The sequence below is a fragment of the Ovis aries genome, chromosome 14 (genome assembly GCF_016772045.2).
Source record: "Ovis aries strain OAR_USU_Benz2616 breed Rambouillet chromosome 14, ARS-UI_Ramb_v3.0, whole genome shotgun sequence".
Taxonomy (NCBI): Eukaryota; Metazoa; Chordata; class Mammalia; order Artiodactyla; family Bovidae; genus Ovis; species Ovis aries.
Genome location: NC_056067.1, coordinates 60,568,706 through 60,626,057, shown reverse-complemented (window position 1 = coordinate 60,626,057; position 57,352 = coordinate 60,568,706). Strand labels below are relative to the sequence as shown.

At 43.5% G+C, this 57,352-nt stretch overlaps 1 protein-coding gene across 3 annotated transcripts; it reads left to right on the top strand.

Moving 5' to 3' along the window:
- Positions 1-1,654: 1,654 nt before the first annotated feature.
- LOC132657703 (zinc finger protein 665-like) lies at positions 1,655-29,195 on the top strand. Of its 3 annotated transcripts, none has more exons than XM_060398166.1 (4): positions 1,655-1,775; positions 14,041-14,111; positions 18,769-18,895; positions 24,842-29,195. In XM_060398166.1, the coding sequence occupies exons 2-4, from the start codon at positions 14,055-14,057 to the stop codon at positions 27,001-27,003; spliced, it is 2,346 nt and encodes a 781-aa protein (XP_060254149.1). In that variant the 5' UTR covers positions 1,655-1,775; positions 14,041-14,054; the 3' UTR covers positions 27,004-29,195. The 3 variants fall into 3 exon arrangements, with proteins under 3 accessions (XP_060254149.1, XP_060254150.1, XP_060254148.1); XM_060398165.1 differs by lacking the exon at positions 1,655-1,775 and adding an exon at positions 4,818-4,866; XM_060398167.1 differs by lacking the exon at positions 14,041-14,111.
- Positions 29,196-57,352: the final 28,157 nt, after the last annotated feature.

Sequence of the window (57,352 nt, the reverse complement as noted above, 5' to 3'; positions counted from 1 at the left end):
TGGAAACAGCACAGCAAAGAGAGAAGAAAAATTAAAACTGCCTGATTACCGTCAAATGATCATCTAGTAATTGTTGACATTCCCTTACATTGAGGAAGTATTCACTTATGTATTATATGTTATGATGCAAACAAGTTTTTCTCAAAAGTATTTGAAGCTATGTCATCATAAGCATGGAACACAAACAGTTTCTATAAAGAAGAATGCAGTTCTCATTACAGGAAATTTTTTCTCTCTTGTTTAATAACTTTAAATTTTATTTTTGGCTGTGCTGGGTGTTCACTGTGCTCCTGGCTTTTGTCTCCTTGTGGCGAGCAGGGGCTATACATTCTGTACATAAAATACATAAACGTGGCTGGTTGGTTGGAGACTGGCATTCTGAATCTCCTTTTTTGGTCAGTCCAGATCACTCAATGTCATTTTTCTTTTGGCTGTGCTGAGCCTTTTTTGCCGCACGTGGGCTTTTTCTGGGTGCAGCAAGCAGGAACTACTCTAATTGCTGTGCTGGCTTCTCACTGCTGTAGCTACTCTTGTTGCAGAGCACAAGCTTTGGAGCACAGGCTCAGTACTTGTGTTGCTCGGGCTTAGTTGCTCCAAGGCACGTGGTATCCTCCCAGACCAGGGATCAAACCTGTGTCCCATGCATTGGCAGGTGGATTCTTTATCACTGGACCACCAGGGAAGTGTCAGTGAGTGGCTTTCAACTGAGCAAATCCCAGTAACTTTCAACCAGGATCCTCCTGTGTCTTTTAACTGTTAATACCCTGCCAAATAAAATTTGGGGTCATCACCCCATAACTGGGAGATCTGAAAACCAGAAGAGATACCCCAAAACTTAACTGGACTTCCTGAGGCGTAGTATGGGCCCAGGAGGCTGTTCCTGATTTACCAAGGCTACTATGTTGGAAGCTCAGAATGGTACCTGTTTTGCTCCAGCCTGCATTCCCCTCAGGGTGCATTGTCGTTGGGCTGCTGCAAAGAGTAATAAGCTTGATCTCTGAAGAAGTGGAATGTGAAGGCATTTTTCTCCTTAGAGGTGTTAACTGAGCTGTTACTAAGAGTGTGTTTCACATTCCAACTTGTCATCCGTACACAAAGCCATTTCTTGTTTACTTAAACTGCTTAAATTAATTCTAATTGCAGGAGTATTTCTGGGTCTAGCCACCACCGCACATCAACCCCCACCCACCCCTAGCCACCCCCAGCCCGGCCGCCACACCGTGTTTCAGTTCCCATACTGAACTGCTTCAGCCTCATCAGCAGGAATCCTGTTAAGAGGAAACGTTTCTTTCCAACGGAATTATCCCATAGAATTTTAAGTTTTTACTTAAAACTGTTACAGTGATGAGCAATCAATGATGCAACACAAGATGGGAAAGACCCTCATGTACTTCTAAACCCTGACAAGACCTGGGAACCAAAAGTAAGAACACAGCAGGTGTCCTCTCGCCCCGCTTGGCCCCCCTCGGCCCCGCTCGGCCCCGCTCGGCCCCGCTCGGCCCCGCTCGGCCTCCCTCGGCCTCGCTCGGCCGTGCTCGGCCCCCCCTCGGCCCCCCTCGTCCCCTCTCGACCCCGCTCGGCCGCCCTCGGCCCCTTTCGGCTCCGCCCTTCACGGGCCCGGGCGCGGACGGTGCCCTACGCCCCGCCCCTCGCTGAGGCATTCTTCTGGTACCAATGGCCGAGGAGTCTCCAGTCTCTGCCTTGACGCAAGCGATTCTACAGCCAATTCCCGAAGCGGAGACTTGGTAGGTGCGGCCGACCATTGGAAACGGGAGGTACTTGTTTTGTTTGTTTTTGTTGTTGTTGTTAAGCTGCGCCTGTGGGGTCCCCTCTCCTCCCTATCCGTGATCTCCAGTCACTTCGCACCTCGCTATTCCCCGACCGCTTCCTCCAGCCCAAATAAATTCAGTCGTTGTGAGAGGCCCAGGTTCTGATTTCCTTTCGAAGTAAAATCCTGAGGTAACACATACAGTGCACGAAATACGTAGTATTTTATAAGGAAAAAGTCATTTTAATTATGATGTGGCACTTGATAATTTGATAAGGATCAAATCCCGTGTTCGGGAACTAGTTTAGAATTTCAGCTTTGGGACTGGTGCTGGAGCTGAAGTTCTTTCTCGAGTGGTAGGGAAGAGGATTACTGTGCTTTTTTGAGTTATATGAGCATGGTAGTAAATTGACTGCAAAGACGCTTCATTTTAGGAGATTAGTTTCAGGGATGCTGGTTACTTGTATGAGCATTAGAATCAAAGAGAAATATAAAATGGTCGCAGTGCTCAGTCAGAGCTCTTTGAGATCCCCAGGGTCTGTAGCCCGCCAGGCTCCTGCGTCCATGGGATTTCCCAGGCAAGAATAGTGGAGTCGGTCTTTGTTACATCGCTCAGTCCTGTCGGACTCTTGGCAACGCTATGCCAGCAGGCAGGGTTCCCTGCTCTTCACCGTCTCCGAAACTTGCTCAAACTCCTGTGTATCCAGTCGGTGGTGACATCCAACCATCTCATCCTCTTTTCTGCCTGCCTTCCATCTTTCCCAGCATCAGGGTCTTTTCCAGTGAGTTGGCTCTTCACATCAGTTAACCAAAGAATTCGAGCTTAAGCTCAGTCCTTCCAGTGAATATTCAGGGTTGATTTCCTTTAGGATTTGTTTTGGAAAAATGCGAATCCAGTGTCTCAAAGCACACCTCGGAGGACACTCAAGACAGCGGAGTACAGTTTATTACTGTAGCAGGTCCAAGGGGAATCGGTTCTGAACAAGGACCCTGACATTTTCGAGAGACTCGGTTTTATACCCTCACTAAGTGACTGTTTACATGTTCGCAACTTTTTTTGATGTATATGATTTAGTTTTACGACGTGTAGCTGTAGGGAGAACTAACGATTAAGGTTAACGGGGAACAGTTATTATACTTCATGGGGGATATCTTCATTGTTAATCTAACCTGGGCAGCCTGACCTTAACTCCAATCTTTGCTATCTGTGGGGAGGGAGGTCTCCAAGGAGACCTGGTTTTACTTTAAAGATAGTTTCCTCATTCTTGGGCAAAGTCGAGGCCCAGTTCACCTGCTGTCTTAAGATGGCTGACAGGCCTCAAGATGGAGTTCCTCCTGCCCTCCTCAAAGCAGCCCCAACAGACTGATGGTCTTAAGGGACTCGTCTTGCTGTACAAGAATCTGCTCCAGCACCACAATCCAAAAGAATGAATTCGTCTATGTTCAGCCTTCTTTATGGACCAGCATTCAAAAAGCAGAACTTTGATTCTAATTTTTATATCATAGGCTCTTCAGATAAAACATTCAGTTGCTTAAGCACTGCATAAGAACATGATAAAATTTTTATTTTCTACTGTTCCCCTTATATAATTGTTGAAATGGAGACGACCTGCAATGTATATATAATATTTAAATCGTGAATAATGTTCATAACGCCATTTATCATGTTTTAAAAATAGTCCAGAAAAATGTCTCCTTTCCTATTTACACCTCTCATACAGAGGGTTACCATATGCAGCTGTTCTTGGCTAGATACCACATCCAAAGACTCAGTGGCAGTATGTTCGGGGCTTCCCTGGTGCCTCAGACGGTAAAGCGTCTGCCCGCAAGGCGGAGGACCCGGCTTCGATTCCTGGATCGGGAAGATCCTCTGGAGAAGGAAATGGCAATCCACTCCAGCACTCTTGCCTGGAAAATCCCATGGATGGAGGAGCCTGATAGGCTACAGTCCATGGGGTCGAAAAGAGTGGGACACGACTGAGCGACTTCATTTTCACTTCAGGTGACAGGTTAAAGCAAAATCAAACAAAAAAACCCGTGAATTTAATTCGAAACTGTATATGATATTAAATATTTGCTGCTGCTGCTGCTAAGTCGCTTCAGTCATGTCCAACTCTGTGAAACCCCATAGACGGCAGCCCACCAGGCTCCACCATCCCTAGGATTCTCACTGGAGTGGGTTGCCATTGCTAGCAATTTGATATTTGGAGAGAAGAAAATACAGTCGACCCTTTGGAAAATATTTGGGAAAAAAATTCCATGATATTCCAGAAAGCACAGCTTGAATTTGCCACTCATCTCAACTATTTCCATCGCACTTAACGTTATATATGGGCTTCCCTGGTGGCTCAGATAGTAAAGAATGTGCCTGCATTGCAGGAGACATGGTTTGATCGGTGGGTGAGGAAGATCCCCTGGAGAAGGAAATAGCCACCCACTCCAGTATTCTTGCTTCCCTTGTGGCTCAGACGCTAAAGCGTCTGCCCGCAATGCGGGAGACCCGGGTTCGATCCCTGGGTCGGGAAATTGCCCTGGAGAAGGAAATGGCAACCCACTCTAGTGTTCTTGCCTGTAATTCCCCATGGACGGAGAAGCCCGGTAGGCTACCGTCCGTGGGGTCGCAAAGAGTCGGACATGACTGAGCGAGTTCACTTCCAGGATTCTTGCCTGGAGAATTCCCGGGACAGAGGAGCCTGGCAGACAGAGTCGTCCGACTCAATGGAGTCGCAAAGAACCGGTCACGACTGAACAACTAACTTTACATTATTTTGAGTATAGGGACCTTTGTTGTCAATGTGATGCTGTTGCTTTTTAACTTCCCTTCTAGGAAGCAGAAGTCTTTTAACTTCCTGCAGTCAGCTTCCTCCGAGATTACACTATTGAATTGTACCGCCCTGCCCCTTGCGCCCCGAGGCCCCGTCCATTTCACTTTCCCAAGGTGCGGGGCAGACCGGCTGCCTTCCGTGACCCGCACCGTGACAGCTTGTCTCCCTTTAGGCCGCTTCCCCAGGCCGCCCCCGCCGTTTCACTCCCGGCCCGCGCAGCTTTCCACATCCGGAAGCGGAGAGCCGGCGGTGCAGCTGTCTCAGCAGCGCGGCGTGAGTTTCTCTCTTTCTTAGTCACACATGCCACTCTCATTCGGCCTCCTTCGGTATCCCGGGTCTGAGTGTCTCTTCTGACTCTAAATCCCCGCGCCCGAGCTACCAACCCCAGCAAATTCAGACGTCTCCGTGAGCGGCGAAGGTGTATCTCCCTTTTGGTTAAAACCGCACTGCAGCCGGTTCTTGCTTTTGGAACTCGGAAACGCTGCGTTTCGCACCTGCTTGCGTCTTAAAACCGGTCCCCTCTGCACTTCCTGCACCGCATAAAATTCTCTTCCATGAGGTGGGCATTTACGCTCCGCGGTCGGTCCTCAGCCTCTCCGTCTCGGCCCCTGGAGGCCACGTCCTCGCCCAGGTCCTGGAATTCTGCGCAGCGCACCGATTGCTAGACCCACTCCCTCCCAGCGCCCATATCTCCTCGGCCTGTCTTCATAATGACCTTTCCCCTGACCCTGTGTTGGGGTGGGTGACCTGGGCCAGCCACTTGACCCTCGTGGTTCTTGCATCCCAAATTTGGCCCTTGTAGGAGGAGGGCTTCTTATTCAGCCTCCATTCCCGTAAATAGTGGGGGTGGGGTGCGGTGGGGTGGGGTGTGATGTGGTGTGGTGTCATGAGAAGCAAAGACATCGACTTGGAGAGAAATAGAAAACTGAAAAGCCCGAGGAAGAATCGATGACAAGAGAATTGGTGAGGAACTTGCGAAGAGCTGGCAACATTAAAGAGAGGAAGACTTGCAGGTTGCCAGTAGGTAAGGAGAGAAGTTTAGAGAAAAGCAGGCTCTCTGGAGAGTTAAAGACGAGCAAAATAGGAAGGTGGTGTTCAATCCGAGTCTTTGCGACCCCTGTATCTCTCAGAGTTTCCTGAAATTCATGTTCATTGAGTCCAGGGATGCTATCTAACTATCTGATCCTCTGCCGACCCCTTCCATAGCCTTCAAGTAGAGGGGCTGTAAATCAGGGGACCCAAAGAGGGTGACAGTGGAGAGGCGGTTCACAAAGAGAGCCCGCAAAGGAGATACAAGAGTTGGAACCTTGGCTTACAGAACAATAGCCTGCTGGGAGAGAAAGGGGACTCCTAGTGATTGGGCTTCTGTTGTGGCTCAGTTAGTAAGGAATCCGCTGGCAATGCGGGAGACCTGGGTTCGATCCCTGGGTTGGGAAGATCCCCGGGTTGGGAAGATCCCCTGAAGTAGGGAACAGCTGCCCACTCCAGTATTCTGACCTGGAGAATTCCATGGACTACAGCTACGGGGTCGCAAAGAGTCAGACAGGACTGAGGGACTTTCACTCAGATCCAGTAACTGGAGGAGCTGAGAAAGCAAGCAAGGTGAAAGGAAGCATAGCCACTTGGGGGTGCCAGAGTGTTGGGAGGAAGGGAGGGCGGAGATGGAGGAAGAAGGGCAGAAATTCATGGAGATTTAGGATCATCAAGGAGGTTGGATTAGAAAAATTTTGCAGGGAACAGATGGCAGAGAGAGGCTGGATGGGAGTCAGGGAAGAAGTAAAGAGTAGACAGGCACAGCTGGAGAGCAGAGGGGAAGAGAAAGGGAGACGGAGAAAGAAGTTAGGGAAGCAGATGAACTAAATGAATTGGAAACAAGTAGTGTGCAGGTGGGGGAGGGGACTGGATCCAGGAGAGTGCTGAATTGGTTGGATAAGGATTATGAAGTCGTGATGCATTGATTTTTGACTTACCTCATAGTTCAGTCGGTAAAGAATCTGCCTGCAATGCAGGAGACCCGAGTTCAATTTCTGGGTGGGGAAGATCCTCTGGAGAAGGAAATGGCAACCCACTCCAGTATTGTTGCCTGGAGAATCCCATGGACAGAAGAGCCTGGCTGGCTACAGTCCATGGGATCGCAAGAGTCTGACAGGACTTAGTGACAAAACCACCACATTGATTTTTGGCTTTAGGATCTAATAAATTTAAAACTTGTTTCTTTACATTATACAGGTGAGAACTGCAAAAATTCTGTCTGTAAGGCTTGTGCATTTTAAAATTATTTGTATTAAAAGATAACATCCATGTGCAGAACTGACTGACTCTCTTACTACATGGTGCCTTTTCCAGGAACGTTAAATATGTTCTTTGTAATCATTTTCCTTTTTGCTTTCTGCTTTCTTTACATTTAATTCTTTTTGTAGCTTGGTATAGATTAGGTCATTCAATACTGACCTTCTTGTAAAGAATTATTCGCTTCTGAAATAAGATTTGTTGCCCTCCTGTAGTTAATTCATGTCATTGTTTTCTAAGTATGCTATATTCTCATTTTTTTTTTTTTCACTTGGCACCATAATTCTTCAGTGGAAAAATTTTTAACAAGCTGATTCACTTTAGGTTTGTTTCATGTTTATTTGAGTCCCATTTGCTGTTTCTTCTTGATGTTATATTTTCAAAGCATTTTTTGTTTGGTAACTAGTAAATAGATGTAGACTGTTTTGATGAGTACTTAGGAAGAATGCCAGTGATCTTTTATATTAAGAGTGACGACCTAATTTAAGCAGTTAGTCTATATTCCATTTTCCTCTCTGTTATGTGATCTGGTAACTAGTGAGCAATGAGATGATCTGATGATGTTTCCCTCGGGTCCAGAATCTGAGCACCAGTGACCTCTGAAATGACTGGCCAAATTGGGTGTGTGACTGTGTGTGGCAGTTCTTCTTGGAAGGAGGGCCCAGTTGTTACTAGAATTTGAAATGGGTCCCAGTTTTGCAAAATGAAAAAGGACAACAGTAGGATGGAGGCGGGAACATATGCTTAGAGTGAGATAGATTATCAGCAGATGTCTTCTATGAATAAGGGTCAATCTGCAGGGAGGCCTCCCACCTCCACTGGCTTCCCCGTGTCCTCAGGGCAGCATCCTGACTCCTCAGGTGTCTCCGGAGCCCTTTGTCACCCTCAGGTCGCTGCCAGTGTCTCCAGCCTCATCCTGGGAGGTGACCCCGTTCTCATGATCAGTCTGTCCTGGTCACATTCACATGGTCCTTGTTCATAGGCACCAAAACCTTCTCTGTCTGGGATCTTAGTTTCTATGCCTGCGATTTGTCATTAATCACCATGGCCCTTGCTCTTTCTCTTCCTTCAGGTCTAGGCCAGCGAGTGGTCTCCCCATCTCCTCATATTCTCTGTCACATTAACCAGGCTTCCTGCCTCTATATTAATCACCTTCATCAGAAATGCCCTCGTCCTTTGACTGTTTGGAGTCTTTCCTCTTTTCCCTTCATTGAAGGATGCACCGTGTTCCTCTTCCTCCCTGGGTGCTCACAGCATCTCACTCTGGGAGTGAGGACTGGGAATGTGGGTTGGGCTGAAGAACTCTCAGGGGAGACAGAGGGGGCAAGGTAGGTGATGATGGTTCCTGTATCTGTTCTGAACATTTCAACTCTAATTGATCCTTACCCCATGTGGACACTTAAACACTGGAAAGCAAAAAGATATGGGGAGTCCTGATGAGCCCGATAGATCTAGTATCTTGAGGTGTCCCCATGTTTTAGTCTGCTGTGTCACTGCTCACTGCAGCCCCCAGGTCTTCTAAGCTCTGTCCACCCAGGGACCGGTTGCCATCTTAGACAGCAGTTCGGCCTTCCAGCAGTTTATTAGCTCAGATCAGGGGATGCTGAGTTTACTGTGGTTAGAGTGGCCAGATTTGGAATCCAAGGGGATATGAGAGAGTCCCCACCTCCTTAAAGATCAGGGACATCTTCCAGTTAGCTCTCACTGGGGAGAACAGGGGTCAGTGAGACTGGGGTCTCTCTGTCTGTGTTAGTTCTTCACTGAGCTGAATCCACCCAGATCTGAAGGGCCTGTAAAGTTTTCTGATGTCCCAAGCTGCTGGCAGGCTTTCCCAGGAGGGCCGGCTCCTTGGTCTCTGTACTGAGGGCCGAGTGTCCTTGGATTTGCAGCCTGTGCGCACCTCTGTTGCGATGCTCATGCCCTTGGTCTCTGCTGTTTATCCCTCTTGTTCAACCATGCATGAAGGGGTAGAAAACTGGGGGAAAGTGAAGGGGAGCTTGTCAGAGTCTCCAGGGGGGCTGTGGCAGCAAGAGTAGGCCTCTGGATGAACCCAGTGAATGGGGGTGTGTGTGTGTTTGTGTGTGTGTGTGAGAGAGAGAGACATTCATACTTCTGGGATCTCAGGTTGTGTGGAACTGTTGACAAAGGTGGGCTCAGTTCTACCTGGAAGACCTGGATGTGGGCTCATGGCCAATTGTGGGCTGCATGGAATGGTGGGCATGCCATAGTGTCTTAGCTCAGTTTCCCTGGGACACAGATGCTGTGACTGAGGTTTGCATGACTGGGTTTCGTTGGGAAACACATGATCACACCTGTGGATGAAGGAAGGAAGTGGGTTGAGGACTGTTACCCTGCAGTGTGTTAGAATCAAGGCCTAAGCTTAGTCCACAGGGAGGTCTGAGTGCAGGAGGATGGGCACAGTGGTCCCAGAGACGGGGGACAGGATCCAGGAGTGCCCCACAGCACCCCCTCCACACAGTGGATTTTCTGGTGTCTTTAGGGAGGGCAAGAATCAGACCCATAGAATAACGGTCGTTAAAATTCGGGAGATCACTTTGTGGATTACCTATAATTTTTCTGTTAGTTTGAGTTACTAATGAAGAAGATTTGAGATGGAAGGTAAAAAAAGAGAAGTTGGCGTATTCCTTGGAAGATGTTGAAGTGGCACTGGGGCGTGTGCATCAGCCTACACATCTGTCTTGTATTATTAGATCTTGGTGATGACAGTTTGGGGCTGCTGGGGTCACTGTGACTGATACGATGTCTTGAGTCTGGTTGGTGTTTGGGTGTCTTCATGTGTATTATTCCATCATTAACACAGGAGTTGTTAAGGCTTGGAACCTTCTGGGGATTGCATAGCAGGATGGGTGTATTATTAGTAGGTCTCTGGGGAGTGTGTTGGCCCAGATGCAGGTTTGGAAGTTTCTTTCAGCCTCAAAGGTAATGGTTGGGCCTCAGCTTTGATGGCAGAAGTTTCACATGATGCAGTGAAGGCTTGTTCTTAGAATCTGAGGATTATCAGCTCCACAGCAACCTGTAGTACAGAGGCTTATTCTAGAGATGACTCATCTGCTACTTGTTGCTGCCAGCGCAGTGGATTCCTCTTCTGTTTTCTCATCGTCTTTACAGAAATCGGGCGTCTGCCATGTCCATGCACAGTACAGTTAATGGTTGTAAACGGCTGAAGGCAATGTAAATGGTACATGGAAAACAGTACAGAGTTACCCAAAGATTAAGAATAGAACATGCATAGGATCGTGCAGTCTCACTTCTAATCATATAGCTAAGAAAAGCAAAATTTTAAAAACTGTTGATGTATTTGGCTTCACCTGCGTCCTGCAGGATCTTTGGTTTCGGTGCACCGACTTTCTAGTGTGGTGCTCGGGCTTAGTCGCTCTGCTGCCTGTGGGATCTTAGTTCCCCCACCAGTGATTGAACCCACATTGCCCACAGAGCTAGGCAGGTTCTTCACCACTGGACCACCAGGGAAATCCTGTGCAAAAATCAGTATTTTGAAGGAGTAACCTGCACTCCCGTAACCCATACTGTATGATTCACAACAGCCATGTGTTGTAGAAAGAACCTGAATGTCTGTTCTCAGCCGAGTGGATGATGAAACCGTGATGTGTGTATGAGACAGGCTGGGTCCTGGGACCTTTTACTGCAGTTCTTGCACCTGGACGAACCTCTTCTCGGGTATCAGGCCTCAAAGAAAGTGTAATTGAATAAAGAAACTATACCCACATTCATGAGCGGACAGCAATTCTGAACAATAAGTAAAAGGACCACAGACCAAGCTTGATTTCTGAGGCTCCAGAAGCAAAAGCAGGTCACTTCCTGTGATCGCTGCTCACAGCACCTCCGGGGAGCCTGAGGTGGGGCAGATCACCTCAGCTTCCTTCCAGCCATAACCAAAGGGATCAGCTCAGCCCCCTTTTTGGGAGGAGCAGGGGCACACACTTCTTTTTCTGTCTCTCCTTACTGCAGCAAGAGTCCCAATAAAGCCTTTCTTGAAATTCCCCTCTGGTCTCATAACTATTTCTGTTGATTACAGAGCCCCAGGATCCAGGTTGAAAACATACAAGTGTTAGTCACTTAGTCATGTCACACTCTTTGTGACCCCAGGGACTGTACCCTGCCAGGCTCCTCTGTCCATGGAATTCTCTAGGCAAGAATACTGGAGTGGGTTGCCATTCCCTTCTCCAGGGGATCCTTCCAGCCAAGGGATCAAATCTGTCCCTTATGCCTTGCTGGCAGATTCTTTACCTTCTGAGCTCCCAGGGAAGCCCTCACTGGTTACCCAAGCACATATACACACATATTTGTAACGAAATAGTCAGTCCAGTTCAGTTGCTCAGCCATGGCTGCCTCTTGGCCAGCTCATGGACTGCAGCACGCCAGGCTTCCCTGTCCATCACCATCTCCCAGAACTTACTCAAATTTATGTCCACTGCATCAGTGATGGCATCCAACCATCTCATCCTCTGTCATCCCCTTCTCCCACTTCAGTCTTTCCCAGCATCAGGGTTTTTGTCAGTGACTTGGTTCTTTGCATCAGATGGCCAAAGTATTGGAGTTTCAGCTTCGCCATCAATAATTCTAATGAATAGTCAGGAATGATTTCCTTTAGGATTGACTGGTTGGATTTCCTTGCTGTCCAAGGGACTCTCAAGAGTCTTCTCCAACACCAGAGTGCAAAACCATCAGTTCTTCGGCACTCAGCTTTCCTTATACTCCAACTCTCACATCCATAGATGACTACTGGAAAAACCATAGCTTTGAGTAGATGGACCTTTGTTAGTAAAGTAATGTCTCTGGTTTTTAATATGCTGTCTAGGTTGGTCATACACATAGCTTTTCTTCCAAGGAGCAAGTGTCTTTTAATTTCATTGGTGCAGTCATCATATGCAGTGATCTTGGAGCCCCCCAAAATAAAGTCTGACGCTTTTTCCACTGTTTCCCCAGCTATTTGCCATGAAGTGATGGGATTGGATGCCATGATGTTAATTTTCTGAATGTTGAGTTTTAAGCCAACTTTCTCACTCTCTCACTTTCATCAAGATGCTCTTTAGTTCTTCTTCACTTTCTGCCATAAGGGTGGTGTCATCTGCATATCTTAGGTTATTGGTATTTCTCCTGGCAATCTTGATTCCATCTTGTGCTTCATCCACCCCAGCATTGCGCATGATGGGCTCTGCATGTACGTTAAGTAAGCAGGGTAATAGTATACAGCCTTGATGAACTCCTTTCCCAATTTGGAACCAGTCTGTTAGTCCATGTCCAGTTCTAACTGTTGCCTCTTGACCTGCAGACAGATTTCTCAGGAGGCAGGTCAGGTGGTCTGGTATTCCCATCTCTTTAAGATTTTTCCACAGTTTGTTATGATCCACATAGTCAAAGGGTTTGGCGTATTCAGTGAAGCAGAAGTAGATGTTTTGTGGAACTCTCTTACTTTTTTGGTGATGCAGTGGATGTTGGCAATTTGATCTCTGGTTCCTCTGCCTTTTCTAAATCCAGCTTGAGCATCTGGAAGTTCACAGTTCACATACTGTTGAAGCCTGGCTTGGAGAACTTTTAGCATTACTTTGCTAGCATTTGAACTGAGTGCAATTGTGCAGTAATTTGAACATTCTTTGGCATTGCCTTTCTTTGGGATTGGAATGAAAACTGACCTTTCCCAGTCCTGTGGCCACTGCTAAGTATTGCAGGTTTGCTGTTGAATTGATTGCAGGACTTCCACAGCATCATCTTTTAGGATTTGAAATAGCTCACGTGGAATTCCATCACCTCTGCTAGCTTTATTCATAGTGATGCTCCTTAGCCTGACTTGATGTTGCATTCCAGGATGTCTTGCTCTGGGTAAGTGATCACACCATCTTGGTTATCTGGGTCATAAAGATCTTTTTTGTAGAGTTCTTCTGTGTATTCTTGCCACGTCTTCTTAATATCTTCTGCTTCTGTTAGGTCCATACTGTTTCCATCCTTTATTGTGCCCATCTTTGCATAAAGTGTTCCCTTGGTACCTCTAATTTTCTTGAAGAGAGGTCTTGCTTTGCCATTCTATTGTTTTCCTCTATTTCTTTGCATTGATCCCTGAGGAAGTGTTTCTTATCCTTTCCCGTGTAGATGGAGATTTTTGTCACTTGGGACAGCTTGGGTGAGTGTAGAGAATGTTATGCTAACTGAATTAGGACAGACAGGGTAAGACTGATATTCTCTGTGCTCGCTTATCTGTAGAATGTAAAAATGTGAAACTCACTGGTACCCGACAGTGGGATGGTGGTAATCTGGGGCTGGGAGGTGGGGAGGTTGGGGAGATGTTGGTTGAAAGGTACAGACTTTGAGTTGTAAAATGAGTGCGTCCTGGGGATGTGTGTGCAGCACGCTTACTGTTGTTATCCTATTCTGTTACTGCATGCTGGGAATTTGTCAGGAGAGTACGTTGTCAGTGTTTTTACGACACACAGAACATGGGCATTTGGAGGTGATGGATGTGTTGGTTCGTGGATTCTGATAAATATTCCACAGTGTACACATGTCACATGATCACATGGTTTATGATATATGTACACAAAACCCTTCTCGTTAGACTCAGTAAAACTGGAAGGTGGCCTGGGCTTAATCCTTCACTAGTGCTCAACCCAGGCTTCACATGAGATCATGAGGCATTTTGCCTGGGCGTGTCTTGTACCCCTCCCCCACAGACATGCTCCTCAGGATCTCGTGTGGGGCCCCAAGAATGTGCACAGGCCACGGATGATTCCGATCTGGATCCTGCATTGAGCACCAGGGCTCTTAGCCTCCACTTCGGAGACTGAGACAGGGCCCTGGGGGAGGGGAGGGCACTCTGCTGTGAGTGGGGCTGGACCAGGGCCTGCTGTGTGACCTGCAGGGCATTGTGGGGTGAGCGGAGGTGCCCCCTGCTTCTGCGTGCATGAGGCCTCACCAGGAGGGGAGTGTGATCCGAGGGAAAGTGTGGGAAAGTCCCATGTTGGTCTCTCTGTGGGAGTTGACCGTCCTGAGTCCCTCCTGAGACAGTGGCCACAGGGGACTGTCTCTTCCTCATGGTGAGGGCTTCCCTGTGTGTGTGGTTGCGGCTCAGGAAGGAGATGTGTTGACCCTAAGCATTAGACAGCATCTTTTCTACTTTCATGATAGAACTGTGAAGACTCATGGATGAAGGAGCCCAGAAGAGGAAAGAACAGGAGTCAGGCATGGCTCTTTCTCCGGTAAGGTCATATTCTCAGTGGATTCTCACACTGCCTTCCTGAAGTGCCCTTCTCTGGACTCGCTAATTGTGTCTGACTCTGAAGTATCCTGTCTGACTCCAGTACATGCACACTCACCCAGGGCCTTCCCTCAGGGCCTGGCGTCTCCCCTTAGATCCTGTCTCCACATGAACCGGTGACCTGGCCCCTGTGAGGAGGTTCCCTTGGGCACCGTCCAGGGTAGGGCTTCTCACCCATGGGTTGGAGATGGGGTCTCATGCTGTTGGGCAGCATGGGTTGCTTCAGGCCCATGTGGATGTGGTGTCTGCTCTCTGTCAATCAGGGTAAAGAAGCTGTAGGTGGACCTCAGGTATTAACATGTACAGTACATGGTAAAATCTGCCAAAGAGGCCACTGAGGGGAAATAAGTTCTGACTTTTTATAGTATATTTAAAACCAAAATGAGCACCTCCTTGAAAACTTAAGTGTTTGGGAATGGAATGGAACGTTCAGAAATAGATACTAGGGCTAGGGAGTGTTTTGTTACACCATCTAATTTAAACTGTGAAATCAGGCTTACTAATTTTTTTTTTCTTTCTTTTTTGACCACATGATGCAGCTTCCAAGGTCTTAGTTCACTGAGTAGGGATCGAACGTGAAACCCTGCATTGGAAGTGAGGGATCTTAACCACTGGGCCATGAGGGACTCCTCCAACTTCACTAATCTTGATTCAGTATTTTCTTAGTGGAACAAAATAATAAAGTTTGGAGTTTGTTAATCAGTACATACCTAAAATTAATGATAAAAATCACATTATTATTTTAAAAATTTATTTGTTTCCTGTACTGTATCTTCAGTGCTTCAGTGTCTTTTCCCTAGTTCTGGCAAGTGGTGGCCACTCTCTGGTTGCAGTGCACATGCTTCTCATTGCAGTCGCTTCTCTTGTCTTGCAGCCCAGGCTCTAGAGCGCGCCGGCTTCAGTAGTTTGACCTCCTGGGCTGTACAGCTCTGGCTCAGGAATTGAGACTCATCGTCTTAGTTACGTCTCAGCATGTGGGATCTCAGACCAGGCAAAAACCCACATCCCTTGCATTGTCCAGTGGATTCTTTACCACATACCGTAGGGAGGGCCACATATTTTAAAATACAGGTATTTTATAAAGATTAGAAGAAATCTTCTGTATGCTATTTTCTGCTTGTATTACTTTTTATTGTTTTTGAACTAGAATAAGATAATGTTGCTGAATTCCCTGGTGGTACAGTGGCTAACAATACGCCTGCCAATGTAGGGTGCGTGGGTTCCATCCTACATCCGGGAAGATGCCTCAGAGCAACTAAGCCCATGGGCCACAATGACTGAACCTGTACCCTAGAGCCCAGAACCCATTACTACGGAAGCGCGCACTCTCTAGAGCCTGTGCTCCAAAACAAGAGAAGCCACTGCAATCTGAAGCCCGTGCACTGCAGCTGTAACTCAAGAAAGCCGACTCACAGCAATGACCACCCAACATAAGCAAAATAAGCTTTGAAAAAGAAATAGAATTTTGACAGAGTTACTGAATGAAGAAGTAAAATAAAGAAAAGAATGGGAACCCACTCCAGTATTCTTGCCTGGAGAATTCCATGGATAGAGGAGCTGGTGGGCTGCCGTCAGTGGGGTTGCAAAGAGTCTGGCATGAGTAAGCAGGTAAACAACCACTTCCACACACAGCAGATTGAGCTCTGAAAAACAAATCTTAAGTGTCTAGCTTTCCACCTGCGGGTTCTTCAGTGACTTCAGTAGCTTTTGAAATAAATTCCAAAATCCATAGATCTTACATAGATTAGCCTCTGCCTGGCATCACCCCAAGTACATTCCCCATGTCCCAGTCATACTGGCTGACTTTCTGTTCAGTGAATATCTTCCTGCCTCAGAGCTGGCACTCAGGCTGTTCTTTCTGCTTGCAACACTCTTCTGTTTCCCACCTTGCCAATCCTAAGTGTTTCTTCCTCACAGAGACCTTGTCTGATTTTTCAGTGTAGCTTAGACTTTCTGTTTAATCTTGTTTTAGCACCAGGCCTATATCAGAAGACTTGTTTCAGTAGTAACGTTAAAATTGTGGATGAAATCGGCTGGCTGGCTGCTAGATGATGAAATTGGCTGCTAGACTGTAAGCTCCATCATGTTCACTGCTATATTTCAAGTTTGAGGCACAAACCTGACGCTGAATGAATTTTGATAGAATGAAAGAAAAAAATAAAGACAACTCTTCTTATTTCAATCAATTGTGTGTTTACACACGCATGCATAAATGCATGGATATGTAACTCTGTGGTTTTATTACAGAAACATCCTCTCATAAATAATGGTGTATGCTTTGTAGCAGTTTCCGTTGTATCTTAAGTGTATTTCATGGTGTTAAGTTTTTTCTGCATCATCACATGAATGATGTAAATTGTAGTAAGATTATTGACATTGTGTGGGTTGCGATGGGAGAGGGTGTGACCCTGTATCGTGACCATTTATGCTGTTCTATTGTATTTCAGCTGCCTTGAACTTGTTTCAGGTATTATCAGGAAACTCTCTGCTTCTCTGTTAGTTAACTGGTTGATTCTTTAGGTTCAGTTGTCACTCCCAACCACCTGAGCTCAGGTGCTTTTGGCTCATTTCTTAACGGTTGGATCTGAGCGATTTGTTAGAGTGACAGAATTTACTCCCCAGGGTGACTGCAGCCATGAAATTAAAAGACGCTTACTCCTTGGAAGAAAAGTTACGACCAACCTAGATAGCATGTTGAAAAGCAGAGACATTACTTTGCCAACAAAGGTCCGTCTAGTCAAGGCTATGGTTTTTCCAGTGGTCATGTATGGATGTGAGAGTTGAACTGTGAAGAAAGCTGAGCGCCGAAGAATTGATGCTTTTGAACTGTGGTGTTGGAGATGACTCTTGAGAGTCCCTTGGGACTGCAAGGAGATCCAACCTGTCCATTCTAAAGGAGATCAGCCCTGGGATTTGTTTGGAAGGAATGATTCTAAAGCTGAAAGTCCAGTATTTTGTCCACCTCATGTGAAGAGTTGACTCATTAGAAAAGACTCTGAAGCTGGGAAGGATTGCGGGCAGGAGGAGAAGGGGACAACAGAGGATGAGATGGCTGGATGGCATCACTGACTCTATGGACATGAGTCTGAGTGAACTCCGGGAGTTGGTGATGGATAGGGAGGCCTGGCGTGCTGCGATTCATGGGGTCGCAAAGAGTCGGACACGACTGAACTGAACTGAACTGAAGGTGGACACAGATCTTTCTCTAACATGCTGTTCTATTGATGACAAATTCATCTGTGTAAAGTCTTTAAGATAATGCTTAGTGTGTAGGAATTGCTGAAACACCTGTCATCAGTGTGATGATGTCATCATCATTACAATGTGTGTTCTTTAAAAGTCAGTGTGTTTTCATGTTCACTGCAGCACTATTTATAATAGCCAGGACATGGAAGCAACCTAGATATCCATCAGCAGATGAATGGATGAGAAAGCTGTGGTACGTTAACACAATGGATTATTGCTCATCCATTAAAAAGAATACTTTTGAATCAGTTCTAATGATGTGGATGAAACTGGAGCCTATTATACAGAGTGAAGGAAGCCAGAAAGAAAAACACCAAAACAGTATACTAACATATATATATGGAATTTAGGAAGAAGGTGACGCTAACCCTGTATGTGAGACAGCAGAAGAGACACAGATGTATTGAACAGTCTTCTGGACTCTGTGGGAGAGAGTGAGGACAGGATGATATGGGAGAATGGCATTGAAATGTAAAATATCATATGTTGAGACAGATCACCAGTCCAGGTTTGATCCATGATACAGGGTGCTCAGGGGTGGTGCACTGAGATGACCCAGAGGGATGGGATTGGGAGGGAGGGGGGTTCAGAATGGGGAACACATATACGCTCATGGTGGATTCAAGTCAGTGTATGGCAAAACCAATACAATATTGTAAAGTAAAATTAATTAAAAAATAAAATCACTGTGGACTTTGTCATCTCTGAAGACACCAGCCTTGCTGTAAGTCATCTAGATAGTGAATGCCACTCAGTCGTGTCCGACTCTTTGCGACCCCACGGACGGTAGCCAAGCATGCTCCGCCGTCCATGGGATTTTCCAGGCAAGAATACTGGAGTGGGCTGCCATTTCCTTCTCCAGCGGACTTTCCCAACCCAGGGATCAAACCTGGGTCTCCTGCATTGAAGACAGACGCTTTACTATCTGATCCACCAGGGAAGCCAAAGTAAAATTAATTAATTAATTAAAAAATAAACAAAGTCACTGTGGACTTTGTCATGTCTGAAGACACCAGTCTTGCTGTAACTCATCTAGATAGTGAATGCCATTCAGTGTGTTGAATGTAACACTTCTGCATAGACAACCCAGTATTGGTTTTAATTTCTGTATTTCTCATGTATTGTCCACATACATGACAAATTCATGTTGATTGCAGGATATCGTAATCTTAGGAAAAAGAGGAAATTATAAATTAGATTGCAGACCAACAGTTTGCTTCAAGCAGCTTTTAAAGTATCTATCAGAGTATTACTTCATCTGAATTGAGCTTTACCCCTCTCACCTCTTCTCATTTTGTGTGAAACTAAGAATCTTCCTCAGGGCCCTTTGGTGAAATGTGTTTTCATTTCAGGCACAGTTGACCTTCAAGGATGTGTTCCTAGATTTCACTCCTGAGGAGTGGGAATGCCTGGACCCTGCCCAGAGGACCTTGTACCAGGATGTGATGGTGGAGACCCTCAGCAACCTACTGTCTGTGGGTGAGGATCACTTCCCTCTGAAGTGGGGATCTGCCCTGGGGTTCCTCTGCATGTTCCCTCTTTACCTTTTGAGATCTCCTGTTTTTCTTGACCTTTCTGACTCACACATGTAAAGCTTGCTGATTAGCATCAGGAGTTTAAACTTGACTTTCCTTCAGGTGACCTGCCCACTGTGTGATGCACAAGGAGTTTCTCTGCAGCTTGAGTGTTTATAAAGCTGATTTCAAACTTTTGAAATACCCAGTTGCCTGTTTCTGGCTGACAAAAGAGCTGCATTCTATACCTGCCAATGCAGGAGAGACAGGTTGGATCCTTGGTCTGGGAAGATCCCACATGTCACAGAGCAGCTATGCCTGTGTGCCTCAACTACGAGCCAGCACTCTAGAGCCTAGAAGCTGCAACTGCTGAGCCCACATGGGACAACTACTGAAGCCCGTGCACCCAGGAGAAGCCACAGCAAGTGGATCACGAGCAGTGCGACTGGAGCGTAGCCCCTACTTGCTGAACTTGGAGAAAAGACCAAGCAGCAATGAACACTCACCCGAGCCAAAAGAAATGAATACACCAATGTATGAAAAATAAGAGATACATTTACTTAAAAAAGAGAGAGAGAAGAAGCCACAGTATATGGCATTACTTCTGAGTAGGAAGTTCTGTTTCTGATCTGAATGTTATCTCCATTCTTGTGGCACAAGGAAGAAGACCGCTGGATTGTGGAGAATGAGTTGCTAATAGCAAACATCCAGATGAGTGGGAAAGTATCCACAGTGTGATCCCAGGGCAGCTGTCACAAGCACAGGGAGGAAACCACACCATTCATGGTGTTTGGGAAACTCTCTAAGTGGGAGAGTTCTGTGAGAAAACAGATGTTTAATGTTTGTGAACTCTCACAGGAGATTTTTCTTCTCCCTAACTTACAGCTCTGTTCTTTGACATGTGAAATGTACAGCACCCTTGAGTGGTACTATAGCACCGACAGAAATGAAGGCAAGATATATATATATTTTTGGCCTGTACTGGGTCTTTTTTGCTATGTGGTCTTTTGTCTGTTTGAGACGAGACCGGGCTACTCTCTAGAGCGGGAAGCTGGTTTCTCATTGTGGTGGCTTCTTTTGTTGTGAAGCCCAGGCCCTAGGCACACAGGCTTGAGTAGTTTTACCACACAAGCTCAGTATCTGTGGCTCATCAACTTAGTCTCCGTGACATCTGAGATCTTCCCAGAACAAGAATCAAACCCATGTCGCCTGCATTACTAAGCAGATTCTTACCATGGAGCCACCAGGGTGTTAGGGAAATTAAATAAATAGTCTTATTTAGGCTTCAAGACAAAGCAATGCATTCCTCTGACCTTGCTTCTAACCTGCGTGGAAACTGCCTTGAGTGTGAATGTCCTGACTGTCTCCTGTGAGTGCAAGTCTTGCAGCACCATAGATAAGATAGAGGACAAATCTTGAGATTGTTCAGTCTTTGCAGGGGCCCTTGCCAACCAAGCCCCAGGCTTAGCACCATCCAAGTTGGCTCCTGGATCCTTCTCTCTGCCTGCTGCTGCTAAGTCGCTTCAGTCGTGTCCGACTCTGTGCGAACCCATAGACGGCAGCCCACCAGGCTCCCCCGTCCCTGGGATTCTCCAGGCAGGAACTGTGGAGTGGGTTGCCATTGCCTTCTCCAATTCTCTCTGCCTACCGTGAGGTAAATAAAGGTAACTTAGAACTGCAAAAAGAACTGTGTGATTTGTGAGGATGATTATCCATATTACAATGTCATATTATATTTCGCTGATCAAATCTTCACTTTTTAAGTCTACTCTCTTTAGCCAGCTCCAATTGTGTCCCCATACTGCCCTTTCTCTCTCCATTCTTTGTCCTGTTGTGGCCTTACACCCCTCCCAACCCCTCTGTCTCCCTCTCCATCAGCTGGTCCCCTTCTAACGGCCCCAGTCTCTGAGCGGGGAGGGGGAGCTCAGGTTCCCCCACTCTAGCAAGTTTGTTAACCTCTTTAGATTCTTCTGATCAAAGACCCCCATCATCCTGGAGAGACGTTCCAAGATTTTTATCAGTCCTTCTGTCCCTGTTATCACAGTCAATTTGAGTACTGTTCAATCTGTATTGTAGCCATAAAGCTGTGACTATAGAAAGGAAAGATAAGTTGTTTGATACAGGATGGCCATGATGTTGTTTAGACTCTGGAGAAAACTGGTTAAGATGATTTTTTTTTTTCTTTTGAAAGTGCAAAACCAGTTCTTTTTACATACGGAATTAAAAACAGCAAGCTTGTTATAAAGACCTTCCGAAAAAAAAGCTGAAAGTTAACCTTTGCCAGAGCTTCCCAGATGACTCTAGTGGTAAAGAACCTGCCAGCCCCTGGGGGAGACACAGGAGACGTGGATTTGATCCCTGGGTAGGGAAGATCCCCTGAGGAGTGCATGGCAGCCCACTCCAGTATTCTTGCCTAGAGAGTCCCATCATGGACAGAGGAGCCTGGTGGGCTAGAGTCCATGGGGTTGCAGGGGTTTGGACAGGACTGATGCGAACTTGCATAGCATGCAACCTATGCCATGTCCTTGAAGTACGTAACCCATTTTTCCAGAGATTTCAGTCTTGGGCAAATTAGAATTTTAAACCACAGGGCAGGGGGTGGGAAGAAAAAGGTGAAAGAGATTTTAAATCTCAAGTAGGAAAGTATGAGAGCTCTCATGCCTGTCGATCTGCATTTATGTTTGTCTCAACGTGTGTCTTTGTGTTTGAATAATATTGCTGAGGTTAATTTGTAAATGAGCTCTAATTCAATTGTTTGTTTTTTTTTAAAGTAAGCACTTTCAAATCAAACAATTACAACAGAAATTAACCTAAATGAATTTCAGGTTCACATGAATTGGGAAATATTCAATATTAAATATCTAGTATTAACGTTTGTTTGCTAATCTAATAAAGATATGTCTTGTGTCTTCAACATTGTCTAATACTTTTATTGTACCTAGGTTTAATGTTAAGCAAGTTTGTCAACAGTTAAAGTAACTTGAGTGAGGAAATTTTTAAGGAAAGAATGCAAATGCAATTGGAGCTTTTAAATAAACTCTGTTAAGAATGATTATACTAAAAAAAAAAAGAATGATTATACTAAAAAAAAAAAGAATGATTATACTTTAGAAATGTCTGTCTAAAATAGTCTCTCCAAGTTTGAATAACCTGAACTCCTGCTGCTGCTGCTAAGTCACTTCAGTCGTGTCCAACTCTGTGTGATCCCACAGACGGCAGCCCACCAGGCTCCCCCGTCCCTGGGATTCTCCAGGCAAGAATACTGGAGTGGGTACCATTTCCTTCTCCAGTGCATGAAAGTGAAAAGTCAAAGTGAAGTCACTCAGTTGTGTCCAAGTCCTAGCGACCTCATGGACTGCAGCCTACCAGACTCCTCCGTCCATGGGATTTTCCAGGCAAGAGTACTGGAGTGGGGTGCCATTGCCTTCTTCAACCTGAACTCCTAGGGTTGTGCTAAACTAAGTAATGAAAGTTCATTGAATAGGTCATTTCCAAATAAAATAAGATTCTGAAACACAGATTACTGAAAACTTATTTCCTCTTACAGACAAACTAAAGAGATTTTGGACTATTAATGAATACGTTTGGTGGCACCCTGAGGCATTCTCTATAAGAAAGCAAATATTCTTAGACATTATCACTGGTATTTATGTTCACCAGTCTACAAAATGCTAAAATATCTGATAGCTCATGGTTGCTTAAGGAAAGTAAGACGTGTGTTTTTAGTAAGAAAGGTATGAGAAATGTGGGCCAATCACTTTGCTTTGTCCCCCATGGTTAATTTGTCTCAGGACCCTCCCCTTGGGTACACAGGCACACCCTGGATCTTGACGTAAAGGCTTCTCAGAGGAGCAAAACTCATTATGGCTTGGACTGACCTCTGACTTTTAACTCCAAGGCGCCTTTCTGCACTTCTGTATTGTCTCCTGTATCAGACAGGGTGTTTTCCTTTCTTTGTCCTTGCTATGATTATTCCCTTGAATTAAGAGACAAACCAGCTGTTTACCTGTTTTTGTTGGCTGTAAGTTCCTCAACGTGAGTCCACCTATCTCTTATCTCAGGGCATGCAAAGAGGAGGGTAGCTGATTGTAGATGTCCAACCTGCAGCCCATCCAACTGCTACCTGAAAATTACATTTTATTAAGGAAAATGGAAAGTACTTCTGACTTACAGATGGCTGTTTCTAAATGAACAAAGTGATTTTGTTTTTGTTTTTTAAAAAGAGAAGTTTCATGGAAAGTGGACTCCAAGAAAAGAGATCCCAAAAGGCAAGGTCTTTATATGTTCTGCAACAATCTGTCATTTGACTCCTGTCAATTTCGTTGCTTGACTTTGGGTAGCATGTGATGATGTATTTCAAAGGGATTTACTTCCCCTTGTCCCCCTCCTGTGGTAATTAGTGCTGTTAGGTGGCACTAAAAAAAAAAAACAAAAAAAAAAACAAAAAATAAAATGAAATTTATTTGTTTTTGGCTTTGTTGCTTCAGGTCTTTGTTGTTGCTTCACGGGATTTTCTTAACTTGCAGTGGGCAAGGGCTACCCTGTAGTTACAGTTCATGAACTTGTCATTCTAGTGGGTTCTCTTGTTGCAATGCGTGGTCTCTGTGTTTGCTCAGTAGTTGTGACTCCTCAGCTCTACAGTGCAGAATCATCATGTGTGGCCTACAGGCTTAGTTGTTGTCAGGCATGTGGGAGTTTCCCGGATCAGGGATCAAACCTGTGTGCCCTGCACTAGCAGGCGGATTCATTACCTCTGAGCCACAAGGGAAACCCCAAAGCTTGTTCCTTCTCATATATCTTGGAGCCAATGAACTGGGTGAGTTTAGGTTACTGTGTAGATAGGGAGTTGATGTACTGAATGATTATTGTGTAAGTAGAGAATTTTTCACTTAGAATATAATTGACATGAACCACTTGTTAATGTCATAAGATGCCTATATGTCTATCTACTGATAGATTTCTAAGAGGTCTTTGGAAAAGTGTTAATTTTTTTATTTTTTAAATTATTTTAGGGAATTCCCTGAGAGTCCAGTGGATAGGATTCAGTAGTTTCACTGCAGCTAGCCTGGATTTAATCCATGGTCAGGGAACCAAGTTCTCAGAAGCAAAAAAAAAAAAAAAATATATATATATATATATATATATTGTTTACAGAATTCTTCATTTTCTCAATGCATTATTTGTTGAACAGTTACTAACTGCAATTTATTTTTTACATTATTCATGAGAATGTTTCTTTTGCATTGTTTACCATTACAACGTATTGCCTGTTTCATGCTTGTTTGCTCAGTTGCTCAGTCCTGACTCTTTGTGATCTCATGGACTGTAGGTTACCAAGCTTTCCTATCCATGGAATTTTTTTAAGGCAAGATGAGTGCACTTGGTTGGGATTTCCTGTTCCGGGGATCTTTCCGACCCAGGGATTGTATCCCCCTGTACCGTGTCTTCTGCATTGGCAGGCAGCTTGTTTACCACTGAGTCACCTCTCTAGTCCTGTATGTTCTTTACCATTTAAATATATATAAATATGCATAGAGTGTGTACAATATACCATTAGTTTCTCCTCAATTATGAGACAGCAGTGTGCTTAGTACAAAGTAGGATGAGTTTTGAGGTCATGATGGGAAAATATGTTTTCTTTGGGAACTGACATGAGTTTGCATAAAATGAATGTTTTCTGATTGTGTTTGAAACTACACTACCCTAAAATTAATTGAATTACATATGATCATTCTCTTTTAAAGAGTTCTATTCCTTTAGTGTTCTATAGTTTGAAGATCATCTTTGCGAAGGTTCATAATTCTGTTCAGGATGAATATGACTTTTGGTATAAAAGTCATGTGTTTGACAAGAAATAATTTATTTATGAATTGTAACTAATAGAATGTCTGTGGTTCTCTATGTCTTGTAGATATGTCTCATATAGATATGATCAAGAAATTACAGGCAAAAGCAGACAGTGGGAAAGGGGAAATTTTTCAAAGAGTGATGTTTGGAAGAGCTGAAAGCCTTGAAAGCAAAGATTTTCACCTCAGGAAGATCCAGGAAAATATGGATGACTTTGATTGTCTGCGGACAGATGATGAAAGAAATGACAAAGGATTGTCTACATCCCATACCAAAAACCTCACTGATGGAAGAGATCATCATAGTAGAAGTGATGCAGAAAATGGACCTTTTGAAAGGCACGGATCAAGCTTTCAGGATGAATTGCAGATGATGCAATCTGAAGGGATAATTTTTGAATGTAGTCAAGTTGTGACAAATGTCAGCGCCTCAGGTTTATCATCTCAGAGAACTCGTAATGTCTGCAAAGGCTTTTCTCATAAAGATGAGAATGCTGTTATGCATCCTTCAGAACTGTTACCAGACCATGAAACACAAAAGAAAAGACCTTACAGATGTAATGAGTGTGACATAACCTTTCTTCAGGACTCAGAACTCATTAGACATCAAAGAATCCATACAGGAGGAAAACCATATAAATGTGATGTGTGTGGCAAGGCTTTTAATCAAACTAGAAAACTTGCAGTTCATTGGAGAATTCATACTGGAGAGAAACCACATAAATGTGATGTGTGTGGCAAGGTCTTTAAGCAAGCTGCAAAATTTGTAATTCATTGGAGATATCATATGAGAGAGAAACCATATAAATGTGATGTATGTGGCAAGGCCTTTAGTCAAACTGCAAACCTGGCAGTTCATCAGAGAATTCATACTGGAGAGAAGCCATACAAATGCAATGTATGTGGCAAGGCATTTAGTCATACTGCAAACCTTACTGTTCATCGGAGACTTCATACTGGAGAGAAACCATATAAATGTGATGTATGTGGCCGATGCTTTACTCAAAACTCACAACTTACAGTTCATCAGAGAACTCATACGGGAGAGAAGCCATACAAATGCAACGTATGTGACAGGGCGTTTAGTCATACTGCAAACCTCAGTGTTCATCGGCGAATTCATACTGGAGTGAAACCATATAAATGTGAAATATGTGGCATGGCCTTTAATGAAGCTGCAAAGCTTGCAGTTCATCAGAGATTCCATTCGGGAGAGAAACCATATAAATGCGATATATGTGGCAGAGCCTTTAGTCAAACTGCAAATCTTTCAGTTCATCGGCTAATTCATTCTGGAGAGAAACCATATAAATGTGATGTATGTGGCAAGGCCTTTAATCAGACTGCAAAACTTGGACGTCATCAGAGAATTCATACTGGAGAGAAACCGTATAAATGTGATGTGTGTGGCAAGGCATTTAGTCATGCTGGAACCCTTGCTGTTCATCGGAGAGTTCATACTGGAGAGAAGCCATATAAATGTGATGTATGTGGCAAGGCTTTTAATCAGAATGCAAAACTTGGCCTTCATTGGAAAATTCATACTGGAGAGAAATCTTATAAATGTGATGTGTGTGGCAAGGCGTTTAGTCGTACTGGAAACCTTGCTGTTCATCGGAGAGTTCATACTGGAGAGAAACCATATAAATGCGATACATGTGGCAAGGCTTTCAGAGTAAGCTCAAACCTTGCTGTTCATCGGAGAGTTCATACTGGAGAGAAACCATATAAATGTGATGTGTGTGGCAAGGCCTTTAGTCAAGCTGCAGGCCTTGCAGTTCATCAGAGAATTCATACTGGAGACAAACCATATAAATGTGATGTATGTGGCAAGGCCTTTAATCACACTACAAGACTTGAACTTCATCAGAGAATTCATACTGGAGAGAAGCCATACAAATGCAATGTATGTGACAAGGTATTTAGTCATACTGCCAACCTTACTGTTCATCGGAGAGTTCATACTGGAGAGAAACCATATAAATGTGATGTATGTGGCAAGGCTTTCAGAGTAAGTTCAAACCTTACTGTTCATCGGATTGTTCATACTGGAGAAAAACCATATAAATGTGATGTGTGTGGCAAGGCGTTTAGTCATACTGGAAACCTTGCTGTTCACCGGAGAGTTCATACTGGAGAGAAACCATACAAATGTGATGTGTGTGGCAAGGCGTTTAGTCGTAATGGAAACCTTGCTGTTCATCGGAGAGTTCATACTAGACAGTAACCATGTAATTATGGTATATGTGCCAAGGCTTTCACTGTAAGTTCAAGCCTTGCTGTTCATCAGAGAGTTCATACTGGAGAGAAACCCTATAAATGCAATATATGTGGTAAGACTTTCAGAGTAAGCTCAAACCTTGCTGTTCATCGGAGAGTTCATACTAGAGAGAAACCGTATAAATGTGATGTGTATGGCAAGGCATTTATCAAGCTGCAGGCCTTGCAGTTCATCAGAGAATTCATACTAAAGACAAACCATATAAATGTGATGTATGTGGCAAGGCCTTTAATCACACTACCAGACTTGAACTTCATCAGAGAATTCATACTGGAGAGAAGCCATACAAATGCAATGTATGTGACAAGGTATTTAGTCATACTGCCAACCTTACTGTTCATCGGAGAGTTCATACTGGAGAGAAACCATATAAATGTGATGTGTGTGGCAAGGCGTTTAGTCATACTGGAAACCTTGCTGTTCATCGGAGAGTTCATACTGGAGAGAAACCATACAAATGTGATGCGTGTGGCAAGGCGTTTAGTCGTAACGGAACCCTTGCTGTTCATCGGAGAGTTCATACTAGAGAGTAACCATGTAATTATGGTATATGTGCCAAGGCTTTCACTGTAAGTTCAAGCCTTGCTGTTCATCAGAGAGTTCATACTGGAGAGAAACCATATAAGTGAGGTGTATGTGGCAGGGCTTTCAGTGTGAATGCAAACCTTGCAGTTCATCAGAGAATTCATACTGGAGAGAAGCTTACGAATATAAAAATTGTGACAAACCATTTAGGCAGAGTCATCCATAACTCATCATCAGGCAGTTGAGACAGGAGAGAAACCATATAAATATGATGTATATGACCGGTGCGTTACTTGAAATGATGAACTTAGAAACCGTTGGAGAATTCATACTAGAGAGAAGCATTAGAAATCTGACAGTTGTGAGAAACATTTTAGTGTAAATGTCGTGAGTGTGACAAAGCCTTTAGGTCAAGTGGCCAGGCCTTATAATTCATCAGAGAATTCATAGTGTATAGAAAACATACAAGTGAAATGAATGTGTCAGAGTTTCTAGTGCATGTTCAGCATTAACTGCCCATTAGGCAGTTCATACATAAGAGAAACCATGTAAATGTTATTTATGTGGCAAACCCTTCAGTCACAAGAAATGACATTGCAGATCATCTGAGAATCCATTCTGCAGGGAAAGCTTACACATGTAGAGAAAGCAGTAAAATATATCAAGTTTTTGACCCTCAGAAAATTCAAACTGTAGGAAAACTACACACATGTGTTAGGTGTGGGAAAGCTTTGATTATCTGTTCATCCTAACTCACCATCCGTTAATTTTTTTTCTTTTTTTACAAGATTGTGATGGTTTTTGGTGTACATCAACATGAATAGGCCATAGGCGTACATATGTGCCCACCCGCCTGAACCCACCTCTCTCCTGACCGTATCCCTCCAGATTGTCCGAGAGCACTCGGACATCAAACTCCCACTGGCTCTTTTGCATATGGTAATATATATGTTTCAGTGCTAATCTCTTAAGTTCTGCCATCCTATTTCTTGTTGTTTTTTTTTTTTTAATAGGTTTTCCTTAGCGTTGCTTTTCTATCCACATGTTATGACCCAGTTTTAATGTTTAGTTTACATTTCTTTCCTGCTTTACACTAATAAATACGTAAGTCAGTGGGTTATTCTGAGACTTTTGTAACATTAAAATGCACGTAGACGATGATAGGGTACATAGTAGGTGCCCTGTAAATGTAAAGAAAGACAGTTCCTTTAGGACTTGAGTTCAGTCAGATAATACACATAGAAACCTTTACAAATAGTGCCAAGTTGATAATTTTGGTGAAAAAAATTCTAGTCTCTTCTTAAGACTGTATATTTTACAATGTGCTTTGTTGTCCAAAACTGACATATCTTTCAGAAACAGAAAACAAAGAAATGAGAGAAAGTATATTACGATTTTTCAACAAGAAGTAAGTTGCCTAATTACCATCAAGTGATCATATAGTAATTTGACATTCCATTACATTAAAGTATTCGCTTAAGTATTATATATTCTGATGTAAACAACTTTTTCTCATATAAGTATTTGAAGCTTTGTCATCCTAAGCATGGAACAGAAAGTTTTATAAAGAAGTATGTATTTCTCATTAAAAGTTTTTTTCTCTCTTTAAAATTCATTTTTGCCTATGCTAAGTCTTCATTTGCTGGCTTCATTCTCTTTTTACAGCAATCAGACTATGAATTCTCCACATAAACTTGGCTGGGGTATGGTTGGAGACTGGCATTTTGAGGCTTCTTTTGGTCAGTCCAGAAGACTCAGTGTCCCTTTGGTTTTTTGGCTGTACTGAGCCTTTTTTTTTTTTTTTCTGTACGTGGGATTTCTCTAGTTGCAGCAATCAGAAGTGACTTTCTAGTTACTTGTGTGCAGGCTTATTACTGGAGTTACTGTTGTTGCAGAGAACAGGCTTTAGAGCACAGGCTCAGTACTTGTGTCACATGGGCTTAGTTGCTCCGAGGCATGTGGCATCCTCTCAGACCAGGGATCATACCTGGGTCCTATGCATTGGCAGGTAGATTATTTACCACTGGACCACCAGGAAAGTGCTACTCATTGTCTTTTAACTGGGCACTATGTATATTAATACACTCCCAAGCAAAATTGGGGTCATCAACCAATAACTGGGAAATCTGAAACCAGGAGAGACTCCACCAAACTTCTCTAGACTTGCTGAAGACGTGGATGTATCCAAAAGACCCGTCCTAAAATACCAAGGCCAGAATGTCCAAAGCATAGTATGGTGCCTGCTTTTCTCAATCCTGCATTCCCTCAGGGTGCACTTTCGCTGGGCCACTGCAGTGACTAATAAGTTTGATCCTCGAATAAGTGGAATGTCAAGACATTTTTCTCCTTGGAAGTGTTAGTATGAAGTAGCCCTTTTTAAGAGTTGTGTGTTTCACATTCTATCCTGTCAGTTCAGTTAGTTCTGTCGCTCAGTCGTGTACGCCTCCTTACGACCCAGTGAATCCCAGCACCCCAGGCCTCCCTGTCCATCACCAACTCCCGGAGTTCACTTAAACACATGTCCATTGACTGAGTGATGCCATCCATCCATCTCATCCTCTGTTGTCCCCTCGTCCTCCTGCCCCCAGTGTCTCCCAGCATCAGGGTTTATTCCAATAAGTCAACTCTTTGCATGAGGTGGCCAAAGTACTGGAGTTTCAGTTTTAGCATTAGTCTTTCCAATGAACACCCAGGACTGATCTCCTTTAGAATGGACTGGTTGGATATCCTTGCAGTCCAGGGGACTCTCAAGAGTCTTCTCTAACACCACAGTTCAAAAGCATCAATTCTTCAGTGCTTAGCTTTCTTCACAGTCCAACTCTCACACCCATACGTGACCAGTGGAAAAATCATAGCCTTGACTAGACGGACCTTTGTTGGCAAAGTAATGTCTATGCTTTTGAATACGCTACCTAGATCGGTCATAACTTTCCCTCAATGGAGTAAGCATCTTTTAATTTCATGGCTGTAGTCACCATCTGCAGTGATTTTGGATCCCAGAAAAGTAAAGTCAGCCACTGTTTCCACTGTTTCCCATCTATTTCCATGAAGTGATGGGACCAGATGCCATGATCTTTGTTTTCTGAATGTTGAGCTTTAAGCCGACTTTTTCAATCTCCTCTTTCACTTTGATCAAGAGGCTGTTTAGTTCCTCTTCACTTTCTGCCATAAGGGTGGTGTCATCTGCATATCTGAGGTTATTGATATTTCTCTTGCCAATATTAATTCCAGCTTGTGCTTTTTCCAGCCCAGCATTTCTCATGATGTACTCTGCATATAAGTTAAATAAGCAAGATGAGAATATACAGCCTTGACGTACTCCTTTTCGTATTTGGAACCAGTCTGTTGTTCCATGTCCAGTTCTAACTGTTACTTCCTGACCTGCATACAGATTTCTCAAGAGGCAGGTCAGGTGGTCTGGTATTCCCATCACTTTCAGAATTTTCCACAGTTTCTTGTGATCCACACAGTCAAAGGCTTTGGCATAGTCAATAAAGCAAAATAGATGTTTTTCTGGAACTCTCTTGCTTTTTGGATGATCCAACAGATGTTGCAGTTTGATCTCTGGTTCCTCTGGCTTTTCTTAAGCCAGCTTGAACATCTGGAAGTTCACGTATGCTGAAGCCTGGCTTGGAGAATTTTGAGCATTACTTTACTAGCATGTGAGTTGAATGCAGTTGTGCAGTAGTTTGAGCATTATTTGGCATTGCCTTTCTTTGGGATTGGAATGAAAACTGACCTTTTCCAGTCCTGTGGCCACTGCTGAGTTTTCCAAACTTGCTGACATATTGAGTGCAGCACGTTCACGGCATCATCTTTCAGGATTTGAAACAGCTCAACTGGAATTCCATCACCTCCACTAGCTTTCTTTGTAGTGATGCTTTCTAAGGCCCGCTTGACTTACATTCCAGGATGTCTGGCTCTAGGTGAGTGATCACACCATGGTGATTATATTGGTCGTGAAGATCTTTTTTGTACAGTTCTTGTGTGTATTCTTGCCACCTCTTCTTAATATCTTCTGCTTCTGTTAGATCCATACCATTTCTGTCCTTTATGGAGCCCATCTTTGCGTGAAATGATCCCTTGGTATCTCTGATTTTCTTGAAGAGATCTCTAGTCTTTCCCATTCTGTTGTTTTCCTCTGTTTGCATTGATCGCTGAGGAAGGCTTTCTTATCTCTCCTTGATATTCTTTGGAACTCTGCATTCAGATGCTTATATCTTTCCTTTTCTCCTTTGCTTTTCGCCTCTCTTCTTTTCACAGCTGTTTGTAAGGCCTCCCCAGGGAGCCATTTTGGTTTTTTGCATTTCTTTTCTGTGAGGATGGTCTTGATCCCTGTCTCCTGTATAATGTCGCGAACCTCCGTCCATAGTTCATCAGGCTCTCTATCTATGAGATCTAGTCCCTTAAATCTATTTCTCACTTCTACTGTATAATCATAAGGGATTTGATTTAGGTCATACCTGAATGGTCTAGTGGTTTTCCCTACTTTCTTCAATTTCAGTCTGAATTTGGCAATAAGAGGTTCATGATCTGAGCCACAGTCAGCTCCCGGTCTTATTTTTGTTGACTGTGTAGAGCTTCTCCATCTTTGGCTGAAAAGAATATAATCAATCTGATTTTGATGTTGACCATCTTGTGATGTCTATGTATAGACTTCTCTTGTGTTGTTGGAAGAGGGTGTTTGCTATGACCAGTGCATTGTCTTGGCAAAACTCTGTTAGCCTTTGCCCTGCTTCATTTCATTTTCCAAGGCCAAATTTGCCTGTTACTCCAGGTTTTTCTTGACTTCCTACTTTTGCATTCCAGTCCCCTATAATGAAAAGGACATCTTTTGGGGGTGTTGATTCTAAAAGGTCTTGTAGGTCTTCATAAAACCATTCAGCTTCTTCAGCATTACTGGTTGGAGTATAGGCTGGATTACTGTCATAGGCTCAAAATTCTCCAAGCCAGGCTTCAGCAATATGTGAACCGTGAACTTCCAGATGTTCAAGCTGGTTTTAGAAAAGGCAGAGGAACCAGAGATCAAACTGCCAATATCCGCTGGATCATCCAAAAAAGCAAGAGAGTTCCAGAAAAACATCTATTTCTGCTTTATTGACTATGCCAAAGCCTTTGACTGTGTGGATCACAATAAACTCTGGAAAATTCCGAGAGAGATGGGAAAGCAGACCACTTGACCTACCTCTTGAGAAACCTATATACAGGTCAGGAAGCAACAGTTAAAACTGGACATGGAACAACAGACTAGTTCCAAATAGGAAAAGGAGTACATCAAGGCTGTGTATTGTCACCCTGCTTATTTAACTTCTGTGCAGAGTACATCATGAGAAACGCTGGACTGGAAGAAACACAAGCTGGAATCAAATTGCCAGGAGAAATATCAATAACCTCAGATATGCAGATGACACCACCCTTATGGCAGAAACTGAAGAGGAACTAAAAAGCCTCTTGATGAAAGTGAAAGAGGAGAGTGAAAAAGTTGGCTTAAAGCACAACATTCAGAAAACAAAGATCATGGCATGCGGTCCCATCACTTCATGGAAAATAGATGCGGAAATAGTGGAAACAGTATCAGACTTTATTTTTCTGGGATCCAAAATCACTGCAGGTGGTGACTGCAGCCATGAAATTAAAAGACGCTTACTCTTTGGAAGGAAAGTTAACGACCAACCTAGTTAGCATATTGAAAAGCAGAGATATTACTTTGCCGACTAAGGTCCATCTGGTCAAGGCTATGGTTTTTCCAGTAGTCATGGATCTATTTGAGATTTGGACTGTGAAGAAGGCAGAGCGCCTAAGAATTGATGCTTTTGAAATGTGGTGTTGGAGAAGAGTCTTGAGAGTCACTTGGATTGCCAGGAGATCCAACCAGTCCATTCTGAAGGAGATCATCCCTGGGATTTCTTTGGAAGGAATGATGCTAAAGCTGAAACTCCAGTACTTTGGCCGCCTCATGCGAAGAGTTGAGTCATTGGGAAAGACTCTGATGCTGGGAGGGATTGGGGGCAGGAGGGGAAGGGGACGACAGAGGATGAGATGGTTGGATGGCATCACGGACTTGATGGACCTGAGTCTGAGTGAACTCCGGGAGTCGGTGATGGACAGGGAGGCCTGGCATGCTGCGATTCCTGGGGTCGCAAAGAGTCGGACATGACTGAGCGACTGAACTGAACTGAACTGATGCACCTGATTTACATGAAGTGAAAATAGAAAAATAAACATGTAAACTATTAGGAAATAAACTTCAGGAACTAAGGTTAAAAGTGGTATCTCTTTTTGACCTTGGAGAATTCGTAAGCAATTTGTTTTTGATTATTTATTTATTATTGGCTGAAGAGTTGTGGCTCAGGGGCTAATGGCTCCACAGCAATTGGGGATTTCCTGGACCAGGCATTGACTCCTCGTCTCCTGCATTGGCAGGCTGATTCCTTATCCCTGAGTCACCAGGGAAGTCCGGAAATCATTGAGAATGCACACTACATGGTGGCATTTTTTTTTGTCTGTTTGATAAACTCGAAATTTCATAGATTCCATCCCAACTTTTTTGTTCTTGTTACTTTGAAGTCACTGAACGCACAAGATGGAAGCAAACCCGAAGTTTGGTTTGGATACTGGGACAGATGATATGTTATGAGAATGTTAACTGATGAAGCTTTCTAGTTGGAGCACTATAGACTTCCAATCTGATGGGACTTTCTCAGCCTGCCCAGACAGGCAGCATAGGAAGCGGTTGGTTTTAAAGTCTAGAGGTATCAGTAGTCAAACATCGGAGAAACCACAGTGAGACTGTTTAACAAAACACTGAATGTTTACTCATACTATGAATTTGTTATATTCCTTTTCCTGCTATACAGATACGTTCCATTATTCTCTGTGGGTGTTGAAGATGGTAGTAAGTTACTAAATATCTGTTTTACTAAACAGAAAAGTTACTATTTACTATCTATTACCTAAGATATTTTTATACTAGCCTAACAGTAATGTTTAGAAATATTTAATATTAATAAATACTAAATAGAAGTCTAGTTTTCCAAAGCATATTAAAATGTTGATGTAACATTATAGAATTAATAAATATGCTCCATAGTTCATTGTCAGCTCTAGTAGAATTTCCTTTTTCTTGAGTTTTCTTTTTTTTAAAAAAAAACTGTGATGGGTTTTGGCATTCCTCAGCATGAATAGGCCATAGGCATTCATGTGTCCCCTCCCTCCTTCCCCACCCTATCCCTCCAAGTTGCCACTGAGCAGTGGCTCTGGATGCCCAGTCATATATCAAACTCCCACTGGCTATCTATTTTACATATGGTAGGCCTGGTGTGCTGCGATTCATGGGGTTTCAAGGAGGCGGACACGACTGAGCGACTGAACTGAACTGAACTGAACTGAATATATATGTTTCAATGCGATTCTCTCAGATCATGCTGCCCTGTTTCTTTTTTCAAGTTTTTCCTTAGCATTATTTTCTCTGTCCACATGTTGTGACCGAGGTTTAAAGTTTAATTTACATTTTTTTTCTGCCTTACACTAACTGATACATAAGTCGGTGGGTTATTTTGAGACTTTTGCAATGTGGAAATGCACATAAGACAATGACAGGGAACATAGCAGCTGCCCTATAAACATGAAGAAAGTTCCTTTAGGACTTGAGTTCAGTCAATTAATAATACACACAGAAATATTTATAAATAGTGCAAAGCTGGTGATAATTTTGGTGAAAATAAATTGTAATGTCTTCTCAAGATGTTTTGTAGTCTGCTTTGTTGTCCATATCTGACAGAGCTTTTGGAAACAGCACAGCAAAGAGAGAAAAAAAATTAAAACTGCCTGATTACCATCAAATGATCATCTAGTAATTGTTGACATTCCCTTAACATTGAGGAAGTATTCACTTATGTATTATATATTATGATGTAAACAAGTTTTTCTCAAAAGTATTTGAAGCTATGTCATCATAAGCATGGAACACAAACAGTTTCTATAAAGAAGGATGCAGTTCTCATTATAGGAAATTTTTTCTCTCTTGTTTAATAACTTTAAATTTTATTTTTGGCTGTTCTGGGTCTTCACTGTGCTCCTGGCTTTTGTCTCCTTGCGGCAAGCAGGGGCTATACATTCTGTACATAAAATACATAAACGTGGCTGGTTGGTTGGAGACTGGCATTCTGAATCTCCTTTTTTGGTCAGTCCAGATCACTCAATGTCTTTTTTCTTTTGGCTGTGCTGAGCCTTTTTTGCCGCACGTGGGCTTTCTCTGGGTGCAGCAAGCAGGAACTACTCTAATTGCTGTGCTGGCTTCTCACTGCTGTAGCTACTCTTGTTGCAGAGCACACGCTTTGGAGCACAGGCTCAGTATTTGTGTTGCTCGGGCTTAGTTGCTCCAAGGCACGTGGTATCCTCCCAGACCAGGGATCAAACCTGTGTCCCATGCATTGGCAGGCGGATTCTTTATCACTGGACCACCAGGGAAGTGTCAGTGAGTGGCTTTCAACTGAGCAAATCCCAGTATCTTTCAACCAGGATCCTCCTGTGTCTTTTAACTGTTAATACCCTTCCAAATAAAATTTGCAGTCATCACCCCATAACTGGGAGATCTGAAAACCAGGAGAGACTCCCCTAAACGTACCTGGACTTCCTGAGGAGGACGATGGGCCTGAGAGGCTGTTCCTGATTTACCAAGGCTACTATGTCGGAAGCTCAGAATGGTACCTGTTTTGCTCCAGCCTGCATTCCCCTCAGGGTGCATTGTCATTGGGCTGCTGCAGTGAGTAATAAGCTTGATCTTTGAAGAAGTGAAATGTCAAGGTATTTTTCTCCTTCTAGGTGTTACTATGAGGTGTTACTAAGAGCTGTGTGTTTCACATTCCAGCTTGTCATCCCTGCACAAAGCCAGTTCTTATTTACTTAAACTGCTTAAATTAATTCTAATTGCAGGAATATTTCTGGGTCCAGCCACCACCCCACTTCAACCCCCACCCACCCCTACCCACCCCCAGCCCGGCCACCACACCAGGTTTCAGTTCCCATGCTGAACTGTTTCAGCCTCATCAGCAGGAATCCTGTTAAGAGGAAACCTTTCTTTCCAACGGAATTATCCCATAGAATTTTAAGTTTTTACTTAAAACTGTTACAGTTATGAGCAATCAATGATGCAACACAAGACGGGAAAAACCCTCATATACTTGTAAACCCTGACAAGTTTGTTCCTGATCAGCCCCCCTCGGCTCCCCTCGGCCCTGCTTGGCCCTGCTCGCCTCCGCCCCTCACATGCCCAGGCGCAGGCATGTGTCGCACCCTGCGCCCCTCACTCACCCAGGGGCAGGAGTGTGCCCTACGCCCGCCCCTCGCTGTGGCATTCTTCTGGTACCAATGGCTGAGGAGTCTCCAGTCTCTGCTTTGTCCCAAGCGATTCTACAGCCAATTCTGCAAATGGAGACTTGGTGGGTGCGGCCGACCACTGGAAACCTGAGGTCCTTTTTTGTTCATTTTTGTTGTTGTTAAGCTGCGCCTGTGGCGTCCCCTCTCCTCCCTATCCGTGGTCTCCTGTCACTTTGCACCTCGCTATTCCTTCACCCCTTCCTCCAGCCCAAGTAAATTAAGTCGTTGCTGTGAGAGGCCCAGGTTCTGATTTCCTTTGGATGTAAAATCCTGAGGTACACATACAGTGCACAAAATACGTAGTATTTTATAAGGAAAAAGTCATTTTAATTATGATGTGGCACTTGAAAATTTTATAAGTATCAAATCCCGTGTTCAGGAACTAGTTTAGAATTTCAGCTTTGGGACTGGTGCTGGAGCTGAAGTTCTTTCTCGAGTGGTAGGGAAGAGGATTACTGTGCTCTTTTGACTTATATGAGCATGGTAGTAAATTGACTGCAAAGACTCTTCATTTTAGGAGATTAGTTTCAGTGATGCTGGTTACTTGTATGAGCATTAGAATAAAAGAGAAATATAAAATGGTCGCAGTGCTCAGTCAGAGCTCTTTGAGATCCCCAGGGACTGTAGCCCGCCAGGGATTCTGGAGTGGGTTGTCGTTAAGTCGCTCAGTCCTGTCGGACTCTTGGCAACGCTATGCCTGCAGGCAGGGTTCCCTGCCCTTCACCATCTCCGGAACTTGCTCAAACTCCTGTCCATCTAGTCCGTGATGACATCCAACCATCTCATCCTCTTTTCTGCCTGCCTTCCATCTTTCCCAGCATCAGGGTCTTTTCCAGTGAGTTGGCTCTTCACATCAGGTAGTCAAAGTATTCGAGCTTCAGCATCAGTCCTTCCAGTGAATATTCAAGGTTGATTTCCTGTAGGATTTGTTATGGATAAATGAGAATCCAATGTCTCAAAGCGCACCTCGGAAGACACTCAAGACAGCAGAGTACAGTTTATTACCATAGCAGGTCCAAGGGGAATCGGTTCTGAACAAGGACCCTGACATTTTCGAGAGCCTCGGTTTCATACCCTCACTAAGTGACTGTTTACATGTTCGCAACTTTTTTTGATGTATATGATTTAGTTTTACGACATGTAGCTTTAGGGAGAACTAACAATTAAGGTTAAAGGGGAACAGTAATTACACTTCATGGGGGATATCTTCATTGTTAATCTAACCTGGGCAGCCTGACCTTAACTCCAGTCTTTGCTATCTGTGGGGAGGGAGGTCTCCAAGGAGACCTGGTTTTACTTTAAAGATAGTTTCCTCATTCTTGGGCAAAGTCGAGGCCCAGTTCACCTGCTGTCTTAAGATGGCTGACAGGCCTCAAGATGGAGTTCCTCCTGCTCTCCTCAAAGCAGCCCCAACAGACTGATGGTCTAAAGGGACTCGTCTTGCTGTACAAGAATCTGCTCCAGCACCACCATCCAAAAGAATGAATTCGTCTATGTTCAGCCTTCTTTATGGACCAGCATTCAAAAAGCAAAACTTTGATTCTAATTTTTATATCATAGGCTCTTCAGATAAAACATTCAGTTGCTTAAGCACTGCATAAGAACATGATAAAATTTTTATTTTCTACTGTTCCCCTTACATAATTGTTGAGATGATCTGCAATGTATACATAATATTTAAATCATGAGTAGTGTGATAATGCCATTTATCATGTTTTAAAGATAATCCACAAAAATGTCTCCTTACCTATGTACACCTCTCATACAGAGGGTTACCATATGCAGCTGTTTTTGGTTAGATGCCACATCCAGACTCAATGGCAGTATGTTACGTGACAGGTTAAAGCAAAATCAGAAAACCCGTGAATTTAATTTGAAAATGTATATGATATTACATATTTCAGGAATTTGATATTTGGAGAGAAGAAAATACAGTCGACCCTTTGTACCTGCATATCCATGAATTCAATTGAAGCATAGAAAATATTTGGGGAAAAAATTCCATGATATTCCAAAAAACACAACTTGAATTTGCCACTCATCTCAACTATTTCCATAGCACTTACATTATATCTGGACTTCCCTGGTGGCTCAGATAGTAAAGAATGTGCCTGCATTAGAGGAGACATGGTTTGATCCGTGGGTGAGGAAGATCCCCTGGAGAAGGAAATAGCCACCCACTCCAGTATTCTTTCTTCCCTTGTGGCTCAGACGGTAAAGCATCTGCCTACAATGTGGGAGATGCGGGTTCAATTCCTGGGTCGGGAAGTTCCCCTGGAGAAGGAAATGGCAACCCACTCCAGTAATCTTGCCTGGAAATTCCCATGGACGGAGGAGCCCGGTAGGCTACAGTCCGTGGGGTCGCAAAGAGTCAGCCACGACTGAGCGACTTCACTTCCAGTATTCTTGCCTGGAGAATTCCCAGGACAGAGGAGCCTGGCAGACAGAGCAGTCCGACTCCATGGGGTCGCAAAGAGCCGGTCACAACTGAGCAACTAACATTACATTATTTTGAGTATAAAGACCTTTGTTGTCTGCCGGGAGCCACCATGGGAGATCCCACCCATGACAAGGTCATGTGGGAGAGAACTGTTAAGCAAGGCTTCAGAACTCAACAGGCTCCCTAGGCTTTCTCGAGCATCTACACCAAAATTAGAATCTGTCTGTTTTACTATTTCATGACTTTCACCAACTCCTCTGACATTAACCGGAGGCTATTCCTGACCACCTTTCTCTGGAGAAAATTAACTTAGGGCTATAGCTAATAAGTCTCTTGGACATGAGAGGAATATTTCAAATCAAAACCCCTCTGTTAGCATTCTAGCTTGCTTGGCAGGTATATCCAGACTTGTAGCTACACATGTGATTATTTACAGCCTCCCAACTGTGAGAGGCATGGGAAGCCTAAAACATAGAGCCTTTTAAAGAGTTAAAAGTTATTAGAGTAGTGCTAGTGCTGGTGTAGGATTTCATTATTGGGTCAATGCTTGTTGCTAAGTTCCCATATCTCTTATCCACTGTGCACCTGGGAGTGCATTAGTTAACATAGCTGGAAAGTAAGAAAAACAAGTGTAGCCTTGAAATTAACCACATCAGACTTTTGAGCTAATTGGTTCTTTCTTGTAACTCACTGCACCTTTGCTCCGTGAGAAATGTAACTTGTTTAATACTTTCTGAGGCTGACATAGATTAGAAATATAAGAAAAAACACTTTGAGGGAAAATAAGTTTTCTGGTTGAACAGCCTTTATCCAGAGGGTCATAAAATGTTCACAGGCCTCCAAGGCCAGAAGATAATGTACACAACATTGTCTATGGGAAAGATTTGCAGAAAAAATCCTGGTTTTGATAAAGACAAAACAGATGTAATGTTTGGGCTGACTCTGTGTAACTTTGCATCTTTCATTTCCCTCTATGTACAAGTAAAGGTATAAAAGACCCTTTTGAAAATAAAAACAATGGGCCTCGTTTACTGAAGCAGCTTGGTTTCCTCGTGTCAACCATTTTCCCTCTCTCCCTCCCTCCCTCTTTTTCAGGCTGATCCCTTGGAGCATAGAGGCTCCCTGCGTTCACTTATCTGCCCGGGTTTCTAAGACCTGAAGGGGAAGATGTTCTGCGTCTTCACTCCCTCAGGAGACCAGAAGGCACCTGTGGCCTCCGTGAACAGGGCAGATTTCTTGTCTCGAAGTTTTATTGGCTTTCTATGTAAACCAAGGAATATCAGCCTCTTTCTTTCCTCTATTTCTTATCCACAATATTCTTTCCTTATCTCTTTCTAAATCATCCGTCAACACCGTTTTTCCTTCAGGTTCCCTTGGATCCTGCGGGGGCTGGGCCCCGGCAGTTGTCAATGTGATGCCTTGCTTTTTAACTTCCCTTCCAGGAAGCAGAGGTCTTTTAATCTCCTGCAGTCAGCTTCCTCCGAGATTACACTATTGAATTGTTCTGCCCAGCCCGCCGAGTCCCGAGGCCCCGCCGGCCTCACCTTCCCATGGTGCATTGCAGACTGAGCTTCCTTCCTTGATCCGCACCCTGACAGCTTGTCTCCCAGGCCGCCCCGCCGTTTCCCTGCCGGCCCGCGCAGCTGCCCACATCCGGAAGCGGAGAGCCGGCGGTGCAGCTGTCTCAGCAGCGCGGCATGAGTTTCTCTCCTTCTTAGTCGCACGTGCCGCTCTCACTCGGCTTCCCTCGGTACCCCGGGTCTGAGGGTCTCTGCTGCTTCTAAATCCCTGCGCCCGCCCCACCAACCCCAGCAAATCCAGACGCCTCCGTGAGCGGCGAAGGGGCGCCTCCCTTTTGGTTTAAAGTCTGCACTGAAGCTGGCTCCTGCTTTTGGAGCTCGGAAACGCTGCGTTTTACACCTCCTTCCGTCTTAAAACCATTTACTGTCCCCTCTGCACTTCCTGCAGCGCATAAAATTCTCTTCTACCAGGTGGGTATTTATGCTCCGCGGTCCTCAGCCTCTCCGTCTCGGCCCCTGGAGACCACGTCCTCTCCCAAGTCCTAGGCTTCTGGGGAGTGCGCCCTGCTCCTGAGACCCACTCCCTCCCAGCGCCCATATCTCCTGGCGCCTTGTCTTCATAATGACCCTGAGTCGAGGTGGGTGACCTGGGCCAGCCACCTGACCCCCTGGTTCTTCCATCCCAATTTCCACCAGCTGGAATTTGGCTCTTGCAGGAGGCCTTCTTATTCAGCTGCCATTCCCATAAATGGAGGGGGGTGTGGGGGGTGGGGAGGGGACTGTCATGAGAGGCAAAGACGTCGATTTTGAGAGAAACAGAAAACTGAAAAAAGCCCGAGGAAGAACCGATGACAATGAAGAGGATTGGTGAGGAACTTGCGAAGAGAGAGCAACATGAAAGAGGAAGTTTTGAAGGTTGCGGATAGGCAAGGACAGAAGTTTAGAGAAAAGCAGGATCTCCGGAGAGTTAAAGGTGAGCAAAATAGGAAGGTGGTGTTCAGTCCAAGTCTTTGTGACCCCTGTATCTCTCAGAGATTGCTCAAATTCACGTTCATTGAGTCCAGGGATGCTATCTAACCATCTGATCCTCTGCCGACCCCTTCTATAGCCTTCAAGTTCAGTTCAGTCGCTCAGTCGTGTCTGACTCTGCGACCTCATGAATCGCGGCATGCCAGGCCTCCCTGTCTATCACCATAGCCTTCAAGTAGAGGGGTGTGTATCAGGGGCCCAAAGAGGACGACAGTGGAGAGGCGTTCACACAGAGAGCCCGCAAAGGGGATAGGAGAGTTGGAACCTTGGCTTACAGAACAATATCCTTGCTGGGAGAGAAAGGGGACTCCTAGTGATCGGGCTTCCCTCCTGGCTCAGCTAGTAAAGAATCCTCTGGCAATGCGGGAGACCTGGGTTCGATCCCTGGGTTGGGAAGATCCCCTGGAGAAGGGAACAGCTACCCACTCCAGTATTCTGACCTGGAGAATTCCACGGACTACAGCCATGGGTTCGCAAGAGTCATCAGGACTGAGCGACTCACTCACATCCAGTAATTGGAGGAGCTGAGAAAGCAAGCAAGGTGAAAGGAAGCGTAGTCACTTGGGGGTGCCAGAGAGTTGGGGGAAAGGGAGGGCAGAGAGGAGGAAAAAGGCAGAAATTCATGAAGATTTAGGATCATCGAGGTTGGGTTAGAAGCATTTTGCAGGGAACAGATGGCAGCGAGAGGCCAAATGGGAGTCAGGGAAGAGGTAGAGAGGAGGACAAGCAGAGCAGGAGAGCAGAGGGGAAGAGAAAGGGACACGGAGAAAGAAGTAGGGAATCTCTGGAGGAAATAGAGTTAAGACAGGTATATAATTTACAATTTATGCAAGTTAGAGAAGTTAAGTTCTTATTGAATTGTAAATTCCTGTAGCTACAACAAAAGGAAGGGGAACACAGGCTTGTAGAAACTATGATTGATTATAGCAAAAGAAATAATTGCTATGGCTACGACTGGTCCCTGTGAAATGTCTGGTCCAAGTCCCAAGTTCCTTGGTGCTTGCAGCAAGATTCTAGATGTCACATTGTTCAGGCCCAAACTGTTTATCAAGGACTATTGGAGGAAGAGAGTGGGTCATTCCAAGCCCGCCAAGAGAGTCAAGCCATCCAAGAAGTCCTCTGTCATGGTAATGCTCCATTGTAGTATTAGTAACTGTCCTGGCTATACTTGTGCAGCATAATTAGACACAGTGCTCTTAACATCATCTGAGCAGTTAGATAACCACATACCATGGGGTACCCAATCGTCAATTGTATGATAAGCCGCAAATATTAATTTTCCTTATTTGGCCTGACATTTGTCCCAATGAACAGGAATATATTTTAAGTTCTTATTGGTTAACCCTTTGCATAGTGTTCTTTGTTTTTTCCCTAATTCTTTCCGTAAGTTTCAGTAGTATAAACATGGTTCACAGGCAAAGAAAGGGCAGTAAATATCATCGAAGCAGTGTCCGAAAGCCTTCTTTTGGAGGCAGGATGAAAGCCGAAGTTTGTCCATTAACGTTTATGCATAATTCTGCTGGGCCCATACGCAAAGGAAGGACTTCATAACCTAGAGAGATATTAGTTTCCCTTCTTCTTCAGAGTGTGCTGCTACTGTTACTGCTAAGTCGCTTCAGTCGTGTCCGACTCTGTGTGACCCCATAGACGGCAGCCCACCAGGCTCCCCCGTCCCTGGGATTCTCCAGGCAAGAACACTGGAGTGGGTTGCCATTTCCTTCTCCAATGCATGAAAGTGAAAAGTGAAAGTGAAGTCGCTGAGTCGTGTCCCACTCTTAGCGACCCCATGGACTGCAGCCTACCAGGCTCCTCTGTCCATGGGATTTTCCAGGCAAAAGTACTGGAGTGGGGTGCCATTGCCTTCTCCCTTTAATTCTCCATTGAGAAGGCATATGTATGGAGTCATTAGTTAATACGATTGGTCCTCTCTCCGTCCATTCTATGACCTGAAGTAAAGGGGGGTTGGGTATGAAAGCCCATTAAGTGTGAGTAATTGGTTCAGCTTGAGCTGGGGAGGGGCAAGCAAGCAGAGCAAGCATAGCAATAAGAAGGTTTTCAGGACTCCAAGGTATTCTCTGTTGAGAAATCAGATTTTCAGCTTTATTAATAAGGGTTTTTATTTGTCCCCAAGAGGGGAGATAAAAAGGTTGATGCCGCCGAGGGTGGTGTTTTCTGGAGATCTTTAGAGCCGCCATGGCCTGTATTGGAATTTCTTCCTCCCGGCACTTTTGTTCTTTAGTCTCTATCTCAAAGGCTGGGGGACCCCTTGGGTCGGATCTTCTGAAGAGGAAGCCGTATGAGTTTGTTGGATCCATCTGGTGAAATACAAGCATACCCCTTTCCCTGTAAGATTAATTCCCCAGATTTCCATTGTTTATTCAACCCGTCCTGGTACCAGCTGGGCAGAGGAAGAAAAGAGTCCTTCAATTCCTTGAAATGTTTTTCTGCTCTTGTCAAGATATCTCCTTGAGGTAAGTTTAAAAAATTTAAAACAAATGAAGTTATATTGACAGTAGCTATAGAAAGAAAGGAAAGTGATAATGATGAAAACATTCCTAGGAAATATTTCAGTCTAAAAAAAATGATCTAGAGATCTGTTTGGGGACTGGTATTTGACTGTGGTTTTGAATTAATGTGTTGATTTCTTCCTCATTCCGTACATACATTTTTTTCTAATATAAAAAGAAATGGGATCTGACTGTTTTAAGTGGTTTGTGTTATTTGCAGCAAAGGATTAGGAGCAAACAGTCAAACATTTTTTCCTAAGTGAAATTATTGAAAAGCTGATGGAGAACAACTTGATAAATGAAACGCTGCTCACATCCAAATACCTGACCTTTTCCCGGAAAAGAAACGTAGCCTGGCAGCTGTTGAATCTCTCTGTTCAGTGTGTTAAGGACGATGATTATAGTTTCAAGACAGACCTGAAAAGAAGGTGAATAGTTTGCATTTTTGATACTCTTAAGAACAAATAACTTATTTCCCAAATGGTGCCTTTTTTTTTGTTTTTGTTTTGTATTGTGAAACAGGCATTGAAGTTGATCTTATTTTGTTTTAAGAATCTTACAGACTGGAAATAGAAATAAAGCTATATTAACAATAGTTATAGGCTTAAAGAATATATTGCATTAGAATCTAGTAAAGTCTGCTCTGGATAAGGAAGATAAAAGTGTTCCTGTGTAGATCCCCTTATTTAATTTTGTATTTGTAGTTTTAGTGTATAATGTGTTAGTTTAATTATGTCTTGTGTTTGTGGATTATAAGGAATGTTTGTAATCTGTTTAAGAGAGAATGAATTTAAAAATTGTTTGAATTGTTTAGAAATATAGGCAGGGCCATTGTCTGTCTTTATCGAATTAGGTGTTATTGCAAAGTAAGGTAATAGGTGGTTTATAACATGTCGTGTAGTTTCGTTCCAGAGAGGTGTGGCCCCTATAAAAGAATTTGTATCGATTCAGACATATAAGAAGGAAGAGGAAGAAAGTTCAGGGCAATGAGTTATATCCATTTGTCATAAAATTCTTTTTTATTTATCATAAACCCTTTATATATTTTTATATTTATCATTTTATTTGCCATCTCTCATATCTTTTTATTAAAAGCATAGATTTTATTTTTCTTTAGCAGTTATGAAGTGTATTGTATGTTAGCATTTTATAGATTGGTGAATATATTTATTATATTATATCATTATATATTTATTTATATATATATAAAGTTACATTTTTGCTGACAAATTTAGTTTACCTCAAACCTAGGCATAATAAAAGTATCATACAATGTTGATGACTTAAGACGTGTCTTAATTAGATTAGCAAGCAATTATATTTAAATTTTATTTATATTTAAGTAAACATTATTTTTAATATTGTATATTTTTCAGTTCACGTGAAGTTGAATTAAATAGAGGTCATTAACTTCATATTATCCAAAAACAAAGACATATATTGAGACATAGATAATTTTAGATAGATAGGCATAGTTTTCTGCTTGAAATTTAAAATATCTTTGTGTTGTATTATTATTATTTTTGAGTTTCACCAGTTTGTTTACGGCTGGAGTCCTAGACAGAGTGGTCTGTGTATCCCAAGGATATGATAAGAGTTAAGTTTAGGGTTTTTTTCAGGCCTGTGTTTGTTTCCCAGGCAGAACTGGAGCTCCAAAAAAGTATTTTAACAAGTTAACCTTTTCCTAACTGCATGTGTAAGAAGACCAGTTTTGCAATTTCAAAAGAGTTTATTTTAATCAGTATTCTCTAGAGTCTAAAGAATATCCTGGCCATTCAGTGTCAAAAATATCATTTCTCCTTTTTGTAGTTACAATATATTCACGATATATGCATGAAAGAAATGCTGTCACATTGGATGTAAAGCCTTGACTACAAAATTTTAACAAATAGTAGGACTGCTAAGCATACCTTTAGGTAACATACTCTACTGAAATCTTTTATGAGGCCCAGTGTGATTAGGAATAGGGAGAGACAAAGTGAATCTCTCTTGGTCTAAAGGGTGTAAAGGTATATTTAAAAAGCAATTTGTAAATCAATAATAATAATAATATGCCAATTTTGAGGAATAGTAGTAGGTGATGGGAGAAGGCAATGGCAACCCACTCCAGCACTCTTGCCTCGAAAATCCCATGGACGGAGGAGCCTGGTAGGCTGCAGTCCATAGGGTCGCTAAGAGTGGGACACAACTGAGCGACTTCACTTTCACTTTTCACTTTCATGCATTGGAGAAGGAAATGGCAACCCACTCCAGTGTTCTTGCCTGGAGAATCCCAGGGATGGTGGGCTGCCGTCTATGGGGTCGCACAGAGTCGGGCACGACTGAAGTGACTTAGCAGCAGCAGCAGTAGGTGATGGAATTCCTGGTTGTAATGCACCCATAGGTTTCATAGATGCATTAACTTTTCTAAGGTCTGTTAAAAGGCACCATTTGTTAAATTTCTTTTTTATAACAAAAATAGGAAAGTTCCAAGGAGAGCAAGATGCCTCAGTATGTTTCAATTCAAATTGTGTGTCTATAAGTTCTTTAGCAGCCTGTAATTTTTCTTTTGTAAGGGGCCATTGCTTTGTCCAGCTAGGCTCGTCATTCTTCCAAGTTATTTTAATAATTGTTTTGTTTGTTAAATGAGCAGTGGCCCCTAGGAAAAATGTGGAGTGTATATCTGAGTTTGCCATTGCATAAGTAAGTCCCTTCCTATTAGATTAAGGGGTGCATCTATCATATAAGCTCTTAATGTTGCAGGCTGGCCTTCTGGTCCCTCACATGGGTGTATCTGAACACTTTGATAGACTTCTTGTACCTTAGTTTGAGAAATTCCCACAATTTGGCAAGAGACCTTTTGTATAGGCCAGGATTTTATTTGGGCCATAAGTGTTTGGAAATAATAGTAATATCAGATCCAGTGTCGAGGAGACCAGAAAATCTTGTACCATTAATTTTGATATTTATATTTGGTTGGGCACATAGAGATACCAATGATGTCCATAAGGATTGGTTTTGTTCTGTACTGCCGAATCTGCTTGTCCATACATTATTAGAGGAGTTAATAGAAATGTAAGGCAAAAGAAGTAATTGAGCAATTTTGTTTTCCTTTTTGAATTGCCATAGAATCTGAGATGACATCATAATTTGAATCTCTCCTTTATAATCTGAATCAGTTACTCCAGGGTGAACAGTAATTCCTTTAGAAGTCAAACTAGATTGGCCAAGCAAGAGACCGAAGTTTTGTGGGGGCAGGGGTCCAAAAAGTCCAGTAGGTACTCTAGAAGAGACTGCTTGAGGGTAAAGGAAAAAATCATTTAGGGCTGGTATGTTGATGGCAGCACTGCCGGATGTTGAGGGTTTGAGGGAAAAGATAGAATTTGCCCCTGGTTTTTGTTGTAGGGGACCTGGTTGGGGGGGTCCCCTGTTTTTAGTTTCCTGGAATAGATTTTTCATCAAGATCAAATTTAGATTTACAGTCTTTGGCTCAGTGCATTCCTCTAAGGCAGCGAGGGCAGATTCTTCGAAGTTTTCTATTAGCCTTCTTAGGGCAGTCCCTTTTTAAATGGTTTTTATCTCCACATGTAAAGGATCCTTCATTTCCCTTTCTAAAGGCAGCAACCATTGTCTCAACTAGCATTTGCATCTTTTGAGTTTCTGATATCAACAGTAGCACCTCAGGTTTACCACCTCAGAGAACTTGTAGTGTCTGTAAAGACAATTCTCATAAACAAGAGAGTGCTGTTATACATCTCTCAGAACTGGTACCAGATCAGGAAGCACAAATGAGTGTAACATAAGTTTTCTTCAGGACTCAGAACTCACTAGACATCAAAGAATCCATACAGGAAGAAAAGCATATAAATGTAACATATGTTGTAAGGTGTTTAATAATAAATTGACCCTTATAATTCATCAGAGAAATCATACTGGAGAGAAACCATATAAATGTGATGTGTGTGGAAAGGCCTTTAGTTGAAAAGCAAGGCATACAGTTCATCAGACCCTTCATACTGGAGAGAAACCATATACATCTGAAGAATGTGGCCGTGGCTATACTCAAAAGTCAATATTTTTAATTCACAGGAGAATTCATACCATATAAATGTGATGTATGTGGCTATACTCGAAAGTCAATACTTGTAATTCATTGGAGATTTCATACTGGAGAAAATCCATATAAATGTGATCTATGTGACAAGGCATTTAGTCTAAATTCACGGCTAGTAGTTCATCAGAGAGTTCATACTGGAGAGAAACCATGTAAATGTGATGTATATGGACAGGCTGTTAGCCGAAATTCTATCCTTGTAATTCATCACAGAATTCATACTGGAGAGAAACCTTACAAGTATAACAATTAGGACAAACATTTCAGTGCACAGTCATCCTTAAATTGCCATCAGGCAGTTCATACACGAGGAAAAGTGTAGAAAGGTAATTTATGTGGCAAAGTCTTCAGTTGCAGGTCTTTGCAGTTCATTGGAAGCATATTGGAGAGAAACCATATAAATAATGATCTATCTGGCAAGGCCTTCAGTCAAACGGGAAACCTTGCATTTCATCAGAGGATTCATACTGGAGAGAAACTGTGAAAATGTGCTGTGTGTGGCTGATGCTTTACTGGAAACCCACAGCTTGGAATTCATCAGAGAATTCATACTGGAGAGAAACCATATAAATGTGATCTCAGTGGCAAGGCCTTGAAATGCAAACCTTGCAGTTCATTGGAGAATTCATACTGGAGGGAAATCTTACAAATGTAACCATTCTGACAGAAGTTTTACTGGACAGTTAGCCTCACCATCATGCAGTTCATACAGGAGAGGCAGCATAGAGATGTGATGTATGTGGGCAGTGCTTGAAATGACCATCTAAGAAATCAGATAATTCATAGTAGAGAAAAATGTTACAAATCCAATAATTATGAGAAACATTTTAGTGCAGATGTAATGAGTGTAGCAAAGCTTTTAGTCAGAGTTCAGGCCTTATAATTAATCAAAGAATTCATACTGTATAGAAACCATACACTGGAGAAGGAAATGGCAACCTACTCCAGTGTTCTTGCCTGGAGAATCCCAGGGATGGGGGAGCCTGTTGGGCTGCTGTCGATGGGGTCGCACAGAGTCGGACACGACTGAAGCAACTTAGCAGCAGCAGCAGCAGCAGCAGAAACCATACAAATGAAAGAAATATGGTAAAACTTCTAGTGCATGTTCAGCCTCAGCTGACTGTTGGGCAGGTCATACATGAGGGAAACCACATAAATGGAATTTTCAAGGCAAGAGTACTGGAGTGGGTTACCATTTCCTTCTCCAGGGCATTTCCCAACCCAGGGATCAAAGTGAGGTCTCTCGCATTGTAGACAGACAGTTTACCGTCTGAGCCACCAGGGAAGTCCTCTAAAATAAGTATAAAACTGCCGAAGTATAAATTATTTAGTGAATCCTCATTTTAAGACACCACCTAAAGGTCGTGCCATATTCTGTACACTGGTAAGGTTCTCTCTAGTATGGATCATCTGATGGCTAGTGAAATGTGAGCCCCAAGTAAAGGTTTTACGCACTCATGTCACTTGTAAGCGTTCTCTCCAGAGTGACTCCTTTACTGAATCCTGACTTAGGATTGTTGTCTAAAAGCCCTGACACCCTCATTACATTGATATAGTTTCTATCCAGTGCGAATATTCTCAAGAAGCCTAAGGTGTAAACACACCTGACAAAAGCCTGGACACACTGACTGCATTCGGATGGTCTCTCCGGTCCGTCACCTGATGTCTCTTGAGGCCTAAATGCCACCTGAAGGATTTGCCACACTCTTACATTTGTGTCTCTGCATTACGAACTCTCTGCTGATGGGAAAGGTGAGACCTGTTATTGAAGCTCTGGCCACACACATTATATTTACATGATTTCCTCCAATCTTAGGAGGGACGGACTGTGCTCCAAATGTATGGATTCTCAGTATGAATTCTCAGTATGAATTTTCTCATGTTTTGTAAATACTGAATGCCTTCCAAAAGACACCACATGCCTATGTGGGTAAGATTTCCATTCAGAATTAATTACGTGATGGTTAGTCACTTCTGAACACAGAACCAAAGCTTTGCCCCACCTACCACATTCCTGAGGTTTCCTCTAGTTTGACTTTTCTGAGGGTCAAAAGGCTTCTTGAGAATATTTACAATGGATAGAAACTATATCAGTGTAATGAGTGTGTCAGGGCTTTTAGACAACAATCCTAAGTCAGAATTCAGTAAAGAAGTCATTCTGGAGAGAAAGCTTACATGGGACATGAGTGTGTAAAACCTTTACTTGGGGCTCACATTGCACTAGCCATCAGATGATCCATACTAGAGAGAACCTTACCAGTGTACAGAATATGGCAGGACCTTTAGGTAGTGGCTTAAACTCAGGATTCACTAAATAATTTATACTTTGGCAGTTTTATACTTTATTTTATGCTTTATGGAAGTTTTATAGTTACTGCTCACTCTTTAGGTGTGTAAGAATATATATCCTGGAGTTAAACCACACAAATGTAATATTTGTGGGAAGTATTTTACCAAACATCCAAATTCAGGAACATTCTGGAGCAATGCTCATATGCAATGGGAGTGGGAAAAATTTCACCTTGAGTTGAAGTGTTAGACAAGGTTCCATAGTGAAGAGGAGTCTTGGAAATGGATGGGCAAGGGCTTTCTGGAGGGTTTAGAGTACACTGCTGCTCCTGCTGCTAAGTCGCTTCATTCGTGTCTGACTCTGTGCAACCCCGTAGATGACAACCCACCAGGCCTCCCCGTCCCTGGGATTCTCCAGGCAAGAACACTGGAGTGGGTTGCCATTTCCTTCTCTAATGCATGAAAGTGAAAAGTGAAAGTGAAGTCACTCAGTCGTGTCCGACTCTTAGCAACCCCATGGACTGCAGCCCCCCAGGTTCCTCCGTCCATGGATTTTCCAGGCAAGAGTAGTGGAGTGGGGTGTAGACTTCAGACTATATGTCTTTCCTAGAAACCACACAAAAGTAACGTGCACACTGGAGCTTTAACTCAAAGATCTAAACTGTGGAACGTGAGAGGATATACATGGAAAGCAAACTTGGACAGGTAATGAATATTGTGTAGTTTGTTCCATGAAATATTCACACCATGGGCATAATGAAGTGATTCATGCGTGTCAGAAACTGTACACTATACTGAATTTGGAAACATGTTTAAGAAAACAATATTTCCTCAAAATCCCCCCCTCCCAAATTCATATTAGAGGGAATCCTTACAATTGTAATGAATTTGGCCGTCTTTTATGACAGTTCTTACAGCAGATCACAGAAGAGAGAATTCATTGAGGAATAAATAAATCTTCAGAAAGACAAATGTTGACACTTGCAGCCTATATCCTCCATGTGGGGACCCCTGACCTTCCTGCGTGTTACCCTCTCAGTATGATAATTTCCAGGCCCATTCACTTTGCTGTTTGTTTTCCCAACAATGTTGTGCTTTTCTTGGATAATTCCATTTAGTTTGTGTTTACTACTTCATATGTGCTAAATCCTCAGTACATCTACTCTTGGAATTCCATTAAGACTTTCCCCCAGGTGTCTGGGCGAAACCATTTTAAGGTAAGACCACATCTATCCACATCCGAGTTTTTTGTCTGCATGTGGAACGTGGACAATTCACATGCAGCTTTTTTCTCAGAGCACAGAAAACAACTGACTGCTTTTTCACTTTATTAATGAAGAAAGGCTTATTCTCACCGGCTATTTCTTCACCAGAGTACAGTTGGTCAAAGAGGAGATGAGGGGATAATTTAGTTACATCAGTATGATATTTCATTACTGTCTAATCATACACATAATATCCAGGATGCTGTGCAAAGACTTTTTTTCTGTGATCACTAGAGAAATGGCAAAATGGAAAATATTTTTCCTAGTATTGAGGCTGCAGGGCAGGGCTCTGTGGGGCTCCCAGGCACAGAGGCATTTTGAGTTCCCATTTCTTAAAGACAGACCTGCAGCCTCCATAAATTTGTATGAGTTCCAAAGGGCAGAACAGTTACTAATCAAAGAAGGATGCTCACAACGGGACAATTGTGTCCAACTCTTTTGTAACCCAATGGACACAAAATAGGTTGCCATTTCTTCCTCCAGGGGATCTTCCCGACCCAGGAATTGAACATGCAACCACTGCACTGAGTAGGAGACCAGAACACCTAAGACGCTGCACACAGCTTAATCTTGTCACCAACCCCATCCTTTTACAACTTTGCAGAGGAAACAAGAATACAAGACTGTTACTGCCTTGATCCTTAGCATATATCCCCGCTGCTGCTGCTGCTAAGTCTCTTCAGTCATGCCTGACTCTGTGCGACCCCATAGACGGCAGCCCACCAGGCTCCCCTGTCTCTGGGATTCTCTAGGCAAGAACACTGGAGTGGGTTGCCATTTCCTTCCCCAAGGTATGAAAGTGAAAAGTGAAAGTGAAGCTGCTCAGTTGTGCCAACTCTTTGCGACCCCATGGACTACAGCCTACCAGGCTCCTCCGTCCATGGGATTTTCCAGGCAAGAGTACTGGAGTGGGGTGCCATTACCTTCTCCAGCATATATCCCTAGTGGAGGATAGAACATCTCCTTATTCACCAGGGAGGGGGCCTAAAGTGTTCCCTTTTAGCCTCGCACATATATAAAGCCACTGTTTATCCTCCATAACTGTCTCTGTGTTTGTATTTCAAATATTTCGGTTTGGCATTTCTTCACAGAGAGCCAAGATTTTGGCATCAATATAACCTCTGGGTTCTGGTTCAACTCAGACCTCTGACTTGTTGATTCAGAGGAACATCTTTCAACATGTACTGATGTCTCTAAGATGTGAAAGGACCAGACACATTACAGCCCAAAGGAATACGCAAGGCCCCTCACCAACGTTCAAAGGTACATACACTAAGGTTTTCAGGCCTTGTTGTTTTTATTATTGGGTTAATATTCCTAAGGTTCCATTTTTAACTATTACATATGTATTTATCCTCTTTGACTTTTCTTGGTATTATAGCTTACGAACGATGACAGAGTTGAAGCTTACTTCAGATCCTGTAATTATGGAAAAGAGCAAAGATTAAAGAATTCTCCCACATCACTTCCAGGAAAAGGATTACTGCCAAGAGCCACCCTTCCCCATTATCACTGATTTAAGACCCCACTAGGCCCCCTGTTTCCCTGGGAAAAAACCAGACACACACTCCACAAATTCCCGGTCTATGCCCTATCAGTGATGTGGTGTTGTTTAGCCGCTCAGTCATTGCAACGTCATGGGCTGCAGCATGCCGGGCTTCCCTGTCTTTCACAATCTCCTGGAGTTTGCTCAAACTCATGTACATTGAGTTGGTGGTGCCATCTAATGGTCTCATCCTCTATCATTCCATTCTCCTGCCTTCAATCTTTCCCAGTCTCGAGGTCTTTTCCAGTGAGTCCAAAATTTGCATCATGTGGCCAAACTATTGGAGCCTCAGCTTCAGCATCAGTCCTTCCAATGAATATTCATGGTTGGTCTCCTTTCGATTCACTGGTTTGATCTCCTTGCTCTCCAAGGGACTCTCAAGGCTGAGCTCCAGCACCACAATCCAAAAGCATCGATTTCTCTATGCTCACTCTTCTTTATGGACCAACACTCACATCCCTTTTTTAATCACATCCCTAGCTGACTACTTTAAAAACCATAGTTTGTCTATAGGGACCTTTGTTGGCAACGTGATTCCTTTGCTTTTTAATACACCATCTAGTTCTATCATAACGTTGCTTCTGTCACGCGAGTGTATGTTCCTCGATTCTTTGTCTCGTCACAACAAAGATTTGGAGTGATGGACATTAAAGCCCCCTCGGCGTGTCACAGCTCTCAGGTCTTGGATAGACCGTGTTATAGCTCTCAGGTCTCGAATAAACCATGTTATAGTTCTTAGACAAATCAATGTTACAGCTCAGTGTTACAGCTCTATTTTATTTAGAAAATAGCAGGAAAATCCATCTTCGAGGCATGAGGGCACGTCGATCTAAAGACACGAGGAGAAGAGCGCCCCAGCGCGTGGGACAGAGAGAGAGAGCGCTAGCTTTGGCTCTTCTATTTATATGTTTATCTCTCCCTGGGCCTGTCCTATGTAAATTGGGCCAGTCAGGAGTGTTGTTTGTTTTACCTGAGGTCCTCACTCCAGTCCTCAGACCTTCTTTTGTTTCCTTTTAGTGGGCTTTTCCCTTCCTTGTCTGTAGCCACCGCCATTTTGGACTCCTTTTCCCTGTTCTACCTACCTAACACTTCATGCACTAAGCATGGCCCAGGAGAGCTACCCTACGTCCGAGGTCAGGGGTGGCGGCTGGGAGGAGACACCCCACATCCGAGGTCAGGGGTGGCCGGGAGAAACCACCTCGTGCCCGAGGCCAGGGGCGGTGACCCTGAGGAGCCACCCCGAGCCCAAGGCCAGGGCCAGTGGCCAGGAGGAGCAATCCGAGGAGCGGTGGCTGCACAGGCGCAGGAGGGCCTAGAGGAGCTATCCCGTGTTGAAGGTCAGGAACAGCGGCGATAAGGAGATACCCCTCGTCCAAGGTAAGGAGCAGCGACTGTGCTTTGCTGGAGCAGCTGTGAAGAGATACCCCACGCCCAAGGTAAGAGCAACCCAAGGAAGATGGTAGGTGTTGCAAGAGGGTATCAGAGGGCAGACACACTGAAACCATACTCACAGAAAACTAGTCAATCTAATCACACTAGGACCACAGCCTTGTCTAACTCAGTGAAACAAAGCCATGCCTGCGGGGCAGCCCAAGATGGGCGGGTCATGGTGGAGAGGTCTGACAGAATGTGGTCCACTGGAGAAGGTAATGGCAAGCCACTTAAGTATTCTTGCCTTGAGAACCCTATGAACAATATGAAAAGGCAAAATGATAGGATACCAAAAGAGGAACTCCCCAGGTCATTAGGTGCCCAGTATGCTACTGGAGATCAGTGGAAAAATAACTCCAGAAAGAATGAAGGGATGGAGCCAAAGCAAAAACAATACCCAGTTGTGGATGTGACTGGTGATAGAAGCAAGATCCGATGCTGTAAAGAGCAATATTGCATAGGAACCTGGAATGTCAGGTCCATGAATCAAGGCAAATTGGAAGTGGTCAAACAAGAGATGGCAAGGGTGAACGTCGACATTCTAGGAATCAGCGAACTAAAATGGACTGGAATGGGTGAATTTAACTCAGATGACCATTATATCTACTACTGCGGGCGGAAATCCCTCAGAAGAAATGGAGTAGCTATCATGGTCAACAAAAGAGTCTGAAATGCAGTACTTGGATGCAATCTCAAAAATGACAGAATGATGTCTGTTCGTCTCCAAGGCAAACCATTCAATATCACAGTTATCCAAGTCTATGCCCCAACCAGTAACGCTGAAGAAGCTGAAGTTGAACGGTTTTATGAAGCCCTACAAGACCTTTTAGAACTAACACTCAAAAAAGATGTCCTTTTCATTATAGAGGACTGGAATGTAAAAGGAGGAAGTCAAGAAACACCTAGAGTAACAGGCAAATTTGGCCTTGGAATGCGGAATGAAGCAAGGCAAAGACTAATAGAGTTTTGCCAAGACAATGCACTGGTCATAGCAAACACCCTCTTCCAACAACATAAGAGAAGACTCTACACATGGACATCACCAGATGGTCAACATCGAAATCAGACTGATTATAGTCTTTGCAGCCAAAGATGGAGAAGCTGTATACAGTCAACAAAAACAAGACCAGGAGCTGACTGTGGCTCAGATCATGAACTCCTTATTACCAAATTCAGACTGAAATTGAAGAAAGTAGGGAAAACCGCTAGACCTTTCAGGTATGACCTAAATCAAATCCCTTATGATTATACAGTGGAAGTGAGAAATAGATTTAAGGGCCTAGATCTGATAAATAGAGTGCCTGATGAACTATGGAATGAAGTTCGTGACATTGTACAGGAGACAGGGATCAAGACCATCCCCATGGAAAAGAAATGCAGAAAGCAAAATGGCTGTCTGCAGAGGCCTTACAAATAGCTGTGAAAAGAAGAGAGGCGAAAAGCAAAGGAGAAAAGTAAAGATATAAGCATCTGAGTGCAGAGTTCCAAAGAATAGCAAGAAGAGATAAGAAAGCCTTCTTCAGCAATCAATGCAAAGAAATAGAGGAAAAGAACAGAATGGGAAAGACTACAGATCCCTTCAAGAAAATTAGAGACACCAAGGGAACATTTCATGCAAAGATGGGCTCCATAAAGGACAGAAAAGGTATGGACCTAACAGAAGCAGAAGATATTAAGAAGAGGTGGCAAGAATACACACAAGAACTGTACAAAAAAGATCCTCACAACCCAGATAATCATGATGATGTGATCACTCACCTAGAGCCAGACATCCTGGAATGTGAAGTCAAGTGGGCCTTAGAGAGCATCACTATGAACAAAGCTAGTGGAGGTGATGGAATTCCAGTTGAGCTGTTTCAAATCCTGAAAGATGATGCTGTGAAAGTGCTTCACTCAATATGCCAGCAAGTTTGGAAAACTCAGCAGTGGCCACAGGACTGGAAAAGGTCAGTTTTCATTCCAAATCCAAAGAAAGGCACTGCCAAAGAATGCTCAAACTACCGCACAATTGCACTCATCTCACATGCTTGTAAAGTCATGCTGAAAATTCTCCAAGCCAGGCTTCAGCAATACATGAACCATGAAATCCCTATGTTTAAGCTGGTTTTAGAAAAGGCAGAGGAACTAGAGATCAAATGGCCAACATCTGCTGGATCATGGAAAAAGCAAGAGAGTTCCAGAGAAACATCTATTTCTGCTTTATTGACTATGCCAAAGCCTTTGACTGTGTGGATCATAAGAAGCTGTGGAAAATTCTGAAAGAGATGGGAAT

What these genes read in the sequence shown, in the direction of transcription:
- LOC132657703 (XM_060398166.1), top strand. Translation starts at nt 14,055, where the DNA reads ATGGATGAAGGAGCCCAGAAGAGGAAAGAACAGGAGTCAGGCATGGCT. An exon ending in CAGGCATGGCTCTTTCTCCG is followed by an intron (nt 14,112 to 18,768) that starts GTAAGGTCATAT and finishes TTTTCATTTCAG; the next exon opens with GCACAGTTGACCTTCAAGGA. An exon ending in CAGCAACCTACTGTCTGTGG is followed by an intron (nt 18,896 to 24,841) that starts GTGAGGATCACT and finishes TATGTCTTGTAG; the next exon opens with ATATGTCTCATATAGATATG.